This window comes from Bos grunniens, chromosome 19, assembly GCF_055505025.1.
Source record: "Bos grunniens cultivar Pamir isolate PY7600 chromosome 19, Bosgru_T2T1.0, whole genome shotgun sequence".
Taxonomy (NCBI): domain Eukaryota; kingdom Metazoa; phylum Chordata; class Mammalia; order Artiodactyla; family Bovidae; genus Bos; species Bos grunniens.
In genome coordinates, this window is record NC_141183.1 from 22,654,504 (window position 1) to 22,719,178 (window position 64,675).

At 49.4% G+C, this 64,675-nt stretch overlaps 1 protein-coding gene and 2 long non-coding RNA genes across 3 annotated transcripts; 1 reads left to right on the plus strand and 2 right to left on the minus strand.

Moving 5' to 3' along the window:
* Window positions 1-1,952: 1,952 nt before the first annotated feature.
* CCR7 (C-C motif chemokine receptor 7) lies at window positions 1,953-13,087 on the plus strand. The gene is made up of 3 exons (XM_086355422.1): window positions 1,953-2,014; window positions 7,956-8,005; window positions 11,081-13,087. Exons 1-3 carry the CDS (start codon window positions 2,005-2,007, stop codon window positions 12,158-12,160), a joined length of 1,140 nt encoding a protein of 379 aa, XP_086211548.1. The 5' UTR covers window positions 1,953-2,004; the 3' UTR covers window positions 12,161-13,087.
* A 14,383-nt stretch (window positions 13,088-27,470) lies between these two features.
* Window positions 27,471-37,000, minus strand: LOC147351683 (uncharacterized). Its single transcript, XR_015147618.1, has 2 exons — window positions 35,840-37,000; window positions 27,471-34,668 (listed from the first exon to the last, which is right to left on the minus strand). It is a non-coding gene; the product is annotated as an uncharacterized LOC147351683 (long non-coding RNA).
* Window positions 37,001-38,538: 1,538 nt separating this feature from the next.
* Window positions 38,539-59,948, minus strand: LOC147351684 (uncharacterized). The gene is made up of 2 exons (XR_015147619.1): window positions 53,695-59,948; window positions 38,539-46,237 (listed from the first exon to the last, which is right to left on the minus strand). It is a non-coding gene; the product is annotated as an uncharacterized LOC147351684 (long non-coding RNA).
* Between the last annotated feature and the right edge of the window lie 4,727 nt (window positions 59,949-64,675).

Genomic DNA, 64,675 nt, shown 5'->3' on the forward strand with positions numbered 1-64,675 from the left:
GAATAAAGAAAAATAATTTGACTCATAATTTTAAAGTTTTGTACATCAAAGGATACCACGAAGGAAGTAAAGATAATCCACAGGCTGGGGGAAAATATTTATAGGTCATGTATCTGATAAAGCTTTTGTATCAAGACTATATAAAGAACACCTGTAACTCAACAGTAAAAAAGCAAACAATCCAACTTTAAAATGGTCAAAGGGTTTAAATAGACATTTTTCCAAGTAAAATTTATAAGTGGTTAACGTTGCGCTGTTGTTTATTCGCTAAGTCTTATCTGATTCTTTTGCGACCCCATGGACTGTAGCCCGCCAGGCTCATCTATCTATGGGATTCCTCAGGCAAGAACACTGGAGTGGGCTGCCATTTCCTTTCCCAGGGGATCTTCCCAACCCAGGAATTGAGCCCATGTCTCCTGTATTGGCAAGCGGATTCTTTACCACTGAGCCATCAGGGAAGCCCACAAATGGCCAACATGCATATGAAAGGCACTCGCCATCATTAGTCATCAGGATAACACAAAGCAAAACCACTTCACACCCACTAGGATGGCTAGAACCAAAAAAAAAAAAAAATAGAGAACAGGTTTTGTTGAGGATGTAGAACCTTCGTACATTGCTGATGAGAATGAAAATGGTGAGGCCACTTTGGGAAAAGCTTGACAGTTCCTTGAAATGTTAAACATGTAGTTGCAATATTACCCAACATTTTCACTCGTAGGCATGTTCTCTAGAGAAAAAGAAGCATGCGTCCACACAAAAACTTGTATATGAATTCCTAGCACCATTATTCATTAGAGCCCCAAACTGGAAACAACCCCAACGTCCAGCTCATCATGGATAAACCAAATGGAGTATATGCATGCAATGGAATATTATTGAGACATAAAAAGGAATGAAGTATCATTATATATGACAACATGAGTGAACCTTGAAATCATTATGCTAAGTGAAAGAAGCCAGACACAAAGACCATATAGCGAATAGTTCTATTTATGAGAAATGTCTAGTATCGGCAAGTCTGTAAAAGACGAAAGTAGACTTGTTGTTACCAGTGGCTGGGGGTGGGGATGGAGGGGATATGGAGAGTCATTTCTAATGAGTAGAGGTTGAGGAGGGGTGGTTTTTCAGGAGGAAGCTATTTTAAATGTTCCAAAATAGACTGTGGTGATGATTGCACAACTCTGTGAATATACCAAAAAAAAAAAAAAATTCTTTTTGACTGGTACTCTTTATAAGGGTGAATTTACTTGTGAATTATATCTCAATAAAATTGTACTTAAAAGGAAAGGAAAGAAAGAGGAGAGGAGAGAAAAGAGTAAAGAAAACGAAAGAAAAGAAAAAAGAGGAGAAAAGAGACAACCTGGTCCAATGGCTGACTCATGTTGATGTCCAGCAGAAACCACACAATATCGTAAAGTGATTATCCTCCAATTAAAAATAAATAAATTTCAAAAAAAAGAGAGAGATCCTGGCACATCCCTCCTCTTCTGCTTTCCAACATCTGTCAGTGCCTCCCACTGGCCAAACCTACCCAAAAGCCAGAGGGCAAAGCAGTTTGGGAAATGTAGTCCCCTGTGGCACTGAGTTGGGCAAGGGAAGGATGGGGATGGATCTTTCACTTATCTCCAGCTCCCTGGCATGTGATACCTAGGCTGTAAACATTTATCAAATCAATAAATAGTTTCATTCCCCTGCCTTGGGTGGGGCCCTGAGTCTGCAAGGGGGGCTTTCTGAATGTAAATGACCCAATGATTCATGATCCTATGACCACTGAGTGGGCTGTCACTCTCTTTCACCTTCTCATACCCTTCACACTCTTGGGTCCCAGGAAGCCACCTGAGTCCAGAGCCTGAGTGAGGCCGGACTAGTGGGAGGAGCGGGGATGGGAGGGGCAGGGGAGAGGGTGGCTCCTCTCAAAGCTTAAAAGGGGCTAGAACCACATCCTCCCCAGACAGAGCCCCGGCACAACCTTCCTGTGTGGTTTCAGCCTCCGAGAGAGTCATGGACCTGGGTGAGTGAGCCTCCCCCAAGTGAAAGAGATAGCAGTTACCGGGGTCACTTGGACCGCCAGAATGACTTTGTGGAATGGGGATGGAGGATGGGGTGGAAGGCATGGGGGAGTCTCCCAGAGGGACCAGGTGGTTTTAGTGGGAATCAGTGGCTCCTCCCAGAGAACGTGCTCCCCTGTTCCTCCAGGTACTTCTTTCGGACCTGGGGAAGGGGGTGACCATTGTTACCAAGAATAGTAGGTTCTGCAGAAGGTGCCAGGGCTGGGGTGGTACAGATCTGGACAGCACCTGCTCTGGCTAGCCAGGGGGTGATGGGAAAGGCTATTGGGGGCCCCGTTTCATCAGAGAAATCTTGGAGGGTTCAGGACCCTCCATTCGCCCGCCTATTCCCACCTCTCTCCCAAGCTAAATAGGGCTGAGCTTGTCTGCTCTCTTAGGGTTATGACGAGAGGCAGATTCAAGGTGAGTGCATTGTGTAAATGACACTATACGAGCAACACGAGCTGCACTTATTTTCTCTCTGCTGCACATCCCTCGGGGAAGCTGTTGCCTCTTGCCAGTCAAAGGTTGAATGGGCAACACAAAATGAGACCACGAGGGGCCTTCAGCTGAAGTCACAGCCAGGGCCTCCAACTCAGCCCCCAGTCTCACTCACTTTTTCTTCCCGGAGAAATGGCTCTTCCCTTTCCAAAATCCATCCTCTGGTCTAACCTTGGTCTTAACTAGAGGGAGCCAAGGGAAGCCCCAAGCAGGTTCTTAGGGGTTCACCCAGCTCCAGACACCCCATTTGCAAATCTCAGCTAAAGTCAGACTGGGCTGAGGCTACAAAGGCCAGGTTCCTGGACGGCTTGTTCTCACCAGCAAACAAACACCACAGCAGCCTCAAAGCCACAAGAGGTTGGCTTTAAAAAGTGAAGGTTCCCTGTTCATCTTCTGCTGTCCTCACACCCCTCCCTATCACACCACAGCCTCTTGCCTTCATGTCGGCTTTTCCCGCCCACTCAGAACCTAGGGTCGACTCAGCAAACAGCTGTCAAAGGGCTAAAGTGGCTGTTGCACCCACCGACCCAGAACTCCTGGAAGGCAGGCTTTGATTCTTGCACCTCTGATTCCCAGGGGCTTTGGAGGTGTGAGCAGAAAAAGGTTTGTGGAATGAATGAATGGCATCAAGAACTCTGATGTTAGTTATTAAAAATAATTTCCCCTCCTTCCAGCAGCCTGCCCACTAATCCCACTTCCCAGACATCTACCTCTACTAACCATGGTACCAGAATGCAGACATTGTCCCCTGGAGACCCCGATCCTGCCCCCCTCTGTTTGACCTCTGTGAAAGAAACCAAGCAGGTCCCCGTGGTGCACTAGTAAAGCCTAGAGAACCGGCTCCCTGATATGTAGTGCTTGCCAATTTCCACGATGTAAATTCTCCCATCATAGCTGATTGCAAGCTGTCAGCCGATTGCAAGCCATGAAACGACTGAGCAGAGAGTCAGAGAGGGATGCACATCCCCGATTCGATGAGCCCGCGAGAGCAGCCACAGCGCAGCACGGAGGGTCCTCCTCCCAAGGACTAGGTTTGGGGTGCTAGACTCACAGGCATTAACAGAGGAGGGAGGTCCCTTTAATGCAGGACATGTCTCCAGTACAAAAGGATGTTTTTACTGCTTCACTCAATTCGAGAGAGCCCCAACGGCTGACTGAGCCCCAAATACTGGTAGCGGGGGACATCACGGAGACACTTTGCTCAGATCAGGCTCCAGGGCTCTGGGCCGTTTGTAGGACGGATGAGCCACAGAGGATCTGTTTTTTTCTCTTTGTCAGCCCAGCAGGGCGCCCGAGATGAGTGAGGGGTAGAGTTTCTGTTACACAAAATGAGAAACGCCAGAACCAGAGCTGAGCTGGCCTTTTTCATGATTTGAATGGGCAGCCCCGAGGCGCCTTCTTCATCCATCTTCAAGAAATGGGGCCTAAGACTTCAGTTAGAATTTTCCAAAGCAGAGAAGAAAAAAAATGAGCCATGAGATACTCATTTCCCACAGCTCAGCCAGAGATAGTGGCAGAGGGAGATGTTGAAGGAATTCAGGGCCGATCCCTTCTGGCCTTTGGGGGAGCCTGACTGGGGAAGAGGGGAACCCTGCAGCCTGGGGGAGCTGTTGGGAAATCTCTCCTCTTTGCTTGGTACTTTCAGTCAACTGCTATTGATGGAAGAATTCAGGCAGGACCAGTCTGGTGCAGGGAGAGACACATGTGTCAATGAGCCATTGCAAGAAGGGGCGAGAGAGTGCTGATGGGGTAAAAGGAGGGCAATTGTGAAACCTAAAGAAACGAACAGTGACTATGAGTCACGGGGCATTTAAGCTGGGTTTTGAAGGATGTGTAGAAGTTCTCGAAGCAGACAAGGAAAAGCAAGGGGCCTAGGAGGTAGCAGGACTAGCGATCTCAATGGCTCAATTGCCAGTAATGTAACTGAGGGAATGGGCATAAGATATAGTAGGTGGAGGACAGTGGAGTGATTCAGAGGTTAGCCCCACCTAAAGGCATCCAAATCCAATTTTTTTAAAACTCCATGTAACAAAGCAGAATATCCTGTGGACTCAGCCTGCAGGCTCCCAGCTGGTCAGCTCTAATAAAAGCTAATAGAGACAAGAAGAGGCAAGTTGAGGAGGATGTATAGCACCTGGCTGTACTGAGAAGGAAGGGAGGTAGGACGGACAGGCAGGGTCAATCTTTAAGATTCTGTATAGCACTGCTGAAAAACTTTGGGCTTTTTTACTGAAACAATGAGAAACCAGTGAAGATTTTTTTTGTTTTAGTTAGGTGAGTTAAATATCGTGATCTGTGTTTCAGAGGAGCTCTGGGGTGGCAAAGCCTTATGTCAGGGTAGAAGTGGGGCCAGCTCTGGGATGTTACAGGGAGAGAAGCAACAGAACAAGTGACCAATAGATGGAGGAGAGTGTGGATTCCCGTGATGCTCCACAGAGGCTCCAATACACAACAGACTCAACAGAAATGAAGTAGCAGGATTTCCATTCGAAAATCTCAGACCCATCTCTTTGCAGCTGTGTGACCCAAACAAGTGGGTTAACCTCTCTGAGCCTCTATTTTCTAAAACACAGAATGAGACTCACAAGGGGTAACTCACAGGATATTAGGAGAGAAAGGAACATAAAGTCTGAGAGGCAGCACGGAAAAGGAATTGGGAGTGTGGTTTCTGAAATTAAATGGATTCAAAGCCCAGCTACACTACCAGCCGGCTGTGTGACCTTGGGAAAGTTACTAATCTCTAGTTTCTCTCACTGGGAGCTAAGGTTGGAGTTCTAGGGAATTTCCTTTTCGTTGTGATCATTACTAGAAACTCAAGAACTCAGAAAATACCCAATGCATCACTCAACCACTCCTCAGCCCCTGAGATTCCCAACTTCTCTGGCCCCACCCCGGTGGCTGCCCAAGGCCAGTTGCTTTATGACTTTGTTAACAGACAAAAATCATTTGAGTCAAGGCCGTTGACCAGGTCCCCTCTGCTTCATACCAGAGTTTCCCCCAAGTTCCTGTTTGGTCACCTTTCTTGAAAAACAACCTATGCTGGTCCTAGAAGATCCTTGCTCAACAACCGTCTCCAACATACCTGGAGGGAGACCTCACCTACACACATCCTCTAGCCCCCGTCCTGAGCCCTCCCCCAGCCAGTGGCAAAAGGACTGAGACAGGGCCCAGGAAAGGAGGTTGATGGAGTGAAATAGAAACACAGCTCTTGCCCCTCGTGTTTCACCCGTTGTGACATCAAAACCTTGAGGTTTCTCAGTTCTCACTGACAAGTCAGAGCAGGCTTTCTCTAGAGTAACCGAAAGACTGGTACATGTTTAAAGAAACCTCGAGCGCTTCACACCAAGATGAGTCAGTGGAGGTTGAGCAGCTCGTTGGACCGCGAAGAGAGTGTGCTTAAGGGTAGAGATGTGGACTCAAGCTCAGGGGCTCTCGGGATAATTCAGCAAGGAAGGGGGATGAGAGAGGGGAGCCATGATGTTGCACAAAAATCCATTCCCACCCAGGACTGCAAATACTCAGGGGCAAGCTGGGGACGACAGCTCCTGCCCCCAGAAATAGAAGATGAAGCTAGGAAGTCAGGTCCAAGTAGACGGTGGAGAGCTGGACAGCCATGCTCAGCATCAGGCTGCCATCCTTAGGACTGGTAGAGAGGTCCTAAGGATTTAGCAGGAGGGCGCGATAGGGGTTGGCATCAGAGCTATGATTGAGGAAGATGTGCCTAGCAGTAATGTGCAGTATAACGGGAGAAATGCCTGTTTATTTATGTGGCTCCACGCCCTTCCTCCTTCCTCTAAGACACCCCAACCCCAGAATTCCCGTCTCAGGCAAACTCCCTGGATAATGGCAACTTGGATGTCATGTCATGAAATTTCCAGCAGGTGGTGCTGTGGCCAAGCACACGGAGTCATTGGCCCTGTGCTGCTGCATCTTGGAAAGCAGGATTCCTTGCTTGAAGGAATTCCTTCCCTGAGCTTCCAGAAGGTGCTAGAAGCAGGGTCCCAAGCATTGGTTTATTGAACCTCCTGAGACTAGAGGTGCGATGGGTCAGCAAGTCCTGCCTTGTATTCATTCCTGGCATCCCAGTTACTGTCTCCCATGGGCTGGTCCAATTATAGGAAGGGGTTTTACAGAGATGAATAGGGCACAGCTCTCAGACTTTAAGTGAGATAAGACTTCTGTATAAATCACCCTGTCGACTTGCTTGGTCTCCCCTGCTTGACCCCCTGGAAGAAATAAATTCCAAGTCCAGCTCTCAACTCAGCCACCAAGCAGGACTGAGCCACCAGGGCTCACATCAGGCCTTGGGAGAACCTGGGTTCTCAACCTGCTGTTCAGAACTAAGGAGGGCCTCCTGGCTTCCAGAAAGTACCCAGCCTCTGACTCCTTCCCACCATTTTTCTCTTTCACCTGCCTCTTTTCTCTTTCACCAAGGCCCTAGATTAAAAGCAAGTTAAAGAAGAGAAAACATATCCATGCAAGTCAAGTGACCTCAGGGAATGGCCTCGCTCGTCACACAGCCACACAGCAAGGTCCCCACATGGCAGCTTGGGAGAAGGGCAAACAAGTCATTCATTCATTCATTCATTCAGCAGCACACAGTCTCTGGGCACCTCCTCATTTATGGGCCTGAACTAGGTAAAAGGGACTATGTCCCTGGCCCAAAAGCAGGCTAGGGGCATGGGCCAGGTGAACCACCAATGAGTGCTGGATGGATGAGCCATCCATCCAGCTGTTTGAGCTCCCCCAGACAGCTGGGTGAGGGCTGTTTGGGGAAGCCTCATGGGTCCCAGAAGAACTTTCCTATTTGCCCTTGAGAGGCAGTAAGGAACACTCCTTCATGCAGCCCTGTGAAAGCAGTCTACCTCCTCAGCCAGCCTCCACCAGGAAACAGTCAGGGCTTCATAGGTGGCTGCCCACCCACTGGGTGCAGGAAAAATGCTGCCCATTGGCTCCTGGCACCAGAGCAGGGCAGGACACACACACACCACCTCCACCATCTCAGGACCTTGCTTCCTGCACAGCATGGAGTAGGAGGGGATCATCCAGATGCAGGAGTCAAGGTCAGCTGAAGCTCAGCCTTGAGGGATAATCTGGGCCAGGATGGACTTTCCAATTCCAGAAGAGACCCTGAAGAGCCAGGAGGGGGGAGCGCCTGCCCTGCATTCTGATCCCCCTCCTTTCCAGGACCCGTTCTGGAGTTGAGGAGCAAGAAGAGGTGATGTCAGTGAGATTGGGCCGCTGGCCAGGTGCCCCAAGGCACAATCTGGCTTTCATGTTCTCAGATGCAGTGTCCAGAGCTTGTGATGAAAGTTCCCTGCGTTCTCCCTGGCTCTGTGGGGTTTTTTCATAACAAAGAGCTAGCCCTGCTGAGCTATAACTTTCCTACCTTGTCTCCTTCAGGGAAGCCAATGAAGAACGTGTTGGTGGTGGCCCTTCTCGTCATTTTCCAGGTGAGGTGTCCTGCCTGCCAAGGAAAGCTCCATTCCCTCTCCCAAATGCCCCTCAGCAAACCTAGCCCTTAAACCCAGGCCCTGGGGTTCTGGTGAAGTCACTGGGCATTTACTGGAAAAAAAATAGTCCCAGGCACAAATTTGGTCTTCTTTAAGCAGATGGCCGCCCTCTCCATCTTCTGAGTAACCCTAGAAAGCCACAGGTGTTCTCTGAATTCCTTTACTCCATTTCAATTAAAACTTTTGGGAAAGCAGGTTACCCTGCCTTCCCCACTTCACTTCCAATATCCCCACCCAGGAGACAGAAAAGAAGACTCCTGAGTTCTTGGAGAGAGTTCTTTGCTTTGCAAAAAAGCAAAGGCTGTGAGGTTACTGGGTCTGGAACATATGTGCCCACACCCATGAGTGTAAATCTTCATATGTGAGATGAGAAAAGAACCTGTGGGCAGCTTACTATCCTATCGCCCCAAACATGTCTTCCTCCCAAGACCTCCAGCTAAATGCTCCCTTCGAAGCCCCAGTTCCCTTTTCTGAAATAGACTGATCTGAGCTTCACTGGGGGAAGGGGAGGGGAGGATGGGGACCCTGGAGGGACAGAGGGTGGATGGAATCCATCCTTCAGGGGGGCCCAGAACTCTGGAGGAGCAAAGGCCACCAGCTTACAGGTCTCAGCTTCTCCATCCCAGATGTGGAGACAGAAAATCCACACCCACCAAGTGCCAGAGTTAGAAATCCACTCTTCCCCCGACTTTGCTGGGGTTGGGAGCTCTCTTGGAGCCGGAGGAGGCGGCTGAGGCCAGAGCTGGAGAGGCAGTGCTTCAGAACTTGGCTCCTCCCCAGGTCTGGAGGCCAGAGAGGCAGTTTTCCAGGAGCTCTGGCCTGAGGCAGGCCCCAAGCTGGGCACTGTTCCCAAAGCCCCATCCCAGAGGCCTCCTGGAGCTTGGGTTGTAGCCTACAGCCTGGCCCCCTTCTCCAACAGCCCTCCCTCCCCACCATCTCCCCTCTTCCCAGGACTCCAGAGGGCTGGAGTGCTAACAATGGAGGCTGGAAGGTTGGGGAGGGGATGAGGGACAGCTGGGCTCATCCTCCTCTTTACCTGGGGAGATGGGGGTGGCTCAGATGGGGCAGGATGTGGTGGGGCTGTGGGCTGCAGAGACATCAAGCCTGGTGGCCCCTGGTGAGGGGTGGGGCAGGTACGAAGAAGAGAAAAAGGAGGCAGAACGGGGCAGTGGGAAGCACAGGTCATAGAGGCTGGGTGTATTGCCCACTGAAGCCCAGAACCCCCTTATGTCCAGATCTGAGGTCTCGGGTGTTACCCTGGACAGCCAAGGACAGCCAGCCTCTCGCAGGCCTCCCGGGCTGCAGTCATATCCGGAAAAGAGAAAAGGGTTGCCACTGACATCTCTTCTCAAGATAGCAAAGCCCCAAAAAAGGCTGCAGGATATGATTTGGTCCTCACCCTGTCCCCACACAGAACAGTGATTAATCCAGAATTTGGAAGTGAGAAAGAGCCAGGATACAGGCAAATCAGGAGACTGGATTCCCGTTCTGGCTCAGTAACCTTGAACCAGTCACACTGTTTCTCCAAGAGCCTCCTTTCATCACCTCTACAGTCCCTCCAGTTCCCCCGTTGTATAAATCCATCACACAGGGCTGCCCAGGGCCCCATTCCCGGAGGACGGACCAGGAGCTTGCTGAGGCAGTTTCCAGCCCAGCTCCCCGCCCCACACAGCTCAGCTACCCCATGTGTCTCCTTCATTGATCAAATCACAGCTGTCTGCCTGAACTTTCACCCTGCCCTGCATATAGGCTAAAAAAAAAAAAAAAAGCCCTGAACATGTGAGCCCTACTGTTTGGAATTTGCCAGAAGAGACAGTGAGGAAGAGAGAGGAGTAAGGTGCGGGGAGAGGGTGGGAAGATGGCAGGAAGGCGGAGATATGGCTGTGCTTCCTTCCCATGCCCAAGAGGACTCACAGCTGAGGCTGCGGCCCCACCATCCACTTGGGCCCACATCGCCTGAGCTCCTGCTGCCTGCCGGTCTCTGTGCCTGGGGCCCCAGGGATCCAGAAGCCTTCCAGTCACTCACCACCCATGATCACAGCATCTTGCCCCAACCCAGGGCTTTGTGGCCTCTTAACAGAGTTTTCCCTTCCTCTCTTCTCACTCCACTTCCTTGGTGGCTCAGGGGTAAAGAATCTACTTGCAATGCTGGAGACACAGGTTCGATCCCTGAGTTAAAAAGATCCCCTGGAGAAGGAAATGGCAACCCACTCCAGTGTTCTTGCCTGGGAAATCCCATGGAGAGAGGAGCCTGGTGGGCCACAGTCCATGGGGTCGCAAAGAGTCGGACCCAACTTAGCGACTATAACCACCAGCACCTTCTCACTCTGGGCCCTCCTCAACCTTAGCCCAAGTGGATTTTCCCTCCAAAGCTGGGGTATTTTTGTAAGCCCCCTCCCTTGGAAAGTTCTTTCTACCAGATTCCAAAGGAGGCTCAAAAAGAAAGACCTACCATCCCATTCTTGTGGAGTTTCCAGAAGGCAAAATCAAAGTTCCATGAAGACAAAAGGATGCCAGAATCTGAGTTAGGAACCTCACAACAACCACGTGAAGGAGATAGTATTCATCTCCATTTCACGAATAGAAAACTGAGGCTTGGAGAGACGAAGTATATTTAACCAGGCTGAGGCTCTTTTGACCCCCAAGCCTAGACCATTTCCAGTTTGCCATTAACATCTGTAAGATCAAGTCTCTCAGAAGACTTGCTGCTTACTAGAAATGCAGAATCCCAGGCTTCACCTTATCCTGCTACATGATATGAACCAAATCCCCAAGTTCAAGAGCATGTTAAAATTTGAGAAGCCACCAATTTCGAATTGAAGAATCACCTAGAAAGTTTAGACAAACAGATTCCTGGGCCCCAGCTCCTGACATTTGGGTTCAGTGGGTCTCAGATGGGGGTCTAAGAATTCGCAGATGATGCTGATCACAGTTTGAAACCACTGCTCCAGACAGTCGCAGAGCAGTGAGATTTCAAGCCACTCAGCTAAGCTGGAGCACGTTCCTTCCCTGCAGGTGTGCCTCTGCCAAGATGAGGTCACGGACGATTACATCGGAGACAACACCACGGTGGACTACACGCTGTACGAGTCCGTGTGCTTCAAGAAGGACGTGCGGAACTTCAAAGCCTGGTTCCTCCCGATCATGTACTCCATCATTTGCTTCGTGGGCCTTCTGGGCAACGGGCTGGTCATGCTGACCTACATCTATTTCAAGAGGCTCAAGACCATGACTGATACGTACCTGCTCAACCTAGCCCTGGCAGACATTCTCTTCCTTCTGACCCTCCCCTTCTGGGCATACAGCGCAGCCAAGTCCTGGGTCTTTGGGGTCCACGTTTGCAAGCTCATCTTTGGCATCTACAAGATAAGTTTCTTCAGTGGCATGCTCCTGCTGCTATGCATCAGCATCGACCGCTACGTCGCCATCGTCCAGGCCGTCTCGGCCCACCGCCACCGTGCCCGTGTCCTTCTCATCAGCAAGCTCTCCTGCCTGGGCATCTGGATGCTGGCCATAGTGCTCTCCACCCCAGAGGTGATGTACAGCGGGATCCAGAAGAGCAGCAGTGAGCAGGCACTGCGGTGCTCCCTCGTCACCGAGCACGTGGAGGCCTTGATCACCATCCAGGTGGCCCAGATGGTGGTAGGCTTCCTGATACCCCTGATGGCCATGAGCTTCTGCTACCTCGTCATCATCCGCACCCTGCTCCAGGCACGCAACTTCGAGCGCAACAAGGCCATCAAGGTGATCATTGCCGTGGTCGTGGTCTTCGTAGCCTTCCAACTGCCCTACAACGGGGTGGTTCTGGCCCAGACGGTGGCCAACTTCAACATCACCAGCGGCACCAGCTGCGAGCTCAGCAAGCAACTCAACATCGCCTACGATGTCACCTACAGCCTGGCCTGCGTCCGCTGCTGTGTCAACCCTTTCTTGTACGCCTTCATCGGCGTCAAGTTCCGCAGCGACCTCTTCAAGCTCTTCAAGGACCTGGGCTGCCTCAGCCAGGAGCAGCTCCGGCAGTGGTCTTCCTGCCGGCACACCCGACGGTCCTCCATGAGTGTGGAGGCTGAGACCACCACCACCTTCTCCCCGTAGGAGGCACCTCCACTGGGACTAGAGGGACCTCTCCCAGGGCCCCTCGGATCAGGGACACGGAGCAGAAGATCCAACAGCTGCTGAGGGAAAGGCCGGTCTGGCCATTAAGGTTTATCTCGTGGTGAAAACCTGAGCCGCAGAAGACAGAACGCCAACCCTCGCTAGCTACCTCAACCAAGGCTGCAAAGAGACGTGGTTGATAAGCTACCCCAGATCCTGCAACACTCCAAAACCAAGACCATTATCCTCTAAACCCCAAAACCAGAGGTGAAAGTCAAGAAACAGCTCACACCTCGCGAAGTGAAGGGGAGCAGGTGTTGGTGAGATCTAGGTGGTGGAAGGGGCCCAGCGAGCATTCCAGATCAATGTTCTTCTCAAAAGAAGTCCTCCCCAAGACTCAAGGCAAGGTCTTCCAGAAAGCCAGGCTTTGTCCCCAAGACAAGAGACCGTGGGGAGATTTCTCGCCTGAGCAGGGGAACAAGGATGCCAGTGGGTCAAACTAACTCTCTGAATCCCTGCCTCCATCTCTCTTTTTCCTCTGGCATTCGAGCCAGCAAGAATCGGCAGCCTCCGAGCCTCCTAAAAGCATACTGAGCCCTCGCCCGCCACCTCTCCTCAGGCTCTCCACGCTGAAGGGGTGTGGTGCTTCCCACAGGCCAGGCCCCGCCTAAGCCATGTTCCCAGCCAGGATTCTGGGGCAGAGATGAAGTATGGCCGGCCCATCTCAGGTCTTAGCTCGGCTCCGAAGGGAGGAGCAGGCAAGGAGAAAGGTTAGGGGCCGGGGGTGGGTGACAGTGCTGCCTGCTGCCAGCCAATGAGCTGCTGCTTTGTTCTTTGCCACAGGGACAAAACATCTCTCATCCTGTTCTGCTTTCAGTTCATTAAGAGAGCACATTTTACTCATTACAAATAAAACTTTTCCCTGGAGGAAACAACTTTAAAAGAAAGGGAAAAAAAGTGTTTTTCAGTAAATGGCAAATGAGTGTGTTCTTGTTTTGCAAACCCCACACCCCACCTGACCACCCCCACAGCTCTTTTCTCCCCCAGGCTTCATTGTTCAGAGATGCTCAGAGCCACAAGGTCTGCTTGAGCTATGCTCTGAGCCCTTCCAATGACACAGGCCCTGAGTGGCTGAACGAGGGAGGAAGGGCAGCAGGACAAGGTGTCCAGCTTGCAAACACCTTTCCAGAGCTCCCGGGACCCAAGCCTATGTAGTCAGCAGTGATCTAGAGCCACAGTCTGAGCCGAGCTCTGAAAAGAACCAAGTTATCTCTGTAGCATCCATGGCTGGGAACCCTCCCTGACCCTTAGCAGCATTTCCACACTGTCCTGTTCATCTATCCCAGCTCAGTCTGGAACTGGAGCCCTTGTCCCTTAGTCAGTCTCCCCAGGCTCCCAAATGGTATTTAGAGGGAGGACCTCCCCCCGACACCCATCTGCCGTGGCATCCTGGATCCAGGGGGCTTGAGATGGGACCCACGTGATACATCCTGTACTGGATGCTTGGGAGTCAGGTCTGCCCTTGACCCTTCCTGACCACTATTGCAACAATGGCCTTCCGTTGTGTGGACACCCATTGTGGAGGGGAAGGGATCAAGGAACAGCCACTGATCCCTTAACAGGCCCAGGATCCATGTCACTGGGAGTTCTGATGCCTGTCCAGTCCCCGGCTTCTCCAAGCCAGAGAGGTTAGTCCAGCCTGTGATGTATGAGGAGGTGTCTGAAGGACCTGGTGCTATAATAGCTCAGGGTCTGGAGGTGGGAGGGAGCTGAAACACTCATGAAAAGGTGATTCCATCAATTTTCCAAATTGAAAAGAGCCTCATTGGGAAAAGAGTCTGCCTGGAAATGAAAACCATTCTCTCATCTCATAAGCACATTGCGGTCCCTCCTCCACCGGCTGCACTGGGCTCGAGCCGGGACCGGCACCCTGAGAAGGATGAGGCTGGCACATGGTGCCGTGGCCCCAGCAGCCACATTAATATTAATCAGCGCAGCTGCCATGGTGGGAGGGGTGACCCCAGCATAACTGCGGGCCTTGAGGGGAGCGTGCCGGGACGTAAGGGTGGGAACGCTGGTGTGTACATCCTAGTGAACTTACACGTGGGAAAATATCCCCCCTTCCTGAAGGGGAGGAATGCAACAGAGCCGTCATGAGCAGGAAGCCAGGCCAACCGCACAAACACGCCACCTCGGCTTCAAATACGTTTTTCTAAAATACCTCCAAGTATTTGCAAAACCCCCAGCAATGTCCATTCCCCACAGTGCTGTGTCTCAGAAGCACTGACCTCGGCTCACTGCTGGCCTGGTCGCTGCTCGCTTGCACAACGCCCTCTACCCTGAGGTGGGACGGGGGCCTAGGATGAAGGAAGGGACTCACTGGGAACACCCAGGGCCTCTCTCTGTCTCTCTCATCTGCTTCATGGTTCACAGCCCCACGACCCCTCCGAAACTCCCCTTATTTCCATCACCAGTGCCTTGCCCCCTCTTCCTTCTCAGCTACAACCCCAGGCTATAAATCCGATTTTTTAGCCTGGAGCTGCACATCTCTTGAACCATGGATTCATGGAGCTGCAAGGAACCTCAAAGATCAGCTGGCCCAACCTCTAATCATTCTCTAGTTGAGAAAATTGAGGTCTGGGGGAGGAACTCATTTGCCTAAAGAGACACTGCAACATGGGGAAGTAGGTAAACTTGCTTTGGGGACTTGAGGATCTGGCAGGACTGCAGGAGGTGGGTGAGGGAGAGCGGAGACGCTGGAGCCCGGCCGACTTGGACTCTCATCTCTGCTGCTTCCCAGCTGTGTGACCTTCAGCTGTTGCTCAACTGCTCTGAGTCTCAGATTTCTCAACAGCAAAATGGAGAGGATTTGGCAAACATATAGCACAATGCCCGGAATGCCTGGAACTTGGAGTCTGCAGCCAGACCTCCTGGTTTGAATCTCAGCTGTACTACGTGGGCTGGATCCTTAGTCTCTCTGTGCCTCAGTCTTCTAATCTGTGTAATGGGGATGGGGGTCCCCAGGTGGCGCTAGTGGTTAAGAACCCACCTGCCAATGCTGGAGATGTAAGAGACGCAAGTTCGATCCCTGGGTCGGGAAGATCCTCTAGAGGAGGGCACAGCAACCCACTCTAGTATCCTTTCCTGGAGAATCCCATGGACAGAGAAGCCTGATGGGCTACAGTTCATAGGGTTGCACAGAGTCGGACACAACTGATGTGCCTTAGCATGCACATAATGTGGATGACCAAAGAACCTACCTCTTAGGATGGTTCTGAGCAGTAAATGAATTCCTATATGTAAAATGCTTGGACATCCTTAAAAAGGATTGTTGGTAATCATTAAAATGTTCAATAAATGGTAGATTTTTAAAAGTTGCTAACCACTAGGAAATCAAATTCATTTCCATGCCCCTATAATTTATAAATCAAGCTAGAAGACAACTTTGAAATTAGTCTCTGCTTCTCACCCATTGTATGGGTAAGTCAACTGAGGCTCGGAGAGGGAAATGACTCTCCTGAGGTCTCCCATGAGCTCTAGGCAATGGTAGAACTTGATGGTTCTCGAGCTCCCATCCAGAGCTCTTCCCCCAGTCTGCCCCACTGGCTTGCACACATCCCCCCTCACACACACCAGCCTCATCCAAGACTGTCCAGCACTTCTTAGGCAGGCACTGTCCCTCTTGTCCTGCAGCAGGTCCCTAAGAAGACCCTCTCCTCTCCCTCTTCAATAGTTTCCATCCTGCCCATTAGGTTGGGGAGAATGAAGTACAAAAGAAATATGGCAGTGGTTCCAGAGGAAATCGGGCAACTGATTTTTTTAAGAAAGAATCCGCTCTGGGTGTTAGGTTCTCGGTTGCATTTCTGTGTTGAGGGTGAACAGTTCGAGGAAGAAGAAACTGGCCTCTGAGGGTGAGGGGTTAAGGCAATGACATGGGGAGTGGGGAGCAATTCTGAGAGGTGAGCAGAAGGCAGCGGGGAGGAAGGGGAGGGGTGAGTTCTAAGGATGACAGAGCTGGGAGCTAGACTTGGAGAGCGTTCTCAGTGGGTAGAAAGCTACCCCCACTACACTCATACAAACACACACAGCACGCACACATTTCCCTGAGCCTCCCAGTCTCAGGTGGGGAGGAAGGGGCTATGTTAGCCCTACAGACAGATGGGCCCATGGCTTTCTTTGCCAGAAATGGGTTACAAATGGCCCAGTTTCCTGATCTGAACCCATAGAAAAAACCCCCAAGGAAAAAGAAGGGGGATCTCTCCCTTAACTCAAAAGAACAACCCTGTCAGCCCTCCTAGCCCCCACCCCAGGAAAGAGGCCCTGCAGGAAGTAGTCTTGTCACACACACACACACATCCCACACAAACCACACACACAGACACACAAACCACACACGCACACACGGACACACAAACCACACACCAACACCAACCTCCCTGTCATTTGTCATTTATCTTGTCTCAGGCCCAGAAAGAGATCCAGACAAGGGGCCTGCGGCAGAGAAGATTCACAGCCCTTGCTCAGCAGCCAGTGTAGCTCTAGACTAAGGCATGAATCAAACTGAGCTCATTCTCCCTCGGGCTCCTCTGTGTGCGGGCATGTGTGTGTGGCTCAATCCAGACTTCCCAGAGGCTGTCAGTTCTCTGCCTCCCACATTCTCCACTTTGAAGGCGGAGAAAACCTTATGTTTGCCTATTGTTCATCAGCCTCAGGGTATTCACTTGCTGGGCTGTTCTGTGCGTCACAGTGACCACTACACAGCATGCCTCTGGATTCTCATCTCTGGGGAAATAAACATCTCCCTGCCAGACAGGGAGGGGGCAGGTTTTGCCTGGTACTGAGGGTATGTTTTGTTCCCTCTAGTGGCAGTAGGTCCCAGGGTCAGACTGCAAGAGAGCCAGAGGGCAGGGGAGGAAACACGCCTGGTCCTGGCGTCCTCCGAGGCTGGGTCAGAACTCGCTTAGGACACGAGATGATCATTGCTCTAAGTAAATATCTGACATTGTGAAGTTCAACAGATGTCGCAGATGAAACGTCCCCAAACTCTTTCCCAATGTTTACAAAGGGGCCTGGGAACTCGTGCACATTTATCTTGTATGGTTTATGCAAACTTCACTCAGAGCTGAGCAGAAACATAATCACATGCAATGGCTGGAGGGTGCGTTCTTCGCAGGCTGGGGAGGGGCAGATGTGGCCAAAGGCATGTGATCAAGCCAGGCGCCAGGAGTCACCCACAGAGGCACCAGGGCTTCCTCCTACCCGGCATCCCTGACAGCTGACCCCCCAGGCTTGCCTGCGTGAACTCCTCTTTCCACCACACACTTGCTCTGCTCACCTCTGTCAGGGATGCTCATCTGCTCAGGGCACTGCTGCTGCTGCTGGCAACCTCTGGACTCAATAGTTCAGGAAAAGGGGAGCAGGGAGAAGGATAAGGCCTGGGCAGTTCACAGACCCAACCCTCTGCATGCCCCCTCCATACAAGAGGCAGGCCCAGACCCACCTGGCATCCTCCAGTCTCGTCAAAGGCAGAACTTGGACTTCAGTCAAGAACTGTATACCTCCTCCACCCCAGCCTCCCTTTCAGTTACCCAACTCCTGCCCAATCCTCCTTACCCCCAAACTTGTGTTAGGGGAAGCACACTGATTGAAACCGCCCACCCTGGCCAGGCACCGTAGTAACCATTTGCATGAGTTGTTTTATGACAGGAGATCCTGATAAGGAATATGGAACTAATGAGCCACCACCAACGGGAAGAGTTCGGGAAAGGTCTACGTGTCCGTCCACTTCCCAATCCCTCTCACTAGCATCCATCTTGGCTGAGCGATGCACGCGCCGCCAGGAAATACTCTGAATTAGAATGATTGGCCAAAGACCACCCAGATACTAATCCCATCACCATAAAACCCGAGACTGTGAGCCACGCGGCAGAGCAGTTCTCCTGGGTTCCCTTACCCTACAGCTCTCCACCCGGGTGCCCTTTCCCAATAAAATCTCTTGCTTTGTCAGCACATGTATCTCCTCGGACAATTCATTTCTGAGTGTTAGACAAGAGCCCAGTTTCGGGCCCTGGAAGGGGTCCGCTTCCTGCAACACTTGGACATGAACTACTTAGAACTTGTGAGCTTTCATTTCTGGAGGACTCAGAGCTGGGAGACAGTTGGTGGAGGAGCGGAGGGTTAAGAAAGGGACTTCAGGAAACATGGAGCCTCAGGGTGGAAGCAGCCTCAAAGAAGGGGAGGGGTCCTAACCTGGTTGCTCACAGCTCACAATGGTGAGTGACTATGATGCTCCAGGACTATGCTCTGTATTCCATCTCCTGCTGAATTCTTATGACAACAGGTGAGGAAACCTAAGCTTAGAGAACTTGTGTAACCTACCTAGGTAACACAGCCAGAAAAAATAACTACAGCCTGAGACTCCCCTGGTGGTCCTGTGGTTAAGACTTCACCTTCCAATACAGGGGGTGTGGGTTCAATACCTGGCCAAGGAGGTAAGATCTCACATGCCTTACAGTCAAAAAACCAAAGCATAAAACAGGAGCAATATTATAACAAATTCAGTAATGACTTTTTAAAATGGTGCACAATAGAATCTGCCCACAATGTGGGAGACCTGAGTTCAATCCCTGGGTCAGGAAGATCCCCTGGAGAAGAGAATGGCAACCTGCTCCAGTATTTCTTGCCTGGAGAATTTCAAGGACAGAGGAGCCTGGTGGGCTACAGTCCTTTGGATCACAAAGAGTCAAACACGACTGAGTGATTAACACCACATCAAAAAAATCATAAAAAAAAGAATAACTACAACTTTATTAGGATTTTATCATGCACTACACATTGTACTAAGCTTCCCATCTGATCCCATTTCATTTTCACAACAACTCTACTTGAATCCCATTTTACAGAAGAGGAAACTGAGGCTCAGGGAAGTTAAGGAGATTTGTCAAAATCACATAGCTACCATTTGATAAAGCTACTAAGTGATTTCAACCAGTTCTAGCTGGCTTCTCAAGCTCATGCTCCTGCCACTCCACCCCATGGGCCAACTAAATATCTGTTTATTCATTGTCAAATACATACAAAGCCCCTACTTCTTGCCAGCCATTGTGTTCAGTACAGCCAACATTTCTCATAACCCATTGGATGCAGAGCACTGACCTGGGAGGAGGGAAAATCAAGTGCCAAAGACACAGCCCCACCTGCCCAGGGGGATGTAACCCCACAGGTGGGCGGCAGCCAGGCTTTGTTGCTCCCTTCGAGCTTTGTCTCCCCTTCTCTCCTCCAGGCCCTGATTTCCACACAGGCTTCTTCCACAGGCTCACCCTGCGGGGCTCTGTGCCTAAGAGGTAGGGGTGTCTTGGCTCTCCCATGGGCTCAATGGGCAAGACGGGGCTGTGAGATGAGGGAGCCGGACTAAATGGGTGGGGTCAGCCAGCAGAGCTCTGGGCACACTGATGCCTGAAGAGGTGCAGAGAGAGTGGGTGAGGGGCTGAGGAAGCTGCCACACCTCCAGCTGTGGTTTCTGGTGGGGCCACCGAGGCAGCAGGTGGAGGGAAGTGCTTGTCACTCATCCAACAAAGGCAGTGAAACAAAAGCCTCCCGGGGCTCTGTGGGCGCAGGCAGCCAAGGCGCCAAAAATAAAACACACACCTTTCCTTTGATAGACCCTAGCAGCTGCGGAGGGGCCTGGCCCCAGGGGAGTGGTGAGGAAAGAGCTCAGATTTCATGCCCAGCACAGCTCCCCCCGCCCCCCAACACACACACACACACAAGCAGCACACTCACTCATATACACGACCAGTTTCACGGGTCTGAGACCCATGCAATCACACAGAGCCTGTACTCAGAAGGGCCCACACCTGATTAAATGCTCAACTGTCTCTGTCTTGAAATTCTTCATAATTTTTGAACAAGAGGCCCAGCATTTTCATTTTGGACAGGGCCCTGCAAGCTCTATAGCTGGTTCTTTGGGTATGCATCCTTAAGCACATGCATTCACCAAATGTTAAGAAGCACAAAACAGTTAGATCAGACAATATATACACTGTACACACACACACACACACACACACACACACACGAGTACAGATACATAAACACCCCACCCCACATCAAACAACAGTCATCCCTCGTGCACACTCACTGTAGTGCACACTCACAACCCAGAGGGCCGTGGACACTCACAGCTGATGCTCAGAGACCTGCAGCCCACTGGCACAGTTTGATCAACTTTTAACACTGGGCACAGCAGAGAAAAGCACTGGGGAACGGGTCTAGGGGTGGAGTGGAGAAATAGGTTTGTTTAATCTGTCCCCAGGATCCCCAGCAGCTATAGCCAGCTTCTCTCATTGGCCTGGGACCAGAAGCTGGGACCAAAAGAAAGGATGAGCGTGGAAAGTGGAGGGGTCAGAAAAAAAGAAGAAAGTAAAAGAATCAAATGGGGAGGGGGCAGGGCATGCATGGAGAGGGAGAGAGGACAGCAGGGTAGGAGGGAAATCTCCAGGCGGTGAGCCTGATCAGTGGTCCCATCAGAGTTTAGACAGTCTTGGAGGGACTTCCCTGGTGGCTAAGACTTCCAGTGGCTAAGACTCTGTGCTTCCGATGCAGGGGACCCAGGCCATAACTAAAGATCCTGAATGTTGCAACTAAGACTTGGAATAGCCAAATAAATAATTAAAAAAAAAAAAGAAGGTCTTGGACTCAGAAAGTAAGAACAATGACTCTGACCTTCTTAAAAGTACGGCACACCCCACCTCACTCCAGAAGAGAGGCAGTTCTAAGCTTCCCCACCTCTGCTTCTCACTAGCCACCAGTCCTTGGGCAAAGCACTTAACTTTTCAGCCCCAGCTCCCTTCTCACATCCTCATTGCAGGGTGGTCAGGTAGGCATCAATACTGTGCTCTCACCTCCTGGATTCTCCCCAGCACTGGCCATCTCATCTCCTTGTCAGGGCTTGCCATCCGACCCTGGGCTCAGAAACTCCCTCCTTCCCAGCCAGATGCAGATGTGGACCTAGCCCAGCATCCTTTCAGGGACAGTCAGCATCCCCATGTTCTTTATGATCCCACTGCACCTTTCCCCCGACAAGCCAGGAGGACCCCAAGACCTGGGACTTTTTCTTCCTCTTCTACTTTCTGCCCCCAGCCTGACCTCCCTTGTGTAAAGCTGCTCCAGGCTCTCTGCCCTGAGATCCCAATAATCTGTTAGGTGGTGTCACACACCAAGGAGTTCACCAGGAAACAAATCAGCTCTAAAGGGAGTCCACTGTGCCCTCGGACTGCCCCCATTACAGTCACCTTCGGGGAAAGAGGAGCTGCCACCCAAGTGCTTGGTTTCACTGGAATTCTTCCAAGAGCATAGGTCCCTCAGACCCCTACACACTCATACTCCCTTGATTTACAAGAAGGAAACAAAGGCATTGAAGAATGAAAGGGTGGGGGCAAACAGCAGAGTTGTGGTCTGTGGTCTTTCTGATCTGCAGCCCCTAGGAGACCAGACATAGTGTGGTCTTTCCCCACTGCCCAGCCTCTCCAGTGGGCAGATGCCTCCTATTCCCCAGGCCAGCCAGGGTCCGGGGTTGGTCATCAGAGCTCCCCCGGACAGGGAGGAGGGAGCAAAGCAGAGCACCTGGCCTGAGATTCCCATACCAACTTCACCTTTTACCTTCTCTGTCGCCTCAACAAGTACTCTCTCCTTCCAAGCCTTAGTCTGCCCCATGGAAAAATGGGCACAGTGTTGTCCTAACAACTTCCCTAGAGCTGTTGGGCGAATTCCGCTCAATGAGATCAAGAGGATGGAGGAGCTCTCTGTGACCACAAAGTGATAAGAAAATACAAACTTTCTTCGTATTGGTTCACTTAATGATCTCTAACTGGGAAATTCACACACAACAGGGGCCTCATCTTGGTGGTCACCAGACATGAAAGCCTCCAGCCTAGACATCAGTCTTTTTCTTTTTTTTTAGTTTATTTATTTTAAATGAAACAAAGATGAATATTTTAATGAAAGAAGGTACAATTCACAAAGAATAGACATCATAACCACAAAGACACCTAGCATTAGACACATAACCACAAAGAAACAAAGATATATAAATCAAAAATTCAGAAGAAATATAGGGAAAAAGAAAAAAAAATAATCATAGTGAGACATATTAACGTTTCTCTGAGAATATTTTATCAAGTGCAGAAAAAGTAAGAATAGGAGCATCTGGAATGATGCCATTAATAATTTAAATATAATAGACTTTAATTAATTATATTAATCTTATATCCTACACAAATATATTTAAAATTCTGTATGTCATATGTTGCTACTAGATAGACATCAGTCTTTAGCGAGGGTAGAGAGAGACACTTCCCACGACAATCACTGGAATAATCTCTGCTGAAGGCGTGGGTGCCTGCTTTGACCTTTTAAGGGTAATTTTTCCCCCAGAGATGTAGGAGTTTAGCACCCCTGACACATGAGAACAGAAGTCTCTTGCTTTGGCTGCAGGGCGGGGGAGCGACTCTGCCACAACCTGTGTGCTCCCATAGCCTCCGGTCCCTGACAGGCTGAGCCCACTTCTGACCACAGTTCCTTCCAGGAAAGGAGGTTTCAACCACACTTCGAAGGTTCTTACCAACCCCTGATTGGCTGGCCTAGCCAGTGCCTGGCACAGAATAGATCAAAAATGTTGGTGGAATCAATGGCGAATTTGGGGTCTTCCCACACCTTTGACTCATAAGTTTTCACTCTGCCCAAAAACCCCTGCACTGCAGAGATCTGCCCGGGCCACCGGGCCCTGCTATGAGAAGAGTGCTGGTCAAGAGTAAGGGTAAGGGTGCCCTTTCAGACTCACTGCCCTGGGAGAGTCCCAGGCAGTAAATAGATGACCCTGCCTGCCAACGTCCACCCCCGCCCCACCCAAGCACCCGGTCAGAGCTGTCCGGCTCTGACGCGCGGGCTCCTCTGCAAATAGATGCCGTTTCCATGGGAACTGAAACCCCCGTTTGTTTTCCCTCTCAGACACTCTGTAATTTCCAGCATGACCTGTGCAACGTCAGTATCGTAACCTTGTGGCAAGCTGCTCTTCCGAGGGTGTATCCAGAGTAGGCAACTGAACTGACCCGAAGAGGTCACACCAAGTTCCCGCTGCCAACCCCAACACACGAGAAGGGCCTCCAGGGGTCGTGGGCACCAGCCCCCACCCACCGCCCCGCTGCAGAGAGGCCCACAGAGCAGGCAAAGCCAGAGACTAGTCCTTGATCTTCCTGACGGAGGCCTGGGGTGGAGGGGGGCCACCGGCGGGGGCCCATTTCCAGTAAGAAGTGGGAGGGAAGAAAAAGGTCTCAGTCTGGCAGGCAGGGCCCCGGCGATGGGTAACAGATGATTTCTAGCTGCAGGGGGAGGGGAGGTTGTGTTCGCAGCAGTTGGATCATCAGCCTCTATTGTCTGAGCCTCTGAGGGAACAGCCGCAGAGGCAAAAACAGAGCGGAGAGGGGGACTCGGGGTGCTGGGAGGGTGGGGGTGACAGGTGGACGAGGCAGCGGGGAGCTGGACCAGAAGAGGATGGACAGGCCGCCTTTCTCATAAAATGTTCCGCTCTCTGGCCCCCATTCCGCTCAGGCTCAGATCCTGAGGAGGCAGGTCCTTCCCTTGTTGAGCCCTGAGAAGACCACAGCCCAGGCCAGCGCCTTGGCCACAACCCCCGAGACACCCAGGGCCAAAGGACCCAGCTAAGCCCGCTCAGGCTCCTGGTCCCTGGAGGCCGTGGCTCTGTCTCCTACCACCTGCAAGGGCAACAGGGAAAGTTCTCTCTGGGCCCCAGGGGGCCCCGGAAGAGGAGAATGAGCGAGGGCTGGAGTTTAGAAGCCTTTGAACTAGGCTCTTGACCTCACTCTCACTCCGAACACCCTTGTCAGCAAACGGGGCATAATAATAATAACGCCCACTCTCTCCCCTTCCAGGGCTGTGTTGTGGGCAAGGTGAGGAAACTTGCTGTGAAAGTGCTTGACGCCCGGAGACCTTGTTATTATTGTTGTTTTCACCTATGGGGAGAGTCCCACGCCACCCGGTTTCACCTCAGGCTCCCACCCCACTGCCCACCCCTTCCCACAGAGCCCCCAGCCACAGGCCAGGGCGCTCAGGCCTCATTCCCCGATTACTCAATGGGGTCCACCAGGCAGGCCTCAGCCCCGGTCGGTGGCAGGAGTGCAGGGAGAGGAATGCTCGGAGGGAAACAGGACGTGGCCAGAGATGTCCTGTCCTCAGGCTGACAGCTGCTTTCCGGGGACCCCGTGGCGCGGGGAGCCCAGCCCTCACCCTCCTGCCCTCCGCCGTGTGCGCTTGTCAAGGCCACGCCAGCTCATGCCACCTCTCTGCTGCACCATGCAGTGAGCGACAGCACTCAAACCACTGACCTGATTTTCTGCAAAAGGGAAAAGATAATAGGGTACTTCCACGTGGGCGGCACACACAATGGAAACTTTCTCTGTTTCCTTGACAGGAACCCAGCCCTGAGAGAGAAAGGGAGAGGCTGAAGTTTCTGTGCTAGGAGCTTCCTGCAGTCCCAAAGCCAGGTGTTTACCTGCGGCAGAGACCTGAGTTCCTGGAGCCCTTCAGCAAGGGACCAGGGCCTCTGGAGACCATCTAAGTCTCCATGAAGCCTCCGAGGGGAGATAAGCTCCAGCAGGGTAGGGCCATGGACCAGGCCCCCGGAGACCACCACCTCCCCCACCCCCGCTCTGGCTCTGTGCTGGGCCCCCACAGAGGGATTCAGAAGAGCTCCATCTCCCCTCTCCAAAGGATCTCTCAGGTCCTGGGTAGACATGTTTGCTAAATGAACAAGTATCTCTAATCCCTGTACCTTCTCTACACCCAGGGTCCCATGGGCCTCAAAAGTATCTTGGGGCCAGATCCTGCCATCCGTAAGGATTGAGGTCTTCTCAGGGTAGGTTCTCAAGGATGGGTAACTGTCCTTATCATCTATCAATCACCCTCACAGGCGGCCGCCTTCCTCTGGGCCTGGGGCAGCACGCAGAGGAGCTGCTGAGTGGACGGGTTGGTTACCCACCAACACGTGGTCGTAGAGAAGCACAGCATCAGAGCAGAAGGGACGCCAGAGGTCACCAGCCAGCAGCTTTGGGACAAGCCTAAGGCCCGAAGTGTCCTTAGCCCTCACTCCCAGTTATCCACCCTCACTACCCAAGCTGCTGGTCCTGAGCCTGGGAGCTTATAAGAAATGCAGAGGCCCAGCACCTTGGAATGGTCTGTTGCAGGCAGGGGCAGACACCAGAAACCACCACGATCACAGCCAGGTTCAGAGCCCCGCACTACATCCTACATCCTACATCCATAATGGTGAGGAGACAAACGGGACGTCCTCCCTAACCCGAAACCACAAGCTCGTGAGCACTCACAGCAGCATCTCAACAGAAAACTCCAGACTTCTGGGGGAGGCGGAGAAGGAGGGCTGAAGGCAGAGAACACAGGACTCAGGCACCTTAGCACAACCTAAATCAGCAGACACAGGGAAAGGAAGGCTCAACTTTCACATACTATCAAAGTGAAGTGAAAGTGTTGGCCACACAGCCATGTCCGACTCTTTGTGACCTCATGGACTATAGCCCACGAGGCTCCTCTGTGGAATTCTCTAGCCAAGAGTGCTGGAGAGGCTTGCCATGCCCTTCTTCAGGGGATCTTCCCAGCCCGAGGATCAAACCCAGGTGTCCTTCATTGCAGGCAGATTCTTTACCATGTGGGCCACCAGAGAAGCCTCCTATCAAAGGAGGATAGAATGGAGACTGATTAAGTGACTCTCCTGTATCTACAAGATTTTATATTTATATTCAAATGCAATCAGTGTTCCCCACAGGACCTTTTATCCTTACTGGCTTTGTCATTCCTGAATTCTTAGTCTGACTGGTCTCTCAATTGGCTGGCTTTGGTTTTCAAGATATTTTTATTCCAACAAGGACTCATAGAATTACATTCCATGATTTCTTTTATGTTTGATAATGTCTCTTTATAACCATTAGAAATAAAAGCAACTTTAAAGGGCTTCTGTAGTGGCTCAGACAATAAAGAATCTGCAATACAAAGGACTCTGGTTGGATCCCTGGGTGGGGAAGATCCCCTGGAGAAAGGCAGGGCTACCTACTCCAGTATTCTTGCCCGGACAATGCCATGGACAGAGAAGCCTGGCAGGCTATAGTCCATGAGATCACAAAGAGTCAGACATGACTGAGCGGCTAACACTTGTAACACTTGCCAGGTGAAAAATAAAAAAGAAATGCAGATGCTCAGGCCCCAGACCTTTAAATCAATATCCACCTTTTGACAAGATCCCTAGTTGATCCCTCAGCCCAGGCGTGGGACTCCTAGGAGTTACGTTCTGCCCACAGAGCTGCAGAACCCAGGACAGGGTACAGCTAGCCCACCCAAAGTCACCACTGCTTTCCTCTCCCAGCCAAGAGAGTCAGATGAGGTTGACATTGTTGTAACCTCAGAGGGTCCTAGCTGTTCCTGTGGAAGAGGGGCAGGAAACGACAACCCCACCCTGGGCGTGGAGAACCGGCAGGCTCTCTCCTGCCTCTCACCCCACCTTCTTCCACCTTCCAGACTTTGCCCTTCTTAAAGGGAAAAAAAAGAAGGATGTTTTGGACTTCCTGGGAGGTCCAGTGGTTAACCCTCCATGCTTCCAATGTATGGGGCATGGGTTCAATCCCTGGTCAGGGAACTAAGATCCTGCACGCTGCGTGGTGTGGCCAAAAAACTTAAATAAATCAATTGAGGGACAGTGGTGGTCAGTGGACTACACGCATGTTGTCATCTGGCCTGACCTAAACTTTTAAGGACTTTTGGTTCACCTGCTTTCTAGCAGCTGATAATGAAAGGTTTCAGTTTCGCCTGCCCCTTGGCTTATGTCCCTTGGTTAGCCCTATTCCAGACACTGCATGCGTGCATGTATGTACACTCCGTCGTGCCCCACTCTTTGCAACCCCATGGACTAGGGCCCACTGTCCATGGGATTCTCCAGACAAGAATACTGAAGTAGGTTGCCATTTCCTTCTCCAGGGGATGTTCCTGACATAGGGATCAAACCCACGTCTCTTGTGTCTTCTGCATTGGCAGGTGGGTTCTTAACCAACTGAGCCACCAGGGAAGCCCTCCAGACCCCAGACTAGAGTCCACATTTGGGCCTCTGATCCCTGCAGGCAATCTGCACTCCAGCTGAGCCCAAGCCGACTTCAGGGAGGGGGAGCTGTGTTGGGAAGAAGGCAGTTTGGCTGAACCGGAAAGCCATTAACAGCTATCAACACCCCTAGGGTGTGAATATCATTGATTCATTTATTGCTGTAACATCCTAGTGCGAATTAGCTGTTGGCTCTTCTTTAGTTGGTTGGCAGAGAGTGGGATGGGACATCTGGACTGCCTGAGTTTTGATAGAGGAAGAGGCCTCAGGAAGGAGAAAGTACTGGTCCAGTTAGTTTCCAACCCTCTCGCCCTGCTCCATCTGGCACCGCTCCATCCTAGGGCAAAGGATGCAGGGGAAGTCTCCACCCACCACAGACATCTGCACCTGTGGGTGAAACTCCCAGGTTCCTGTTTTATGCAGTCTCCTGGCCTGGGATTCTGAGGGTTCAGTGAGGAGGGGCGTTGCCACCATCTACCCATGGGTCTCCCATCTCAGAGCACTGCTTTTAAGGCAGTCATCATATTTCCCATGAGGAGGGGAGGGAGGGAGGAAGAAAACTGACATTTAAGGGACTCATTATGAGTTGGTCACATGCTAACTGTGTAATCAGCAGCTCATTCAGGTCTCACAACACTGAGAGTTGGTACTGCTATTATTCCCATTTTACAGTCAAAGAAACTGAGGCTGGAAGAGGTTAATAATGTGCCCAAGGGCACCCAGCTATTAAGTGGCTGAGCTAGAATTAGAATCAAGATGTTCCATCACTGGCCAGGTGCAGAGAGGTGAGGCTGTGAATGGTTTTGCTCTTCCTCCAAGACCAGCTGAAGGAGGTGGGGGCTCTAACACCTCCCTCTTCATCCTGAAGGCTCTCTTCCTCCTTTCTCTCCTCCTGAAGAAAGCTAACAAAAGGAAAGGGAAGATGCCAAGCCAGCCCATGGAGCACAGGCTGGGGACCTGGATTCCTGCCCCTTTTCTGGATCCAGTGACTGAGCCAGCATTAGCCTGGGGCCAGGGTTTCCTGGGCCCCTCATGTTAATTCCTGGCCTGTCACTTTCCAAGGCCTACCTGCCTCTGGTGCTCCAGCAGGAACAGACCTGGGGCAGGGGGAGGACCCAGCTGGGCCTGGAAAGGGGCCAGGGTCCCTGAAACCAGGGCAGGTGGGCACAGGATGAGAAGGGATAGCAGCAGCCTCTCCAAGCTGAGTTGTCAGCAGCCTGGAATAGCTGATCCCCCCTCCCCTGAGCTATGCCAACCCCATATTTAGGAAACAAATATTTATTGAAAATGTCATCACATTTTGCCATGAGCAGCAGTTGCTATGATGCTACATCTCTTTGAGGAAACTGAGGCCCAGAGAGGTTGACCCACGCACACAAAGTCTCACGGCCAGTGAAGGTACTGAAGCTGAGAGGCAAGCCCAGACCTCTCTGGTCCCTCTCCCTCTGGCCTGATACCAGGACCTCCAGCCTTTAAAAGTGAGACTTGAGGATTTCCGGGTGAGCCAGCGGTTAAGGTTTCACCTTCAAATGCAGGAAGTACAAGTTTGACCTCGGGTCAGGGAGCTAAGATTCCGTGTGTCTTGTGGCCAAAAAGTCAAAACATAAAACAGCAATATTGTAAGAAATTTAATAGACTTTAAAATGGCCTTCATCAAAAAAAGAAAAATATATATTTTTTAAAATCTAAAAAAAAAAAAGAAATTTTTTTAATTAAAGTGAGGCTTGATTTTGGAGACTAGAAGCAGAGTCTCTGTGCTCCCAAGCTCTCCAGCCACTTGCCTGTGGTCAGTGCTGCCCTGGACCTGACTGGTGCACTGCCCTGAAGCCTGGAGGGTCTCACCACAGGGAAGGGGCAGCTGGGAAGGTATAAAGAACAAGCCGGCAGCTACCTTATTATCCTTCCCCTGCTCAAAAGCCTCCCAAAGCTGTCTAGCACCTGCTCAATGAATGCATACTTCCCACACAAGCCCTCCTCAATTACCTCCACAGCCTCAGTGCCCCCATGACTTTCTGCCAGTTCTCTTGTTTCACCAAAACTGGATTGATCTGTGTTTCCCCCAGGAGACCTGAATTTCCCTCTCCCTCCACCTCTGCACATGCTCTTTCTTCCCCCTGAAGCCCCCCTCCCAATCTCCTGCGTGGCCCATTACAGACGTCACTTCCTCCAAGTACCCTTTTAATGTGAACTTGTCCCCTTCACAGGGATTTCTAAAGAACATCTCACTCCCCCAGGCTAGTATGAGCTCCTGAGTGCAGAGTCCTGCCTCGTTGTATCTGTCACAGTGACGGCTCTGGGCAGGGGCCTAGCAGACCTGGTGGAACTGACCACCAGAGCCTCTCTCGGAAGCAGGCCTGGCACCTACCGAGGCCTGGGGTGGCTCAAAGTGAGACTCAGACTTCCTGGGGTGCAGGGTTTTCTTGAACAGGGCTCACCCCCTTCCCGGGCTGCTTAGAGGTGCCAGCTCTGTCACCAGGAATCAGGAGAGATCTGGGAACAGCGTGCGAAGCCAAGGAATGTCCCACCCACAGCATCTGAAGCCACTTCCTTCCTGGAAGGAGAAGAAAGGAGAAAGAGGAGATCCAACCTCCCCCGACAGGGGCGTGTGTGTGTGTGTGTGTGTGTGTGTGTGTGTGTGTGTGTAGAGCTGGGCTCCAGGTGGGAAAGGAGGCTGCCAGGAGACAATTGGGGGCCCTAGAGACCCCTTCTCCCTTCTCTGCTCCTTCCAGCCTCTCCTCTGTGAATCCCAGACTTTTGTCCTCCACCCCTTTTCTCTCTTTCCTCACCTCCACCTCCCCCATCTCTCACTCCTTTATTGCCATGACCACCATTCCCCTGGACTCCACCGCAGAAAGACCACGCATGACTCTGAATTTCCGCCCCTTATCTCACCATCCCAGGCCTTCCTAACAGTCTGCCAACACCTCTCCACCCCTTCCCGCCTCCAGCTCTCCCCCTCCCTGAGCTTTCCCGCCTCTTGACTGTGTTCCTGTGATTCCCTCAGCCCACAGTGACCTTCCCCACCCCACCCCACGCTCTCCATCTCACCCTGTGCATGACCTGCCTCTCCTCCAAGGTCCCTTCGGATGGCACTGCCTGGCTCCCAGGTCAGAATACATCGCCCTCTTCGCTAGGCTCCCACCCACCCAGTGCTCACTACACTCTGCCCTGGATAGAAATAGTATTATTAAAATAATAGTAATAAAAGTCTTTGTTTATCCACAAATCCTCTTCCCCTTCCATAGGAGAGAGTTGACCCTGGAAAGTGGTTCCTTCCTGGGGCAATTTCTCTCCCAATCCTCACAGCATTAACATAAGGCAGTACAAGGAATTCTCATGAACAGAATGTGAGAGGAAAAGACTGTTAAGAAGTTGGTGCACCTTCTCAGTGGAGCCACATCTCTTCCCCATCCACTGCCTGGATGCCAATGGCCAAAATGATCCTGGAAGCCACATGTTAAAAAGGGCAGTGCTGTCAGCAAGGTTTCCAGATGAGGCCCTCTGCCAATCTGGCATTTCTTAAGACTATTACAGGAGCAAGAAACAAAGTTCTATTGTCTCTAACTCTACATATTCTGGGCTATCTGTTACACCAGTTAACCTATCTTGACCAATGCAAGTCACTGCCAATTTACTGAGAACTTACTATATGCCAGGAACAATAAATGCTTTCACAGTCACTGTCTCAATTAATCCTCACAGCGCTTCTACAAGGGAGCTACAGTTAAGTCCCCATTTTATAGATAAGAAAACTGAGGCTTAGAAAGGTTAAGAAACTTGGTCATAGTTCCCCAGTTAATAAGCTGCATTCTAACCAGAACCAGAGTTCAGAGCCACCGATGGTGAGTTTGGTACACAGCAGATATTGGGCCCTTGATTATTGTCACTGGGAAGGTCCAAGTAGGGTTCTGAGCACACTTTCCCCCTTCAGAGACACACCAGATGATTTTAAATGCGATTGCCTTACACCCGTGGTGGGTGCATGTTGATGGCAAAACCGATAGAATATTGTAAAGTAAAAAAAAAATTTTTTAATAAATAAATAAAAATAAATGTGATTGCCTTTTAGCTCCCATCTTCTGAATGTGCAAGGTCCCACACAGAATGGAGGGCACGTCACAGCTGTCACTCAGATCATTTCAGAAGCCCTGCCAGGCGGGCATTTTGTTGATCTGGAATTGGGCTCTGGGAAGCTAAGGGACCTGCCCCAGCAGCCCCATGTGGAAAGACTGAGGTCTGTTGAGCTCTCACCTCCATCCCCAGTTCCGCACCTCCGCCTTGTCAGGGGAGGGGTGGGGGTGGAGGGGTGGGGGTGGAGGGGCACGTGCCGTGTGTGCATGCTCATGTCCTGCGTGCATCAGTGTTTCACCGCCTTCCATCACTCAGTCTGGTTTTCATTTCTGCCGGGAAGGGGGGTGGAGTCTGACAGAAGCATGGCAGGAAAGAGAATTCCTCAGGCTGAGGGAATAAAAGATCAGAAAACATCAGAGTCCACAGAAACTGTAGCTGTCATGACTAACCCGCTGGCTTCTTCCAGGAGGAAAGGGGCCCAAAGAAACAGACTTCCTCAGGGAGTTGAGATTAAAATCTGCACTTTTAAAACCCCACCAGTTCTCTTTGACCAAGCCCTCTGTCTCAAAGCAGGAAGGAGCTAGAGCACCCACTGTTACAGGTCTCAGGGATCACCTCCTGTTGCAGGGATCACCTCCTCCAGGCAGCCTTCCTTAGCATCTCTACCACTCCCCTGCACCACAGTGGGTGCAGTGGGTTTATTCATCCACTCGACTGGGAGAGGGCAGAAACAATTCTGCCTTTGTCACTGGTGCCTCTCCAGACCTCATGAGACCTGGCACATGGTAGGCACTCGATAAATGTCTGTGGAATTCAATGTCCAAATGAATGTATGGACAAACCACTTGATTATACATGCTATTATACATAATAATATCCTCAGTGCTTTCATTTCTCAAACCATATAGTTTCAATGGAACCCTGCGAGACCCCGGTGACAAGAAGAGTGGCATCAAGTGTATACACACATGCACACGTACACACACCCAAACTGGCATGTGCAGCTCCAACCCATGCATGCGTGTAGGTGTATAGAGACACACAGATCCCATCCCTTCCTAGGCAGCAAGAAGGGTGCATGACATGCCATTTCCTGCTTTATCTGCAGAGACAGAGGCCTCCCCAACCCCAAGACACACACACACACACACACACACACACACACACACACACCCCTGGTCCTTCACAAGTGTAGGGCCAGTTTTCCCTTTAGGCTATGAGTGTGTGATCAATGGTTTCCAACTTTTTATGACCCCCATGGACTGGGGCCCACCAGGCTCCTCTGTTCATGGGATTTTCCAGGCAAGAATACTGGCTGGAGTGGGTTGCCATTTCCTCCACCAGGGGATCTTCCTGACCCAGGGATCAAACTTACTTCTCCTGTGTCTCCTGCACTGCAGGAGGATTCTTGACCACTTGAGCCATTGGGAGAATCTCCCTTTAGGCTGCTGCAGCTGCTGCTAAGTCGCTTCAGTCGTGTCGAACTATGTGCGCGTGGGATAGGCGAGAACAAAAGAAAACCGGCTGTCCACAAGGGGGCATCCAGAGACCATTGACTCCACGTCTCAGAGACAGGGTTACTACTTAATTGGCCTCAGAGAGACCACAAGATCCACAGGAAGAACTGAGGAGCCTGCCTGGGGTCTTGTGCAGGAGCCCAGAGAAAGAGATGGTCAACCACTGGAGTAGCAGGCCAGAGAGATGGAAATGGAGGCTCAGTCGCTCAGTAACAGAAATGCTGATTATGGTTGCGCTTCATATGTATTCAATGTTTGTCTGATCCATGTTTGCACTGTCCCACGTGCAAACATTATTAACATGTAATAACTTTAACATGCAATATTACTATAGCTTTTGTTTCATAGATGGTCAAACAAATGACTCAGAAAGATTAAGCAACAGCGTCAGAATTTGAACTCAGGACCTATGGTTCATCACTGACTCTGCCAACTGCTCACTCAGCTCCCTGGGTGTCAGTTGGACCTTCAGACCCCCTACTTCTAACCCAGGACTACTCACTGGGCTCCTGTCTCTGAGCTCTTTCTGGATGTTTCTGAAGGGCTTGGAAGCTGATTTCATAGGCAAGCATAACTTGTGGTCCTGAAGCTACCGCCTCATACGCTGTAAATTGTTGATGTTGAATTGGCATAACGCCTCGGAAAGCAATAAAGCAATTCCTAGCAACACTCATAAAGCCGTTTTTCCCCCCTGGAACCCAATCATCTCATGCCTGGGAATTTATTCCAAGGAAATAATTCAAACGGAAGCCAAGCATTATCTGCATAAATCCGTGCACTGAAGTCTTTCTTTAAAGGTCAAAAACTGGGAACCAGACTGGGGAAGTGGTTTAGTAAACTGGATCATCCACACAATGGGCAATCAAGCTGGAAAACCGCAGCTGTTAAGACTGTGACGGGAACAGGGAAAATGCTTTTACTACACAATGCGTCACCATCACGCTCCCCCCGGACAAGCTAACTCAACGAAGCATGCTTAACAGACTGGGGGAGAGAGAGAGACCTGTTCCTGTTACAAATAGATTCTTAGCCTCCACTGCCCCCAATGACGTGGAAGAGAAGCTGAAATATAACAGCATCGAACAAAACAATCTTTGGCTTTGGAGTTTCCAAGGTCCCAGCTGCTGACAATCTACAGGATTTTCTGAGAGCAATTTTCAGGATTGGTTATTTGTGACTTGCACATTTCACATTGTACTGTGATACAATTCTTCATATTAACTTCTGTAAAGATAACTGACAGGGTTTTTGTTTTCTGACTGAGCCCTAACAGATACAGATACAGATACAGTCCGTGGACTCAAAGATATCTCCCTGACATTGATGAAAAAAAAGGAAACTTCAAAATTAAAGTGCCCATCACTATGTCAACTTATGTGAACATATGTATTAGGATGGTGACAGGTATGGCTGGCCTTTTCCAAATTAAACTCAGTGCTCATTACCTATCGCTGCAAATTATCATGAAGCTGAAGGTCATGAATCCAGGTATAGCTTAGCGGAAGCCTTATTTTGGGGTCCCTCGTAGGTGGCAGTCAAGGTGTTGTCTAGGGTTGCAGTCATCTCAAGACTTCACTGGGGTGGGTCCACTTCCAAGCTCACTCACGTGGCCATTGGCAGGATCCAGTTCCTCGTAGGCTGTTGGACTGAAGGCCTCAATTTCCTGGCTGCCTGGTGGCTGGAAGCCGCCCTCAGTTCCTTGGCACACGGGTCTCTCCGCTGAGCAACACCATCGTAGCAACCGACTTTGTCAGAGCAAATGAGAGAGAAGAGACATGGAGAGTGAGCACGAGCAAGATGGAAGTCAGAGTCTTCAGGGGCCTGGTCCAGTGGTTAAGATTCCACGCTTCCAATGCAGAGGACACAGGTTCGGGAACTGAGATTCCACATGCCATGGGGTGTGCCAAAGAGTTTTTTTTTAAAAAAGAGTAGTATCCTCTCATTTTTGCCATATTCTATTCATTAGTAGCAAGTATATGGGTCCAGCCCACACTCAGAGGGAGGGGACCCTACATGACATGTGGTATGCCTACCACATACTTGAACATTTATAGAATCTTTTCAATAACAAAAACAGTATTTTCAAACATTCCTTGTCTAATCTGAATATTTTCTAAATCTGTCAGCAAACTCCCACACCCATTTCTCACCAGCCACAGTCCTCCCGTTCACGGCTTCAGACCTAGCAGAAAGCCCCCCATCCCAGCCCACACTTCCACCTTGGTGGGGAGGGGGCAGCTGTAGGAGGAGAGGGGCAACCAGGCACTTCCAGAAGCCAAGTGTCAGAGGAGGGCGAGCACCAGGGCTCCACCTTTGAAAAAGGTGCACACGGTCCCTGCCCTGAGGGCATTCGTGGGGCTTTTATTTTTCATTCTCATGACCTTCTACTTTTTCATTCTCATTTTTTTTTTTTTCTTAACCAGCCCTACAAGCTTTGGCCAGAAGTGGCTCATCTACTCTCCTGGGCTCAAATCACTCTTTTCTTTTCAAGCACACCGGCCTTGTCTCTGCTCTTAGGCCAGACTCTCTCCCTCCTCACTGTATGCGCTTGGGCTCTTTCCTCTCCAATCTCCCCAGTCTGCCCCCTAAACTTCACCAGCCTGACTCTTTCTTTACTGAGCCTTCAGCCTCAACTTGGACATACCTCCTTGCAGGGGCCTTGCCTGAGTCTCCAGACTAGGCCACTTCCCCTCCCTGCAGATTTCAGATTCAGACCAGGGATAGTCATTATTGGATTGGCCAAAAAGTTCATTTGGGTTTTTTGTAATATGTTTGAAAAACACCCGGATGAACTTTTTGGCCAACCCAATACAACAAGCCCCACGGGATTTTTTAAACAGTGCACTTTGGGGGAACTTGCCCACCCCTGTCATGAGCTCTCACAGAGTTTTCCTCCTCCAGTCTCACTCGGCATACCTGGAACAGGTTAGAGCGTTCCCCGAAGATCAGGCACACAGCTGTCTTGTTGGAGCTGACGGGGGCATGGAGTGAATGAGCAAGTTGCTTCTAATGTGGGCAGGCGAGGGGCTCAGCCTGGTTCCGGGGGAGGCAGACACTTCAAGACATTTAGGTTCCACTGAGAACATCAGGATGCTAGGGGAGAATCACAGTCCAGGACCAGGAGACTTCTTCCAGAGCTCCTGCAGAAATCCAGGATCTTGGAGCTCCTGAGGGTGCCATGTGGGTTGCCCACAGCCCCACTGTTTAGGATTACAACTGGGAGCACAAGATTTAGGGTTGCCAGAGTTAGCAAATAAACATGTAGATGCCTATTAAATTTGAATATCAGGTGAACAACCGATAATTTGTGGGGGACATATCTATTCTACCTGGCAACTCTGCCAAGTTGTGAATAGAGTCTGAGGCGCTGAGACTAGAGTCCATGATTGTTCCAAGGGATTTCTGGAGAAAAGAACAAATCCTAGGGCTCCAAACAGGCCAGGCCCCTCCCATGTTCAACTCTGGACTCAACCTAAATATCCTTCCAGGTGACTGTATTAGTCTCCTAGCGCTGCTGTAACAAATACCACAAACTGGGTGGCTTAAAATAACAAATTCATTGTCTCACAATTCTGGAGGCTATAAGTCCAAAGGCAAGGTGTCAGCAAGGCCAGGCTTCCTCAGAGAATCTGAGTAGAATCCTCCCTTGCATCTTCCTGTTTCCAGTGCATGTTAAGTCGCTTCAGTCGTGTCTGATTCTTTGCGAATCTATGGACAGCAAGCTATCGGGCTCTCTGTCCATGGAAGGCTCCAGGCAAGAATACTGGAGTGGGTTGCCATGCCCTCCTCCAGGGGATCTTCCCGACCCCCCAGGGATTTAACCTGCATCTCTTATGTTTCTTGTGGTGGCCATCAATCCTTGATGTTCCTTGGCTTGTGGCTGCCTCACAACAGTCTCTGCCTCTTTCATCACATGGCATCTTCCCTGTGTCTCTGCTCTTATCTTCTTGTAAGAACACCAGTCGTATTGGATGAGGACCCACCCTAATGAAGTATGACTTCATCGGAACTCGTTAATTGCAAAGATCCTATTTCCAAATAAGGCCACATGCACAGATATCAGGGATCAGTGCTCCAACACATCTAGGAAAATGGATGAATTAAGAATGAATTAGGGAAGAATGTCCATTATGGATCTTTGATTTTTAAAAAAAAGCAAGATGTAAGAAAAACACACACACACAGCATGATCCCCTTTTTGATCTTAAAAACAAAATGTATGTATAAGCCATTATGAATAGTTTTTACTTTTCATTTATTCAGTCAACAAATAAACTCCCACCAGGGATATAGCAGTGACTAAGGCAGGTCCCATCCATGCCCTCCTAGAGCCTACAATTAAGTATGTAGCTCATTAGAAAGAGGTCCATTTGTTTCTGTTTCCAAGTGACCTTGGAAGGACAAAGGGAAATATTTTTTATTTCTTCTGTATTGCTTGAAGTTTTGTAACAAGCATCTTATTAATTTGTAGCTTTTAAAAGATGTTTCACTTCTTTTAATCCTAAAGACCAACCCTTTTTGGAAGCTTCTTTGTTATGTCTTCCTGAGCACTGTGGCTCCTGTCGCAGCTGTTACCACCATGAGCCGATGGCTGTTGGGCCAACCAGCCAGGCTTTCCGAGTGCAGGTAAGTGTGAGCTAGTAGGAAAGTTGTACACAATCCAATCACTCATTTATTAAAATTTTATTGAACCTGTAATTTTACACTTACGTGTGTTTACTTAACATCTATCTCGCCTATTGGATTCTGAACTTGGAGATGGTGGGGCCATATTTGTTTTGTCCACCATTGTATAACCAGCCTTCAGATCATCAGTCAACATATACTAGCTACTCAGTAAAAGTGTGTTGAATGCATGAAAGAATACCAAACCTTGAACTGGCTTCTATCCATCATCCAGTCTAACCCACTCATTTTATAACTGATAAAACTGAAGCCCAGAAAGTCAAGCCACAGACCTAGTTGTGCTCTGCTTATTCACTCAGTTGTGTCCAACTCTTTGCAACCCCATGGACTGTAGCCCACCAGGCTCCTCTGTCCATGGGGATTCTCCAGGCAAGAATACAGGAGGGGGTTGCCATGCCCTCCTCCAAGGGATCTTCCCAACCCAGGGATCGAACCCAGGACTCCCGCACTGCAGGCGGATTCTTTACCATCTGAGCTACCAAGGAAGACCAGGGACAGCCAAGCCCAGAAGAGCCTTATCACTCCCAATCCAGATTCTTACCTTAAAAAAACAGTAATAGCATGATATACATTTTTATGCTGGAGGAGGGCATGGCAACCCACTCCAGTATTCTTGCCTGGAGATCCCATGGATAGAGGGGCTTAGCAGGCTACAGTCCATAGGGTGGCAAAGAGTCAGACATGACTAAAGCAACTTAGCATGCATGCACATACATTTGATAGTGAGATGAAAAGACATGTAACCAATTAAGCATACAGAAGTACTGTCTAATAATAACCAAAATTGTGAACCATTGTTTTCATCAAACTGTGCCTGTTCCCACTAGGGCTAAAAAGTCAACAGATGTTGAGGTTTGTGGGTGCTAGTAAATCACACCCCTCACTTCTCCAAGTTCTGATCCAATTGAGAAATAGTCACAGGAGACAAGTAGGGATTAAAATGTCAGCTTTATTGCTGGTCCAGATGGGTTGGAGGATGTGGCTGAGACCCAAGGCCCAAATGGGCTTCCTTTCCTTCTCTCCTGATGTGACCTTACCCACCCACTCACAGCAGAGCAGCTGGACTGTTGAAGTCTTCTCAAGCAGGGTTGGGACTGCCCTGGTACTCACTGCCTGGAGAAGGCAAGAGCAGAGAGCACACGCTGCTTGTAGTTCGATCAGTCCCAGAGAGAGAGCCAGGAACGGGCTGAGCAAGGCACACTTGATACCTTTTTCCAACACCACCAAATCAAGAGGTCAGTCCTCCTCTCCCAGTGAGGAACAGGAAGGGGCTGCCAAGAAAATTTAAAAGTATCTTCCCAGTACTTCCAAGAGGATGTCAGTTCCTGTTTTATGGGCTGAAGGAGAATGGGGAGAAGAGAAAGTTGTCCCCCTTCACGACAGCCTTCAATTTACTCAATACCTTTTCATAAAATCTAAAAACTTCTGTGTTCCAGGAAGCACCTCTGAGGTTAAAGCTTGTATGATTTGAATTTGCTGAATAAACAAACAAAACAGGAAATTAAACAATTGGTAACTTAAACTAATAAAGGATGAATTTTTCTTAATCACCAGGATATTGGAGACAGGCAGTCCTGGGTCTGTGTGAAGCTCTGGATGCCATCCAGGACCAGGGCTCCTTCTGTGTTTCCACTGCACCATCTTTACCAAGTAGTTTTTGCCCTCATGCTCGCAGGATTTCTTCTCCATCCATCTCTAGGCATACTATCCACATTCTAGGTGGGAAGAAGGGATAAGGGCAAAGAGACAGCTAAATCTGTCCCTTTAATCAGGAAAATAATGGCTTTTCTGGAAACTCCTTTCACAGCACGTATGTTTTCATTTTATTGGTGGAAACCGTATCACTTGCCCCACTTCTCTGGAAGGTGGGGGGAGCTTTACATTTAATTTCTTTTTTTTTTAATTAATTTATTTGCATTTAATTTCTAACTTGACAAAATTGCATTCTTTCAAATAAAGGAAGGGTAAAAATGAATATTGGATGGCAGAACAAAGGTCATGAAATAATGATGAAAGAAAACATAGAAAATATTGTTAAAGAATTGCTTTTTTAATAAGATCTAAATGGGTGTGTGTGTGTTTGTGTGTGTTTCACTTTTAGCTCTTGGCAAACATTCAAGAAAGAGATTAGTCCCTGTGCAGATATTTTCAGAGCGTAAAATGATAGAAAATTTAGTTCGTTTTACGTAGTTAGCATAACCCTGATACCTAAACTTAACAAAGAGAAAACACACACTATAAATACATTCATTAACTAATTAACTAAAACTGCATACCAAGCTAACTTGCAAGCTGACAAAAACCTCATCTTTCCCCCATCTAGGTTTCTCCCTTGTTTTATTGAGGCACATCCTCAAATGACTTCCTAAGAAAAAGTACATGGGAAGTAAGCTCTTTTAGTCTTTCTGTGTCTACAAATGTCTTTGATCTGCCCTGGTACCTGGTGGACAGTTTAGCTGGATATTGAATTCTAAACTGAAAGTCATTTTCCCTCCGAGTTTTGAAGATATTATTCTGTTCCACTGTGTTTTAGCATCCAGCACTACTCATAAAAAATCAGATGCCTTTTTGATTTTCATGCCTTTGTAGGTGTCTTTTTTTCTCTCTCTCTCTGAAAACTTTTAGTAAACATCTTCCCATGTTCCTACGTATTTTGAAACGTCAAAATCTTGCGTGTTCATTATGCTCTCTTAGTCTGGAAGCTTTGAGTCTTTTTGATCTGGGAAATTCTATTCAATTATTTATTGGAATATTATCTCCTATTTTCTCCCTTCTACCTAAAATACTTATTAATCAAACCTGGACTTCTCATATTGTTTGCCTCTTTTCTCTAAAAATAATTATATTTCTTTCCTTCCTGCTTTGTTTTCTGACAGATTATCTTGACATTAACTTTCCGTCTTTCCACTGAACTTAAGTTACATTTTTTATACCAGGAACTTTTTTTGTTCTCTAATTGTTCCTTTTTCATAGCACTGCTCATGTTTCATAGATATAATGTCTTCTTCGATTCTCTTGTTAAGTTCTCTTCTACCTATAAATTGTTTCTGTTTCCTTGGAGATCTCTTTTTTCAGTTTGTTTATCTTAGTTCTTTCTACTTCATATTTCAGGTTTCCTCAAATAGCTTCTGGCTTACGGTTGCCCATTCATAGTTAAGAATGAAGCAGTAGAAAAGTTTCCAGGAAGCTTTGTGTACATAGATAAGAGGAGCTGAATGGCAGGCTTTGTTTCAAAGTGAGTTGGTCTTTATGTCTGGGGACTTCTAAATGTCAGCCTGCAATGTGCTTTACTCTAGGATACCATCTTAATACCAGGTATCCTAGTCTTCCTCAGAGAGTTTTATTTCTTTAAAGAAGACTCTCTATTTTACTAGGCAGAAGGAGTATAGGGGAGGGGCAGGACAGAGCTATGCACTCTGCATACAAGGGTCAGAGAAGTTTAGTGTCTCATTGATAGAATTTCAATTAGACCCCCAATTTCAGCTGCATATCCTCTTCTCACCCTCCCCTGCACCCCACATATTCACATCTCAAACTTCTTCAGTCTTCCATGGAAGGGTCAGCTCCCATCTGGGCTGCAGAGCCTGCCATGTGCGTTCAGCCTATAGCATCTTCCATCCTGCCTCCTCAGTCACGACTCTTCCATCAAACCACTCCTCCATAAATATGAGGAGACTTCTCTTGTCCACAGACAGCTTTCTCCCAACTCTCTTCTTTGGGAAGATTTATATGTGTATTATTTATTTCTGAGACATTTCTGGAGGAAGAGGAGGAGATAAGCCCATGTGCATTTGCTTGGCCATCACAAACTGAAAGTCCCACCTGCCTAGTAATCTGGGCTCATAAATGATGGGCATGGGACTGAGTTCTCTTTTACAATTTTAAATTTTTACAATTTTACTGAGAGGAATGCAAAGTCTTTCTAAGCAATGACACATTTACAAGAAATTCAAAAATATGCACAGAGATGCAAGGAAAACTTTTTTTTTATTACATAACACATTTGAGCATGTGTCGATTAAAATATATTTTAAATGTGAAACGAAAATCAGACGTGTCCCTAAAGCACCTCCCAGAATCCTAAACATTTCATAGAAAATACTCAAGAAACCACTGGCCTAGTAAAAGCAGCATGGAATTGAGATTCAGATAAACTTGATACTGATCCTGACTCAACCATTGGTCCTCTCCAAACATTACTTTGCTCAATGGTACTTACCTCCTTAGATTACTGGGAGAATTAAATGAGACGGTATACATGCAGAGTACCCGGCACAGAACCTGGTGATTAGTAGGTGCTCACTAAATGCTAAAGACTGTTTCTTTTCCCCACTTCATACTGAACTTCTCACCATGCTTCACGTCATTCTACGTTACTTTCACCTCCCTCCTTCTCTATGTCTTTGAGCACCTGCTCGGTCTTCAATGTCCAGATCAGACATTCCCACGTTCACAAAGTCTTTCCCACCCTCCAGAAGGCTCACTGTTCTGTCTTCTGTGCCCCTCCCAACCATAGCACTTGTTCACACCTCTAATCTCTCTGCAACCAAGAGAGCTGTGTGCACATCTGTCCCTGTGCTGGGGAAAGAGTCCCCAAAGGCAGCATCCTGCTCTTGTTCCTAAGATTCCCGCCCCCTCAGCACCAACTGTGGCAGCTGGCACACAGTAGGCACTCAGTAAATGCTGGAATCTAATTGAATGGCAACTAACTAACCTGAATTAGGGACAGCCTGTAAAAACCGCCAGGCTGAGATACAAAAACCAAGCCATGACCCAGATGGACAGATTCTAACTTGTACGCAATGCAAATATCTTGTTCCTTTCCTGTAGAAGTTTCTGAGCTTCTGTCATCAGGACCTCCACCCCAAGTCCTGCCACTTTGCCAAACTCAAGTAAACATGTTCAACGCTGGGAGACAGAACTTTGGTTTGGCTCAGCCCTTTCCCCACCCCATGAGACAGAGTCAGGAGGACCAGACAGAGCTCACCTGGATTTACGGGAACCCACTGGGTGGGGATAGGATTTTTCATCCTCCAGAATGACACATTTAGCTCTGGGGCTGGGTGAGGCAGGATGCTTTCTCTGTTATTCTCCTCTGCCTTCTTGGGCAGTAGATGACAGAAGAAAACATTTGGGGCCCTGACCTCTCCCCTCTTCCTCCCTCTGTCTTCATCTCTGACCCAGGTAGGGTCAGGCCAGGAATCAAGCGAAACAGAGATATAACACAGTCTGTATGAAGGACCCTGTTCTGGAACCTCACATAGACTGCCCATATTGGGTGTCACTGGTGTCACAAACAATGAATATAAAGTCCCTGTCCTCCAGGAGCCCCCGGGCTAATGGGAGACAGGATAGGGAGACACAGCATAGTCTCAGCTTTCAAGTCGCTCTCCAGCTAACGTGGTCACCGCCACACTCAGGAAACATCCAGGCCAGAGTGGGGGACTGTGCAGGTGTACACAAGCATCATCCAGAGTTAAGTAGATACAGCCCCAGTCACGGCACCTACTATGTGCCAAGCATTCGATATATGTATCAGTGTTTTCAAACTGTGGTGCTGGAGAAGACTCTTGAAAGTCCTTTGGACAACAAGGAGATGAAACCAGAAAATCAATCCTGAATATTCACTGGAAGGACTGATGCTGAAGCTGAAGCTCTAATACTTCGGTCACCTGATGCAAAGAGCCAATTCATTGGAAAAGACCCTGATGCTGGGAAAGATTGAAGGCAGGAAGAGAAGGGGGTGACAGAGGATGAGATGGCTGGGTGGTATCATTGACTCAATCAATGGACACAAGTTTGAGCAAGCTGCTATCAACTCAAACTACTATCTCGAGGAGACAGCAAAGAACAAGAAAGCCTGGAGTGCTGCAGTCCATGCGATCTCAACGAGTCAGACACGACTTAGCAACTAAACAGCAATAACAACATCGTATACATGGTCATCATCCAAGTGGTGCGGTCTCAAAACTGTTATCATCAGGGGTGGCAACTGAAAAATGACAATTTTGAAATAACTAGGTTTGTTTACTTGAATTCCTGAACCTGAACAAAAGGGCTTCACAGATCACAGCGATGCTTCTTCAGTCTCCTTGCTCCCACCCTCTTTCTCCTCACACATTGCAGCTGCTCCCAAACCTCCCTCCTCTGTTAGTCTTGCTCCTGCTATTTCTTTCTCTCTCTGTCTTCCCAACTCTACACCACATTTGTCTAAGGATTATTCTGACAAATCAGACGCCTCATTGGAGGCTGAGAGAGGCACAGAAATCAAGAAGATCAAGCCAGAATTTCCCTCCAGTGGGCTCGGGGAAGGGAATGCCCAGGAAAGAATGTGTGCTTGGGTGCTAAGTCGCTTCAGTCGTGTCTGACTCTTTGTGATCACACAGACCATAGGCTCCTTTGTCCATGGGATTTTCCAGGCAAGAATACTGGAATGGGTCGCCATGCCCTTCTCCAGGGGATCTTCCCAACCCAGGGATTGAACCTGTGTCTCCCGCAGCTCCCGTATTGCAAGTAGATTCTTTACCGCTGAGCCAACAGGGAAGCCCTGGGAAAAAACACTTATACACTAATAATTTCCGTCCTGCCATCTGGATATTGATTGACAGAATGGTCCTTACTCTACAGATGAAAAAACTGAGTTTACAAGTAACACACACCCAACAGCAGGCCCTGGATCCATGGGGGAATAGGGACTTGAAACCACGCCTTCCGGCGTCTGGGCCAAGGGAGACGTGGTCGCTGAAAAGACAAGTATCAATCCGCGGGGTGCCCAGAGGAGCCTGGTGACTCATGGCTTCTTGGAAGGAATCTCTAGGGTGAGGCAAACTTTTCTTCAGTACCTCAGGATACGTATGTGTTTGTGTCTGTGCGTCTGAGGAGCCAGTGAGGTGACCACAGGGAGTTCCCCTCAGCCGTGGTCCACAGCCCACAGCTCCCAGCGTGGGAGGACATTCCACAAGGAGCTGGTCACCCCGGAGGTTCAGGGAGAACTGGGAGGACATTATGAGGAAGATAGAGAGGCATAGAGTGGGCCGAGGGGCTCTTGGGGGCCAGGCAGAGAGCATAATTCACCCACAGGCGTCTTGTTACAGAAGGTGAAGTTTCCATTTTTGACAACATCAGGCTGGTGTGGCACAGGCAAGAAAACTGAGACCCAAAGAAGTTTCACCACCAGGCTGACACCCAGACCTGACTCCCACAACGCCCTGCAGCCCAGCTGCTGGGGAGGGGCAGACGCATGTATACCCCACTCCCATGTCCCACAGGTGAAAGTTGCTCAGTTGTGTTCGACTCTTTGCGACCACATGGGTCATATAGTCCACGGAATTCTTCAGGCCAGAATACTGGAATCGGTAGCCTTTCCCTTCTTCAGGGGATCTTCCCAACCCAGGGATTGAACCCAGGTCTCCTGCATTGCAGATGGATTCTTTACCAGCTGAGCCACCAGCCCCCCACAACCCCCAACCCACCCAGAAACGAGGCCTCAGAAAGCCTTTGGCATCTCCCTCTTCTCCTTCTGGGGCCACCAAATGACTCTAGACACGGACTCCTTGGCGTGGACCCAGGGAGCTTGTCCTGCCAACTGTTTCCCAAGCTCCGTGAATGAAGGAATGCGGGTGATGACCCCACTTGCCTGAGGGCGTGAACGCTGGGCAAGGGGACATCAGGGACCTCTTCCTGCTTCACCACAAGCCAACACCCAGGGCAGACTTCCTCCACTGCCCGGGAGGAGGTGGGAATATATCACTCAGTATAGAACCCCTAGGGGGTGGGGCAGGAGGATGGATGGGTCTGAACAGTTGGAGAGCTCACCCCTTTCCTCCATGCCCACTGCCTTCAGCTGGATTACCTTTGACTTCATCTTATTCGTCTACACTGATGGCAAGTTTCCATTTGAAGAAAGGGTCTGACATCCCACCTTCTTTCTTTTTTTTTTTCTTTTTTTTAAAGATTTATTTGTTGTTGTTGTTTAGACACCAAGTTGTGTCCAACTCTTTGTGACCCCATGGACTGTAGCATGCCAGGTTTCCCTGTCCTTCACTATCTCCCAGAGTTTGCCAAGCTCGTGTTCATTGAATAAGTGATGCCATCCAGCCATCTCATCCTCTGTCACTCCCTTCTGCCCTCAATCTTTCCCAGCATCAGGGTCTTTTCAAATGAGTCGGCTCTTTGCACCAGGTGGCCAAAGTATTGGAGCTTCAGCTTCAGCATCAGTCCTTCCAATGAGTATTCAGGGTTGATTTCCTTTAAGAGTGACTAGTTTGATCTCCTTGTTGTCCAAAGGACTCTCAAGAGTCTTTGCCAGCACCACAGTTCAAAAGCATCATTTCTTCAGTGCTCTGCCTTCTTTACGGTCCAGCTCTCACATCTGTACATAATTACTGCATTGATTTATTTATAAATACATTTATTTATTTATATTTTATTTTTGGCTGTGCTGAGTCTTCATCATAACACTCGAGCTTTCTCTAGTTTCAGTGTGTGGAGGCTGTTCTTCGATGTGGTGGCTCCTCTTGTTGGGGAGCATGGGCTTTAGGCACGTGGGCTTCAGTAGTTGTGGAGAAGGGGCTTAGTTGCTCCACAGCACGTGGGATCTTCCTGGACCAGGAATCGAACGAGTGCTCCCTGCATTGACAGGCAGATTTGTAACCACAGACCACCAGGGAAACTTCTACCTGCTTTCTGAGGAATACTTGTGGACAGGGTTTGTTTGCAAGACTTTCCTCTTCTGTGTTTAAATCAGAATTTCCCTCTCCATTCGGAAAGTTCCTAGGTGAGGGGTGGGCATGGGCCAAGGGAGTTTATTCACGTCTCTGCTCAGTTCAGCTGCTCTTGACCTCAGTAGTATAGGAATCATGGCTTCTCCTTGAGGCCACCTCTCCTGGACACCTCTCTCCACTTAGTATCTGAACTTTCTCCAGCCTCCTCTCTCATTTACCTACCTTGGTTTGACCCTGCCCGATTCAGATGCTACTACCAAGAGTTTTCCCCTCAGTCCTTCTAGAAGGGATTTTGTGGGGGATATTTCTGAGGTCCTCAAAGAAACATGCCTCCCCTGTGCTCTCTGACCTTCCTACAGCCCCTTGAGCTTCCCTGGATTCCAAAAGGATGTTGCTTCTCCTGCACACTGGAGCCTAAGAAGGATCCATCTCCTGGTTCTTTTTTTTTTTTTTTAATTGCAGGATAACTGCTTTACAATATTGTGTTGGTTTCTGTCATACATCAACATGAATCAGCCACAAGTATATGGATCAGCCACACATATATACATATGTCCCTCCCTCTTGAAGCTCCCTCCCATCTCCCACCCCATTCACCCCTCTAGGTTGTCACAGAGCTGCCACTGGACATGCCTATTGGCGATTAACTGCCTACGTCTTCTCTTGTCACCTCTGCACAGCTGTTAAAGTCCACTGCCTTTTTTTAAATCCTCTAGCTCCACTGTGGCACGCCTGGAAGCAAGACTTCAGTCCTTATTTTCTTTGAAAAAAGAATTCAGCAAAGAGACCGAGATCATGAAATGAGGGGACAGCATTTCTCAATAGCAAAGTACATGTGGATGAGCGTATGGACACACTCGGAGTGAGTTGCTCACAATGGGGGCTTAAGTTGCTTATATAGGGGCAGTTTTCTGTCTCTGGCCAGTCATCTCAACTGTGCCCATATTTGTTCTGACTCAGTGTCCTTCTTGGTATATGCATGCATCTCTTGACCAAAGTGAATTCCAGCATGAAGGTTTCTGGGAGGTTGGTATGATATATTATGGGCTGGCGACTCCTCCCTCCTTTGATCCCTCTCATAGACTGAGGACCTCTTCTGCAAATGTCAGGCTGAACTTTCACCTAATCAGGGCCCAGGGCTCCTGCTGGTACTTGTGTCAGCAGACCAGTTGCAGCTGCTCAGCCCGGGGCCTGTTTATCTCCCACATCACCATGATACTTCATCCAAACACCAAGAGTCTGGGGGAAGCTGGTGTCCTATTCCCCCAAGAACCCCACCCTGTGTTCTGAGGGTTTTGGGTGGACCCCCAAAGGTCGTGAGATCCCAGCAAGGATTGGAGGCTGCTCAGCTCACAGCTCACTTTGGAAAATCTTTCCCTGGAAGGAAGGCAGGGGGGTGGACTTCATGATCCTGGGCCCTCCATCCTGAGGATCAGTGGTGGGGCTGCTCCAAGAGCCGATCAGCAGTCTCTTTTCCCTCCAAACTTCTTCCCTTTCTGGTGCAGGTCTGTTGACTGATATGTGAAACGACCCCCAAGGCCAGGCAAGAGACAGAGGAGGGAGCCTGAGGCAAAGGAGACAGAGGGAAATCCAGGCCGAGATCAGAGACCTGAGCTCCATATGTCCCCAGCATCTCCATGAATCCAGACCCCAACACCAGCCACAGCAGGAAGTGGTCCCTGGGGCTTTATGAACAGAATGAGTGGAGAAACACCTTGAAGCCTGTGAACAACCCCCACAGCCCAGGGTCCAAACCCTGCTAGAACCACAGACAGTCCTTGGCACTAGGAGGATAGATGGGGAGCAAGAAGTTGCAGCCCCACAAACCCACCCCACCACTCACCACCCCATACATTGGGAGGGTCCCTCAGAGCCTTTGTGGGGCAGTGGGGAGTTAACTGTCAAGAGGCCTCTGGGAAGGAAGCTCCTCAAGGCCTTGCCCCAGTTTAAGACAAAGAAACAGCTCTGCTTTCAGGGAGCCCCCACTCCAAGGGGGAGACCCAGGCCCTACTTGGGGTATGGGTGGGGGGGTCAGGCTTGCTCTTTAAGACACCTCAGGGCTCCTCCATGACTCCATCCCCCAGGGCAGGGTGAGGCCAAGGGTGGAGACTCCTGAGTAAGAAGGTTACCAAGGACTGCCCTTCTAAGGAAAGTGACTCAGAGGCAGGAAGAGGGGAGTGAGAAGCCCTCACCTGGCCTCATGGGCTCAGCTGCCAGACACCTGGGAGACCCCAGTGCCTTCGCACACCCTCAGGTGCCACTACTTCCAAAAAAAGCACCTTTGAAGACAGGCACCCATGGGGCACAGCGGAGATTCCCAGGGCCAAGAGTCCTGCAAATGCTGGTGGGGTCAGGGAGGAGGAATTAATGAATTTCTTGCCCAGAGCCCTGACTTTTTTCTGCCCGGAGCTCAAACGAGCTCAAACGAGCTCAAACAGCATTTGCAGGAAAGCACCCGCTGCAGGTGCCCACTCTCCCTCTGGGCATGTGCCTTAAACATGTGCCAGCTGACTCTCCCAGAGCACCTGGCACTTCACGCTGGCTGGTCTGCTGCCAGCCTGTCCTCCCAGACAGATCGTGAACTGCCTGAAGACAGAGCCTAGCCTGGTTCTAGCTCCCCAGGGCGCTTTATACAGAGCAGACTCATGGTGGGTGTTTAAAAGTGTTGACTGGACAAATGACCTACCTGGTACAGTATTTAAGGTTGATCACGTGCCCACACTTCCACCACCACCACACTGAATCTTGTACCCTCTTGGACCTGCCACAACCTCAGAACTAGTCTTTCAGCTTTCTTTCTTGACCACTGCTCCCATCCTTCAGCCATACCATAGCCAAAGGATCTTTCAAAACTGTGTCATCATGTGTCTTTAAACACTTCCTTCCCACTGCTCTTGGAATAAGTCTGAAATATCTAACCCAGTCCGCAAGGGCTGGCCCCTGGCTACCTCTCCAGCCTCATCATTTTAAACCCCATTTTTTACGTACCATTGCTCCCACCTCAGAACCTTTGCACTATAGTTCCTTCCATTTGCCAGCTCTTTCTCTCTGCTTCACCTTCTTTCCCTGCCTATTTTCTATTGTCTTTGGATCTCAGATTAATTGTCTTCTTCTTGGAGAAGCCCTCCCTGATCTCCCAGAGGCAGTTTCTGCATTACATATTCTCAAGGAAACCACAGCTTTTCCTTCATAGTATCTTTCACCATTTGTCATTATACATATGCAAGGTTCTTTGATCAACATCTATTCCCCTCCTGCCCCAAAGTCCATCAGCAGGATGTACACCACTCTCCAGCCCCAACTGAAGGACACACCTGACCTAGAAATGCTCTGCACCCCTAGAGGCTGAGATTTGGGAAGTACTTCGCCCAAGCAGAGACATTACTTTGCCAACAAAGGTCGGTCTAGTCAAGGCTATGGTTTTTCCAGTGGTCATGTATGGATGTGAGAGTTGGACTGTGAAGAAAGCTGAGCGCCAAAGAATTGATGCTTTTGAACTGTGGTGTTGGAGAAGACTCTTGAGAGTCCCTTGGACTGCAAGGAGATCCAACCAGTCCATCCTAAAGGAGATCAGTCCTGGGTGTTCTTTGGAAGGAATGATGCTAAAGCTGAAACTCCAGTACTTTGGCCACCTCATGGAAAGAGTTGACTCATTGGAAAAGACTCTGATGCTGGGAGGGATTGGGGGCAGGAGGAGAAGGGGACGACAGAGGATGAGATGGCTGGATGGCATCACCGACTCGGTGGACGTGAGTTTGAATGAACTCCGGGAGTTGGTGATGGACAGGGAGGCCTGGCGTGCTGCAATTCATGGGGTCGCACAGAGTTGGACACGACTGAGCGACTGAACTGAACTGAACTGTCCCAAGAGGTCAGCCAGCCCCACCCCATGCCAAAGGTGTGGAGAAGAGGAACTGGAGGCGGGGAGGCATGCATATTCACCGAAAGAGAAAGCTGAGGAATATTTAGAGAGGGAGATAAGGTGCTCAAAAAGCAGGAAATGAGCTTCGGGGAGCTGTTGGCTTGAGGCAGGGCAGTTTAGAAAGAAGGTTGCAGATCAAAGCCACAGGAAGTGGGCTGGTTTTTTCAGTAACGGAAGAATCAGATCAAAGCCACACTTTCCTGTCTGGGTGGGGTAGGCAATTCATTCACTTATTCATATGTATTCGTTCATTATCGTAGGTCATTCAACAAATATTGATGGAGCACCTTTTTCTGTGCCAGGCCCTGGGGCTACAGTGATGAATCACAGTGGATTGGACCCCTATCCTCCTGAATTTACAAGCATCCTGTTTAGTGTCCAGACCAGGTTTTAAGTGGCAAACTTGCAGTCCATTTAGTGAGTCACAGTCAGCATTAAAAAAAAATACAGAATGGAATGGAATGGGATAGGATAGGATGGGATGGAAAATATCACTGTACCCCACATAGTAAGGAAAAGCACTGTTTCAATTATATACGTATTTATGTGAGTTGGGTAAAATGTTTTTCTCACCATGGGTCATGATCAAAAAGGTTTGTGAAATGCCAGTCTAAAATAAGCATTATTAAAATAATCCCATAAGCCCATAACTAGTCTGTGATAGGGAGCAGGCAGGACGGAGTGCAATGGAAAATAGAATGGTACCACCCGATCTGGTTTAGGCTGGAGAGGGGTGGTCAGGGAAGATTTCCCGGGGAAGAAGATGCTACAGAGAGGAGAAGGAGAAGGAAGGGGTAGAGGAGGGGGAGAGAGAGAAACTGATAAACAGGCTTATCTTGAGAAGCCCAGTGTAGGGCAGAGGTGAGACAGGCAGAGAGAACCACCTGGGCCATCTGGGAGGAAGGAGCGTGGGAAATCTAAGGGAAAGAAAGAAGGGAGCAGAGGGGAGGGTGGTGTGACATAAGGGTGGAGAAGTAGGAAGGTGCCTTGTCGGGTTTGTTGAAGAGTTTGGCCTCTGAAAGGCAATGCGAAGTCGCTGATGGGTTTATTCATTTCTGTATTCAACAGCAGCTTGCCAGGTCATGCCTTGACCTGGCTGTCCTGGTGCTGCAGACACAAAGGCACCTGCAAGCCACTTCCAGGCCAGCTGGGAGTCAAGACAGGCAGGAAGTGGTCAAGGCAGACTCTCATCCCAAATTCAAATTGACATCTTGGGCTGGGTTCCCCCATGGCAGATTCTATGACAAGAATGTGCATGTCAGGGTACTTCAACGGTTGAGATGCCAAGCTTCCACGGCATGGGGAGTGGCTTTGATCCCTGGTCGGGGAACTGAGATCCCGCATGCCTCTGGGCACAGCCAAAATAAAAGAATGTGCACGTCATGCACCCTAGTGTTCATTGCAACGCTATTTACAATAGTCAAGACATGGAAGCAACCTAAATGTTCATCGACAGAGAAATGTATAAAGCAGATGTGCTGTGCTGTGCTTAGTCACTCAGTCATGTCCGACTCTTAGCAGCCTCATGGACTGTAGCCTGCCAGGCTCCTCTGTCCATGGGGATTCTCCAGGCAAGAATACTGGAGTGGGTTGCCATGCCCTCCTCTGGGGAATCTTCCCAACCCAGGGATCAAACCCAGGACTCCCCCATTGCAGGCAGATTCTTTACAGTCTGAGCCACCAGAGAGACCCAAAGAAGACGTAGTACATATATATACACGTACTTTATATGTACATGTATCTATATGTACTTTATATACACGTATATACATATATAGTACATATATATAATGAAATATTGCTCAGCCATTAAAAAAATAACAAAATAATGCCATTTGCAGCAACAAATGCTGCAAATGGACAAATGGACGGATCTAGAGGGTATCATACCTAGTGAAGTAAGTCAGAGAAAGACAAATTTCATATGATATCACTCATATCTGGAATCTAAGTTTTAAAAAATGATACAAATGGACTTATTTATAAAACAGAAACCAACACAGATTTCGAAAACAGACTTCTGGTTACCAAAGGGGAAACATGAGGGGGAGGGAAAAATTAGCAGTTTGGGATTAACATACACACACTATTATATATAAAATAACCAACAGGGACCTACTGTATAGCACAGGGAATTCTACTCAATATTCTATAATAACCTATATTGGAAAAAAATCTGAAGAAGAATGAATTACGTGTATGTATAACTGAATCACTTTACTGTACACCTTAACTAACACAACATTGTAAATCAACTATACTGCAATTTAAAAAAAAAGGGGGGGGCATGCCAATCACTTTCTTGAGGGGTGACCCCAGGAAGGACTCATAGGAAAATGGAAAAGTGACACAGAGAAGGGGAGGAGCCAATAGAGGGGGGTTAACAAGCCCCTCCCACCAGTGCCCTTCGGGAGACCACAAGGACCATACCTTCCTAAGGGAGAAGAGCTATGGTTTTAATCATCCAGGTCTCATCTGTCACTGCTGAGGATGCTCCTGGGGACACTCCTGGCCTGTCCTTCATACAGGCCAGGCCCGCTTCTGCTGCAGAGAAAGCCATCTGGAAGAGCTACAGGGTTGCAGTGCCAAGGGGATATGGACAGGGCACTGACTGTTTCTGCCAAAATCAACCTGTACCACTTCCAGAGCATTCTGTGGTCCCTTAACTCATCTGCATTTGACTTAGAGTGATGACCTCAAAATCTCCTCAGTTTTAACTTTTCCTCTGGCCTCCAAACCTTTATATCAACCAACCATCATCAAGATGTCTCCCTTTGGATGTCCTACAAGCCCCTCAAATCATCCGATCCTAAACTTAATTCATGTGACTCTCCATCCCCACCTGGAAACCTGCACCTCCAGTTTCCCTACTAAGATGAATGGAATCCCAGTCACCCAAGCCAGAAACCAACTCCCCCACCACCAACTGCCCACAACCAGCCCCTCAATCCTATCACTTCTTGGTCCTCTCCATCCCTCCCAGCCTGAGGATGCCTCACCCCTTTCACCCAGATCCCCACATTGGCGTCCTGGCTACCTTTCACAACCCCATTGGGTCATCCTTAATGCAGCCCAGGCCAACTTTCCAAAACACAGATCTGGCTGGGTCTGTCCCAGATGGAAATCCTTGCTGCCTCCCCCACTGCCCTGAGGATGAAGTCAAACACCTCTGTGAGGTATAAAGGCTTTCACATCCCTCCTAGTCAGTCTCAAGTCCCACACCACCATGACTGCTACCCCAACTCATATGCTCCAACTATTCTAAATTATTCCTAATTCCCTTGACACATATCCATTCCTTTGCACTCACTAAACCAACTCTCTAAACTCAACATCCTTTGCTTTGTCCATCTGGGCTAATAATCCTTTCAGTCTCAGCTCAACTCTGCCTCCTCCAGAAAGCCCACCCTGGTTTCCCCCACAATCCCACTGCAACTTACACATCCTCCTTCAGAGCAAGAACATCATGAAACAGTGAAATCATCATTGTTAACCGCAGACCTGCTTCCCCCGTGAGCTCCTTGAGGGCAGGGAAATAAAATTTCATCTTTGTTTTCTCCAACTCTTAGCACGCAGACTGCTCTCAGAAAATCCCCCGTAAATATTGGTCTGCTGCTGCTGCTAAGTCGCTTCAGTCGTGTCTGACTCTGTGCGACCCCATAGACAGCAGCCCACCAGGCCCTGCCGTCCCTGGGATTCTCCAGGCTGGAACACTGGAGTGGGTTGCCATTTCCTCCTCCAATGCATGAAAGTGAAAAGTGAAAGTGAAGTCGCTCAGTTGTGTCTGACTCTTAGCAACCCCATGGACTGCAGGCTACCAGGCTCCTCCGTCCACGGGATTTTCCAGGCAAGAGTACTGGAGTGGGGTGCCATTGCCTTCTCCCAAATATTGGTCAGCCAATTAAATGACCAAGCTCAGGTGACATTGCTGAACAGAAACTGGACTCTCTCCCGCCCTTGTGTCAATCCAGATGACACAGACCTGTTAAGATGAAACAGCATAAAGTGGCCCTTCATCTCCCTACACAGGGCTGAACCTTGTCAGCAGGACCCAGACTTGTCACAGCAGTGGGGACAGGGTGCACTGAGCCAGCCACACTCTCTCAGTACCAGAGGCAGGATCAGGCCAACAGACAGGCTTTGAACCTAGGCAGAGCAAGGAGTTTCTGTCCCACCAGATACTACAAACAGTCTTGGCTTCAGGGCCTCTGAGCTCTACCCACGTGGGCCAAATGGCCACTGAGCATTGGAGGATACCTCTGCCTTCTGGTGGGTGACTCAGGACAAGTTACCTCCCCTCCCTGGGCCTCAATTTGCCCATCTGTAAAGTGGCAGCTTGAAACAGGTCCGCACATGCCATGTACCAAGCCCCTTCAGTCGTGGCTGACTCTTTGCAACCCCATGGACTGTAGCCCACCAGGCTCCTCTGTCCCCGGTATTCTCCAGGCAGGAATACTGGAGGGAGTTGCCATGCCCTTCTCCAGAGGATCTTCCTGACCCAGGGATCAAATCCATGTCTCCTGCGGCTCCTGCACTGCAGGTGGGTTCTTTACCGCTGAGCCACTGTGGGAGGCCTGAGGCAGGTCCATCCCAACTCAAAAACACTGTGATTTTGGGAATTCCCTGGTGGTCCAGTGGTCAGGATGTTGCACTTTAACTGCCGAGGGTACAAGTTCAATTCTTGGTCAGAGAACTAAGACCTCACACACTGTCCGGCCAAAAAAAAAAAATTCAAAAAATATATATATACTATAATTTGGACTATCATCCCCTCAAGAAACAAGTCTGAGGGCCAAGAAAGGGACCACTGACATGATGTGGAAAGCACACAGAGTTCAGGGAGGGCTGCCCTCTGCCCAGCCTCTGCCCTTAGTCCCTGTGGCCCTAGGCGAGTCTCTTTGCCTTCCCCAGTTTCCTTATCTGTAAAAGAGAGGAAAGGCAGACACTCCCCGAGGTTGCTGAGAGGAGAAATGTCGTGAAGGATATAAAGTGTCTGCCACACCGCTAGACCCCTAGCTGATGCCATAATAGATGTGGTTCCCTTCCTCTGGTTCTAGAAGGCGCCTGTGGGTGTCGGGTGTCTCCCAGTTCAGCCTGCAGAGCCCAAGACCGGCTCACCTCCTTCCCTCCCTGCCTCGCCCCCAGTCCCATCTGTGGCTTCCCTCACCGCCAAGCTCAGCTCCTTGCCCACAGCTGGCAGAGGCCCCGAGTGGCCAGGTGAGCATGGTCAGCCACAGACATGACCACCCAAGAGCCCAGACCAGAGTGGCAGGGCCTGGATCCATACTGAGGTCCCGGGCCTCCAAGCCCAGTATGCCTGTCACAGAACAGCAGACCCCTGCATGACACAGGCTCACTGGCTCATTGCCCACCCATTATCTAGCCAACTTCCCTCTGTCCCCAGGTGACCCCAGCACATTCCTGTGGTTTGGGGTTTGCTGGCGGTGGCAACCAAAGTCTTGGCCCCCTCCCATCAGCAAATGGGGAGGGGTCTCCAGGGGCCAAATTCTTTTCCAAATGAGATTCTCGTGGTTTCCTCAGCTGAGGCGTCTGTGGAGCAGAGAACAAACAATGTGGAATTAAATTTCTCTGGAAAATAGGCCCCGCAAGTGAAGATCTAAGCGTCTCCTTGGGCATGGAGCCGAATTCGCCTGGTGCCAGTCTGGACTCCCACTGCCTTCCAGGCCCCAGGGTTGAGCAACCCCAGCTCCGAAGGCCATGTGCCCCTGCCCCCACCAGCAGCCGCCCCACCCTGTATGACTTCAGAACTGTCACCAGAGAAGGGCTCTGGCTTCTGCTGGGTTCAGCTGGGGACCCCTGACCAGAGACAACTGGAAACCCCGAAACAGGAGCATCCTCCCCAGATAGGGCCATACCAGCTGTGTCTGCTGCCGGCACCACCACGGGGCGGAATTTTGGGATCAGGTTGCAAAGACAAGGGGAGGTGGTGAGACTGGCTGTCTCCCTGGGTCCCCAAGCCCCAACAGCATATTCTAGAGTGACAGTCCCCAAGAGTCACAAAGGAGAAATAAACAAAGAGGCAGAACGACCAGCTGACTTGCCCCAACCACCAGCCCATTACCATCTTGGATCCTGGCAGAAAGACCCTTGTACATGTGGTCTATCCATGGCAATGGGATATTATTCGGCTATAGAAAGGCGTGAAGTGCTGACTCCTGCAACCGCATGGATGAACCTTGAAATCATTATGCTAATTGAAAGAAACCAGTCACAAAAGACCATGTAGTGTATGATTCCATTTATAACAAATATCCAAAATAGGTAAATCCATAGAGACAGAGGACAGTTTAGTGGTTGCCAGATCCTGGGGGAGGGAGGAATAGGGAGTAGCTGCTTAATTGGTCTGGAAGTTTCCTTTTGGGGTAATGAGAGTGTTCTGGAAATAGAGGGTGTGACTGCACAACATTGTGAATATATCAAATGTCATTCATGGTGTACTTTATATGTATTTTAACACACTAAAAGGAGACAAGAAAGGCCCTTGCCCTGGGTCCCCAGCTATAGAGCAGGCCTGCTCTGGCCACCCCGGGGGAAGGAGGAGTCAGAAGGTCCCAGTGATGTTCCCACCAGAACCACGGCCTCCCTTCTAGACCACACTTGGCACACTGAGGGCAATCGCATTTTCTTCCTAAACTGCCCTGAGATTTCTCCAGGTTCCCTTTCCCAAAGGCAAACCACACCCTGGGCCCCAGGGACAGGCAAGGGACAGCTGTTTGCAAGGGAGTTAATGGAATTTAGCTCATCCAGCCAAGGCTCCCCACCCCTCCTGGTGCTGGATGGAGCCAGGAATGACAAGAGAAGAGGGCTCAGACCACAGACCAGGGGCTGGAACCCAGGGGCCAGCCCTCTAAGGACAGCTACCTGCTGGCACAGAATTCCAAGTCATCAGAGAATTACAAGTTTGACCCTGGCCTTCAAGGTCATTATGAAGGTATATATGTCAAGACAGATGGGTAGACAGTATTTGATTAACAGTCTGTAAGCTTGACTTTTGGCTTTGGAATATTTACATTGTGGTAATTCATCGTCTGTATTTGTCTTCTGTTGCTGTTTAACAATTGACCGCAGACTGAGTGGCAAAAACACCCATTTATTAACTCACAGCTCAGCGGCCAGAAGTCTGTGTGGATTCGACTGGGTTCTCTGCCTCCACAAAGCCAAAATCATCATGAGCTCTTATCGGGAGGTTCTGGGGAAGAATCCACTCCCAGACTTGTTCAGATTGTCGGCAGAATCCAGTCCCATGGTTGTAGGACTGAGGTTCCCATTTCCCTGCTGGCTGTCAGCCAAGAGATGCTCTTGAGTGAAATCCTTCATGTGCTTTGAATCTTCCTAACTTCCTATCTGCTACCAGAAAGGAAAAAGACTCTCTTTATAAACGACTCATCTAATTTGGTCAGACCCATCTAATTAATCTCTGTATTTTAACTGACTTGGGAATTTATATCTGCACAATTCCTTCATGGGAGACCTAGATTGGTATTTGACTGAGTAACCATGGGATATTAAAAAGCAGAGACATTACTTGGCCAGCAAAGGTCTGTCTACTCAAAGCTATGGTTTTTCCAGTAGTCATGGATGGATGTGAGAATTGGTCTATAAAGAAAGCTGAGTGCCAAAGAATTGATTCTTTTGAACTGTGGTGTTGGAGAAGACTCTGGAGAGTCCCTTGGACTGCAAGGAGATCAAAGAAGTCAATCCTAAAGGAAATCAGTCCTGAATATTCATTGGAAGGACTGATGCTAAAGCTGAAACTACAATACTTTGGCCACCTGACGGGAAGAACTGACTCATTGGAAAAGACCCTGATGCTGGGAAAGAGTGAAGGCAGGAGGAGAAGGGGAAGACAGAGGATGAGATGGTTGGATGTCATCACCGACTCGATAGACATGAGTTTGGGCAAACTCCAGGAGTTGGTGATGAATAGAGAGGCCTGGCATGTGGCAGTCCATGGGGTCACAAAGAGTCGGACATGACTGAGTGACTGAACTGAACAGAACCGAACCAGGGGATGGGGTCTTGGGATAGGGGCATGTTCAGAATTCTGCCTACCACTGCCTCCGTTTGAAATCTTCCCCCAGGCCTTGAAAATGTTAGAGGTGCCGATTCCAGCCACACATGTCCCCCTCTTTCTACCTCAGGATTTAACTCACCAGAACTTTGCTTAACCTAGAGCAAGCATGGCCCACATCTGTGGTCTGAATATGATCCTTTCTCCTTCAAGGGCCTGATGAAATGCTACCTCCCCCATGAAATCTTCAACTAGAGCCTCAGGCAGAATTAATGTCCCCCCAGAGAGCCCTTTAGGGCTTCCCTGATTGCTCAGCGCATAATCCACATGCAATGCAGGAGATACAGGTTCAATCCTGGAGTCAGGAAGATCTCCTGAAGAGGAAGTGGCAACCCACTCCAGTATTCTTGCCTGAAGAATCCCATAGACAGAGGACTCTGGTGGGCTACAGTCAAAGGAACACAAAGAGTTGGACGCAACTGAGCGACTAAGTATGTTTGCAGAGAGCACTTTGCTAGTACCTGTCTTCTATGGCACATCTCAGTCTGCCTAGGGCTCTCAGCTGAGAGCTCTAGTCCTCTGGTCACCCATAAGACCAGGAGCCACCTGGGCAGGGCCCATCAGACATTGCCACTGTGCCAGGCCCAGCAGGGACCCAGAGAGATGAATCAAATGCCAACCCTCACAACACAGCAGGGCCCACAAACCTAGTGTGTCCATCACTGTCCATACCTCCCACATACCCTGCAGTGTGCACACACTCACAGGTGAGGAAACGGGCACAGGGACATCCGTGAATTTTCCCAGAATCTCATGGCCCATCCATGGGAGAAACTGGGGGTCCACCTCCAGAGACTAAACTTGTAACTCCCACAGTAAAAAATCTTAAAGAATTCAAGGGACCTCCCTGGTGGTCTAGTGGTTAAGATTCCATGCTGCCAATGCAAGGGGTACAGGTTTGATTCCTAATCAGGGAATGAAGTTCCCACATGCCAGATGACACAGTCAAAAGATTTTTTTCTTTTTTTAAGTTAAAAAAAATCTTAATAAATTTGGGAATTCTTTAAGTGGTTATGACTCTGCATTTTCACTGCCCCGGGCCCACGTTCAATCCCTAATGGGGGAACTAAAATCCCACAAGCCTTGCAGTGCTGGGGGAAAAAAAAAAATTCAAGCCCCCTGACTTCTCATCTGGGATCAGACACTGTTAATTGGGCTGCTACCTGCAGTACCCACTCCAGTGTTTCTGTGGCTTCACATATAAAGATTGTCTTTCTCACACAGGTGCAATGGGCGTAGGTTCTGCTCCTTGTAGTTCTGCAGGGACTCAAGCCCCTTCCAGCCCACTGTAGGGAGGGCCTTGCCATCCTCCCCTGGGTCCTCCACACCTGGCCACGGGACAGGGAAGAAAGTGAGCTCAGACCAGGACGTGGCATGGTTTAGATTTCTTCAGCTACATTCCACTGACCAGAGCTCAGCCCGTGGCTCTGACTGCCTGCAGGGGAGATTGGGAACTGTAGTGTCACTATGTACCCAGGAAGGAAAGGAATTGAATTTGAAGGACACAGGGGTGTTGCCCTGAATGCCACGCCCTTTGGCCGCACATGGCTCCAAAGCTGCTGTATGTCAAAGGCTGCCTGGTGCTGTCAGTGACAGCAGAGCTAAGCTCAAGAAGTAAAGACAGAGTGGGCACGCAGTAGGAACCAGCGGGTTAGGAGAGCACAGAGTGTCCTCTTAGTCACCCCCCCACCCCACCCTCCTCACCCCCCCTCCCCCCCCCCCCCCCCCCCCGCTAGGCTCAGCAGGAGGCCTTGCTCATCTGATGAGCTCACCTTGGGCCTAGGGCTATGTAGGATCACCAGCAGCAGCCCCCTCCTCCCCGAGCTGGCCAGGGCCCCCTTCTCCAGGCCAGGCCCTGGACAGATGGTCCAGAAGCTTGGTCATTGCTACCCTGGCCAGGAGTGGGACACAGGCACTGATGTCCCCAGGAGTAACCCTGCTCTGCCCCCCTCCCCAGGAAGATGGGCAGGCCTGAGGTTGGCGAGCCCCCAGACTGTCTGGGTTTGGATACTGATGGCACTAGTGGTAAACAATCCACCTGCAGTGTAGGAGACACAGGAGATGCGGGTTCAAACCCTGGTTTGGGAAGATCCCATGGAGGAGAGCATGGCAACCCACTCCCGTATTCTTGCCTGGAGAATCCCATGGACAGAGGAGCCTGGCAGGCTGTAGTCCATGGGGTTGCCAAGAGTTGGACACAACTGAGGCACTAAGCATGCACGCCTGCTTTAACCCTAAGGTGTAAGAATCACCAAATTTTGTCCCAAAGTCAAGGACAAAATATTTGGTCTAGAGAAGACGCATGACTTAGCTCTGGTCAGACTGATGCAGACTCTGTTGCAAGAGAGGAAAGGGTAGGAAAGGAAAAGGGTGTTATGATCAGAAGCTTGTTCACACCTACTCTGGGGCCCACCCAGTGTGCTTCCCAGAGAGCAATGTAGAGCAGATGCCAAGGTCCCAGCCCCAGGCCCCAGGAAGACAGGTATTCCTGAGACCGCAGGACCCGGCGCAATGGGGCTGGGGCTGCAGAAACCACTCTGCCTCTGTGGGCATTGGAAGGAGGCCCAGGAAAGCAAGGACCTAAGTGTCTTACTAGCCACTCTGACTCTCTTATTACCCCCTCCCAGCCCAAGCCTCAGCTGATCTGACCACCTACCCCACAGGGTAACAGACTGATCCACGGGTATGTGGGAAGAAAATCTTAGAATTCAACATACATGCTTCCACATGTATTTCTATCTAAAAAGAAATGAAAGAATTCAGCTCAGCTAATATTTAACATAAAAATTGGCCCAGGCACCCCCACTCAGTCTATTTTGGCTGATCATGTCCCCCACATTAGTCAATGTCTGGTAGGAGACATGTCCATCAGGCAGAGAACTTGAGGACGGCACCCTCACTCGATTGCTCAACTTCTGACCTATTGTGACATGTTGCCATTCACATAAGCTCAGTTCAGTGGAATGCACAGATTGTAACATCTGATTCAAACTAAACTGGGACTTCCCTGGCGGTCCAGTGGAAGGGCTTCTCACTTCCACTGCAGGGGGCACAGGTTCAGTCCCTGGTTAGGGAACTAGATCCCCGAAGCTGCAACTAGAATACTGCATGCAGCAGGCAACAAAGACTGAAGATCCCACGTGCGGCAACTAAGACCTGGTGTAGCCAAATAAATAAAAATTTCAAAACAGAATTTTTTTTAAAAAAAGGACAAGTGGCCTAAAAAGATTTCTGCGAAGAAACAGCAAGAAACCAGGAGCACTTCCCGCTGATCCCAGGACATGATTTCATTTGACATTTCAGGAAGGAGAGACAAGGGTTGTGCGTTGAGTGCTCCAGTGATGATTTCCAAAAGTGAAATCTCTTTTCATGAGGACAAAGGTGAAGTTTAAACAGTTGTTAAGGAAGTAATTTTTTTTTGGAAGGACTATAGTATGAGAGAACATTTAGAAATAAAGTTGGAAAGTGTTCCCATTGTTCCTTGATTTTATTGCCGAAAACCTCATGTGTTCCCAAGATCTTTCACATCCACCCATCAAAGAAAACAAAAAAGGAATTTTTAACTTGCTTTAAAATGAGTTTGAGTGGGCTTAAAATCCATTTGTGAAAGTATTAAAATGCAACATATTCCAATTTCTTTGCACGAAGAACTGATTGACATGAGAGAGAGGATGGAAATTTGAAAGTCAATTTTGAACAAAACCTTTGCATAATTGGTGGATGGCATTGAAAACTGAAAAATGAATGTCACGGTTTAATGAGCACAGCCCACAATGCACCTCGTCCGTCTGGATCTAGGTATCTTCATGAAGCCTTCTTTTCAGCTGTGACAGCCTTTAAAACTGAATATTGAAATAAACTGAATTTAGTACCAGACATTCAAGTCACTGTCCCGCAGAGTGTGAAACTAGGATTTTCAAAAATAAAGAAGGATATTCAATGGCGTCGCTCTCATTATGGAGAGCAAAAAGGGATTTTAGGCCATTATGAAATGAAATGCCATAAAAATTATTTTAAAGCTGTTTATATTTATTACCTCTTTCATTTCTAGTTATGTGGCTTTATAATGTGCATATAATAATATGCATAATGTCTAGCTTATTCATATATGTATAGTGTACATATTTCATAATATATATTTTATAATATATATGCTAATGTATTTTATGCATATACTTTATGTTTATAATTTATTTAGTTATATGAAAATAATTTATAAACAGATATAAGGGAGGCCTGCTCAACATTTTTTACTGATGACATACGAATAATAAAGTTTGAGTTCAGGGTGATGGCAGCGCCCAAGGGGCCCATCTACCTCTGACATCACAGCTAATTGGCCACAGAGACTGAGTGTAAATTCGAGCATCCAGAGTGCCAGGTACGGCCTTTTTCTTGCTCTGCTCTTTCTGGCCCTTCACACAGAGCCTGGTTTAGCTAATTTAGTTACCAAAATCTCACTATTGTCTCTGTTGAGAAGCCCTTCCTGCTATTTCAGTCTTGCCTGCTGCAAATAAAGCTTGGAATGTTCCGGAGGCTAGGTCACTTTTCTGTCCCCATTGTAGCAAAGAACAGCCCTCTTAAATCTTTGGCACCTGTCTTGACCCCAGAGAAAAGACAGTCCCAGAGAAAAGTAAGGCCTGCTCCTCAGCTACCCTCTCAAGGGGTTCAGCACCTCCCTGAAGCAAGGAGATATTTCTCGGGCACAAAGATGTTCACGGCTTTTCCTCCCTGCTCCTGTTCTGCTTTAAAGCATTTCCTGTATCTCCATCGTCTGCAACAGAAAAGTCAGATTGCTTAGGGCGACTGCCATGCCCTTGACCCCCTGGACCAACCCACCTGCATCACTCAGCAGCAAGAAACAGAAACCACACTAGCTAAATTAAGCAGAAAGGAATGTCATGCAGGTAATGCCATGCTGATAAACTCATCAGAAGGGCTGAAGGAACAGGCTGTACCTGCAGGAATGACTCCAAAGACAAACTTGGGACCCACCCTAAGAAGCAAGCACCTCCTCTGACACCATCAAAAAGGTAAGGAATCCGGAGCCACCCAAGAAGGTCTGTTGGTTTCAAGAACCATCACCTAACTGATTCAGGGGTCAGGAGGCCATTTGAAAAACAACAACTTCTCTGCACCCACAAAGCTGGACACTGGATGCTAGAAGGAACTGCCCTCTAAATCAGTGCCTCCATAACCATGCTGAGTGACGAGTCATGTTTCCAAGTCCGTTTGATTGACAGACCTGTTTCCTAAATAAAACTCTAGCAGCAACAGAGTCTGAGGAACACAGTGGTCAGTGTCCAGCCTCTCCAGCTAAGCAAGGCTCACTAGGAGAAAAGTGGGCAGAAGTGATGCTGTATACACATCGTCTCTCCAGATTTTTCTCCCAACGTTCTTCACACCCTCACCCTGAGTTCCAGCTACAGAGAACACCCCAAAGGTCTAGGAGTATCCCAGGCTTTCTCACCTCTCCTACCTCGCCCAGGTTACTCACCATCCCCCTCCACTTTGAATGTCCTTTTGAGTCTGAGATGTTTTCTCTGGCACCAGGAGTCAGGGGTTACTATAGCCTGCAACTGTCAGAAATATAATCAAGTCACATATGTAACTCTAAACTTTCTGGCAGGCACACATAGAGATTGAATAATGGCCACCCTCAATATATCAAGTCTTAACTCCTGGAACTTTCCAGTGTTACCTTATTTGGAAAAAGATCTTTGCCAATGTAATTAAGGATTTCACAGACAGATTACCCTGGATTATCTAGGGGGGGTCCCTAAATGCTATCGTAAGGGTCTTTATAAAACAGAGGCAAAAGATAACACAGATACAGACTTCCCTGGTGGTCCAGTGGTTAAGAATCCACCTGCCTAGTCAAGGAAGATCCCACATGTCTCAGAGCAACTAAGCCCATGAGCCACATCTACTGCGCGTACGCTCTAGGGCCCACGAGTCGCAACTACTGAAGCCCACACACCCTAGGGCTGGTGCCAGCACAGACAAAAGAAGCCACCACACTGAGAAACCCTGCACCACAACTAGAGAAGAGCCCTTGCTCTGCAACCAGAGAAAGCCCATGTGCAGCAATGAAGACCCAGTGCAGCCCCCCCAAAAGATAACACAGCCAGAGAAGAAAGCAAAGACAAGACAAAGCAGAGATTGAAGAATGTGACCATAGCCCAGGAATTCCAGGGCAGCCACTAGAAGTTGCAAGAGGCAAGGAACCAGTTCTTCCCAACGACCCAAAATCCAGCCTCTAGTCTCCAGACCTTGAATGACTCCATTTTGATGTTTTAAGCCACTCGGTTTGTGGAAATTTGTTACAA

Coding starts and splice junctions, on each gene's coding strand:
- CCR7 (XM_086355422.1), top strand. Junction 8,006..11,080: donor CCCTTCTCGTCATTTTCCAG/GTGAGGTGTCCT, acceptor CCTTCCCTGCAG/GTGTGCCTCTGCCAAGATGA.